The sequence below is a fragment of the Peromyscus leucopus genome, chromosome 3 (assembly GCF_004664715.2).
Source record: "Peromyscus leucopus breed LL Stock chromosome 3, UCI_PerLeu_2.1, whole genome shotgun sequence".
Classification (NCBI taxonomy): domain Eukaryota; kingdom Metazoa; phylum Chordata; class Mammalia; order Rodentia; family Cricetidae; genus Peromyscus; species Peromyscus leucopus.
In genome coordinates, this window is record NC_051065.1 from 123303441 (window position 1) to 123364603 (window position 61163).

Below are 61163 nucleotides of genomic sequence, written 5' to 3' on the forward strand. Positions count from 1 at the left end.
TACATAAACACACACACACACACACACACACACACACACACACACACACACACCACTTGAGTACCTGGAAAAATTCAGTTCGTTGTTTCTGTGCAGATTCTGGAGCTCCATCACAAGTCAGTAAAGAAGAATCTCTGAGGATGAGAACGGAAGGAGCACATGTGGAAAAAGCAGCCAAAGTGTGAGATTTGGGAATTGCTGAAGTTTGTGACCTTTACAGTTCTTTCCAACCCTGACATTTCAACTCAACCTTATCTGATTTCTGTGTCAGTTAGGGTTACTACTGCTGTGAGTAAACACAATGACCAAAAACAAGTTAGGAAGGAAAGGCTTTATTTTGCTTTGATGATGCTTCCACATCATCAAAGGATCAAGCCAGGTACTCAAGCAGGCCCAGCACCTGGAGGCAGGAGCTGATGCAGAGACCATTGAAAGAGTGCTGCTTACTAGCTTGCTCTTCATGGCTTGCTCAGCCTGCTTTCTTATAGAGCCCAGGGATAGCACCACCCATCATGGGCTAGGCCCTCTCCCATCAATCAATAATTAAGAAAATGCCTTGCAGGCTTGTTTGCAGCCCGATCTTATGGAAGTATTTTCTCAATTGAAGTTCCCTCCTCTCAGATGACTCTAGCTTGTTTCAAGTTGACATAAAAACTAGCCAGCAGAGTAGCCATGAGACTAAAACAAGGGAGGAAATGAGGAGCAAAAACACTAGAGTCATCAAAGGCAAAGTAAGAACAGTCTGGCAGACACTGGGGCAAAGGGTTATTTTGATGATGCTTAAAAAGAAGCTTTTAAGTGTTATTTTTAAGTGATTTAAAACCAATACTGTCATATTCTACCTGATGATGAATTTCAACTCATAGGTCTGCAAATCTTTCCTCACCTCCACCACAGGCTGAATATCTCCTTGTTTTAACTCTTGGGATTTCTCTAAACCTGTGATTCAAGAATCTTGTGCAAGGTGAGGGCTTATGAATGATGTGTCTAGACAGCTTATGTTATATTCAGTTCTTAGTAATGATATGTAGCATTTATGTGAGGTAGATCAAAAATAAATAAAGTATAAATATTCTCTAGGCTCCAACATCTAATGTAGTGGTCCACAACCTGTGAGTTGTCACCCCTTTGGGGATCAAATGACACTTTCACAGGGGTAACCTAAGACCACCAGGAAACACAGATATTGATATTATGATTCATAGCAGTAGAATTTTTACAGTTATGAAGTAGCAACAAAATAATTTTATGGTTAGGGGTCACCACAATATGAGGGACTGTATTAAAGGGTCTCAGCTTTAGGAAGGTTGAGAACCACTGATCTAACGGAAAATCTATTTTTAAGACATATGTGTTTATATATATATATATATATATATATATATATATATATATATATATTGCATGGGGTTTATGCATGCACATGTGTACATGTGTGAGTACAAACCATGGGGCAACCTCAGACATTATTTCTCATGCCCTGTGCCCTGTTCCCCCCCCCTTTTTTTTAAGACAGCATTTCTCACTGGGACCTGGGATTCAGCAGTTTGGTAGGGCTGGCTGGCCAGTGAGCCTCAGCAACTCTCCTGGCTCTGCCTCCCCAGTGTTGAGATTACAAGCACATGCTACTATGCCTGGGGAGTGCTGGAGATCAAACCCAGGTCCTCTCATTTGCATTACAAGTTCTGCCCACTGAGGTATCTCCCCTGCTCCACAAATTATGTCTTCAATGGCTTGATTCCTTGAATTTTGTGGTAAACAATCTGAACAATGGACAGAAAGACTTTTAAGAAACAATGGAATGAGAGAGAGAGAGAGAGAGAGAGAGAGAGAGAGAGAGAGAGAGAGAGAGAAGAGGCCACAATTTACTCATAAAATAAGTAGTATAAGAAAAACAATCAGGCATTCAAAATGAGAGCTTAAGCTATAAAAGAGAAATGTGGGAACAGAGAATATTTTGGGGTCAAGTACGGGTCTAGGGTGGGGGACACTATTAGAGGGAATTAAGGAAAGGTAATTGTATTCATTAAGGTTAAAGGGGGTTTCAAGTTGCTCTGGCCTGACATTATGCAAGAGATTCCAATAGAGATTTGATTGTTTAAATTGCATTTGATTTATAGTTTCTCTTTCCTTCTAAAGTAACACCAGGCAAGTACTGATACATGCAGAGGACCAGTTGTAAGGAGCAGGACCACACACAGTTGCATTTGTCCATTTTGATAAGATCATATTTAAAGGACCTTCCTGAAAATACCCTTCATCCCTGTGCCTGTAACAGTTCCTGATTCCAATGTTGAGCTAGAACTTCAGAATTTGAGACCACAGATCCTTGTAGGACATTTCCATTCAACAGAGAATGATTTCTGCTTAGCTATGCCAATTAATTTACTGAAAGCATGGGTGTCAAGTGTACTTTTACTGTATTTTAAATTTAATGAGAACTTAGTTTTTTTGTACCATCTCTTTGCTTCTTAAGTGATAACTCCAAACCTAAATGGATTTGCTAAAAGTATCTGGATTTATATTGACTATGTTATTGGTAGAAGTTAGTATGAATTTTATAAAGTGATTTCTCTGAGATGTAACCAGAGTTACAAATATATTTCATAGCTGCAGTGAATTTGATATGAAAATAAGATAGTTGGATTCAAATCCTGAATCCTTACATTATCAGTTGCAAAATTTTGAGCAAGTTTCTCAGTTACTCCCAATATCAGTTCCTGAAATGTGCAGCAGGACACAATAACTACAGCATGAGACTGCTGGTTAAATAATGACTGGATTTTAGTCAAGTCTTTAGCTCACAGAAAGTACACAGGTACACACACACACACACACACACACACACACATTCTGGAAACACATTTTTCACAAACAGATTAAAAGGGCACAAGAGCATCAGCTTCCACTAAAGGATAGGATCAGTGTTGACTCAATGGTGGAATTATTAAACATACATCAACTATCCACAAATAACAGTGAATCATAACTTAATCCTCTATTTATTATGTGAAGATCTAAAAAATCACAAATCTCATGAAAATCAAAAGATCAAAATTTAGCAGCTGACAAGGCTTGAATGTTGCATCTTGAGCAACATGCCCTGCCGCCACCAAGTTCAAATATGTAACCACCGAAGTAGTTACTACAAGTAGTCTACAAGTGAGGATTAAAATCTAGAGAGATGGCTGCCATTAAGAGCACTGCTGCTCATCCAGAGCACAGACCTTGGCTTTCAGTACCTATATAGGAGCTAACTTACTACAACTCCAGTTGACCTCTGTGATCACTGCATATATGTGGTACACAGACATACATGGAGGCAAAACACACATACACATAAAATAAAAATAAAAATATTTTAAAAGCATTAATTTTATATTATACATAAGTAATATGTTATATATACATATGATTAATTACATAATCAGTTTAGATGCAGGTGTTAGAGGCTACCTGCATTCTAGCCTTTCCATTCTAGGCAAGGCAAATTGGAACAAACTTACCAGTCATGTGCTTACTTCAGAACTAGCAAGTGATAGCCCTCATTTAGAATGTCAATTATTACTTCATTTGCTTTACAAAAATAGCAGAGAGGAGGTTAAAATATACTCCCTTTGACATTTTAACCTCTACCTAAGGAATAGGGTGATAACCATGACCAGATTTGGTATTGTAGATTTAATGTGTGTAAGTAACAACTGACCAGAACATGGCCCACGGCTCCTTTTCAGGATGAAAGTAGTCCATGTACATGGTGTAGGTATGGTATTTCTTTGTTTGGCATGATTCTCAACCAGCCGTTTAGTCAGGATTGGTGGGTAGGGGTGTTAAACAGTATCCTGTGTTGCTAAGCTATGACAGGTAATAGATTAGATTTAGATAATGAATTTTTAACTAGATATTTTGAATAAGATGGATTTATCAGGACATAGTCCCATCATAAGCCGAGGAACATCTCTATGTTAATATGCTTCTCATACAATCTGGATGTCTAGCTACTTTTGGCAAAACCAGACCTACATTCTAAACTATGACAGTCTAAGAGAGGGGAAGAACAGCTGCCCACTTTAAGCAGGGCAGGCACATCCTCTCCAATTTGGTCCCAATTCTCCTAGGCCACTTTCCTCTCTTCTGCCAAGCCCCTGCCAAGCCCCTGCAGACATGGGCTGGGGACTGCTTTGCTAAAGTCTTTGGTATTTCCAGGAGCCAAACCAGAGCAGCAGTAGTCCTCCAACAGAGCTCTCATTTGATGGGATTTATGCCTGCCTCACTGTGCTACTTATTATTTTTGTATCTCTCACAGCACCAAGGCTTTCACAGACTAGGTGTCATGCATTTTAGTTGAAGAAATGAATAATTTAGTTTGAAGACAGCTCATGTTTAGCTAAAACCTCTCCCATCTTCAACCAAAGTAGTTCTAATGAAAGCTGGGGTCACATTAGCTCTTGGGAAATTATAAACATTCAGTTACCTGCCCTCATTCCTCTGGAACCTTCGAAGATAGGGGAATCACCTTTTAGAATCCCTAATCACGAACTCAGCAGCACCTTTAAGCATGAGAAGGGAGTGTTCATTATGCAGTTTTAGCAGAACTTTCCACCCTGGTGTAGAGCCAACCTCAACATCCTGGTAATAAACTAACTCTCAGAATATGCTATATCTTTAGTTATCAGAGCACCTGACCCAGCTGCTTCAACAGACGAGAGAAGAGACTGGAGTGGAGACCATTGTAGCCATCGTATAATAACATGTGATGGAGATGCTAGATGAGGGGCTGAGGATGTAGCACAAAACTGATTTGCTAAAATGCCTGAGGCTCTGAGTTTAAGCACCAGTAGGGCAGAAACTAAATGATGTGGTTCACATCTATATTGTCAGTAGTCAAAAAGTGAAGGCAGTTCAAATACAGCCTCTACCACATGGCAAGTTCAAGGTCAGCCTTGGATACATAAGACCCTGTCTCAACTAAACAAACAACAAGAACAGCAAGATACCAGATAAACATTTGGCAGGAAGTCAGTCACAGAAACTGCCAGAAGTAGGAGACAGATGGAAGTAGGGAAGAAGAAGAGAAGAGTTCATATGGAAAAAGTAAAGGTAACTAACTACAGGGTTGGGGTTTCCTTTTCCAAGTGATACTTTTACAGAAAACTCTTGGGAGTATTCAAACGAGCAGACTGAAAACCATATGTTAACAGAAATTTCAAATTACAAAGAATTTTCCTCTGTTTGGCCAAGTGGATTGCATGTGGCTGATGTGCTGCTGCCTAAGAACACAAGGACTCGTGTTGTTAGCTTTGACATTTCAACTGTGCTTTCTCAAGCTTAGAGGAATTGAAGGATTTCTGTCTCATTAGCATGGCAGGGAATGCATCTGTCTCGTCTCTGCCACCTTCTCCTGCCATTGACTCTGCACAAGACAAGGAATCACACAGATAAAGGGATTTAACTGTGATGATTTAGGTGGGGAAGGGCTTCAAAAGGATGAGATCTGAGCTGCTCACAAATATGATGGAAAACTACACATGGTATATGTAATTGATGGTCTCAGTTTTCTTGGGACTGAGGGGTCATCTGAGACATGAAACTTTTGTTTCTTTAAAACCAAGTCTGAGTGATTTCCCAGAATATGATAGTTTCATAATTAAAACCAAGAAGTTTATGGCTTAACTAGAAGGGCTTGGTAATAGTAACAGTTTTTCCATCCCCGAATAGGCACTATTCTAGTTTGCTTTTCTGTTGCTGTGATGAAACATTTATATTTACATAGATAAATACAAAATTAACATTCATGATAGGAGATGGGTAGTTTAAAATGATTAAAAAAAAATTGTTCCCCAGGGCACTACATACCAAACTCAGAAATCTGTACTCTTAGAATTTGACTATGCTAAAGTCTAAAAGCTTTTAGGAGACACACAAAACATAACAACCATGCTGCACCTGAGGAGTTAACAATTGGCTATTAACTTTGGAATATTCTCAACTGAAACACAAATGTCCAGGGCTATATGGCAAAAATAAATGGAAGTTACCACAGATAAATATGCAGAGAGAGAGCTTCTCACTTTTAAGGCAGTCTATCATTGAAAGATGTGAAGTTCAGAGAGGTTCATAATTTCTCAAGGAAATCTCAGTGAGGAGAAGTAGAGCCAGAGTCTGAGCTCTAGCCTAACCCAGCTCCATGGATCTGCACATCACCATAGCATCCTAGTTACCACCGTATCCCAGTTTAAAGCTTTTCATTGGGGATAATTTCCAATTAAAAATTCATTGCTGTTATTATTGTATGCATGCACGTATGATGTGTGTGTCAGAGTGCACATGCCATAACTCAGCTAGAGTCAGTTCTCTCCTTCTACCTTTATGTGACTTCCAGGAATTGAACTCAGGTCACTAGATTTGTTTGGCAAATGCCTTTGCCCACCAAGACATCTTACTGGCCCAAAGTATCTATGATTATTATTTATTGTTATTAGAGTTTTAAAAAATCTTTTAAATATATAATATATTAATATTTATGTATTATTTAGTATATATTATATTTTTATATAATATATTTATATATATGATATATATCATTATATATAATGATATATATTATTATATATAAATATATAATATAATTCTCATTTCCCAGCAACAGAAAAGCAAACTAGAGCAGTGCCTATTCAGGGATGGAAAAACTGTTACTATTACCAATTATATCATTATATATAAATATATAATATTAATATATACAACCATTATACATATAATATATTTTTTAAAAACCTTCACAAATTTTATATATATTTGTCATCTGTGAAATGGGAATATCAGCTGAAGAATTGCTTCAATCATATTGCCCCATGGCCATGTCTGTGAAGAACTCTTAATTGTTAACTCAGGTTGAAGGGCCCAGTCTACTAAGGGTGTTGCTATTCCTAGGCAGACCAGGGCTAAATAAGGAAGTAGCTGAGCCTGTCTGTGTCAGTAAGCAGGCTTCCTCCATGGTTTCTGCTCCAGTTTCTGCTTCAGTTCCTGCCAATATTTCTCCCCCAACGATGGATTATAACCTGTGAGTCTAAGCCAAATAAACCCTTTCTGCTCCCAAGTTGCTTTTGGTCAAAATGTTTTATCACAGCAACAGAAAAGCAAACTAGAACAGTGCCTAATCAGGGATGTTAGAACTACCAAGCCCTTCTAGTTAAGCCACAAACTTCCTGGCTTTAATTATCAAACTATCATATTCTGGAAAATCACTCAGACTTGGTTTTAAAGAAACAAAAGTTTTATGTCTCAGATGACCCCTCAGTCCCAAGAAAACTGAGACAATCAATTACATACAGCATCTGTAGTTTTCCATCATATTTGTGAGCGCAGTCAATCCCAATGTCTACTTTTTAAACATCATTCCCTATTGGCCTAGCTAATGCTCAGAGCCAAAAGCAGTCCTTAAAATACAACACATATTCAACAAAGCTTTATCACATTGGTGCCCATGTCAGTTTGGCTTTACATTTCACATGCTGTAAGCTTTACATGTCATTGATGTTCATCAACATTTAATGAATCAAATCTAGTAGTCAAAAGCCACCCATAATAAACAGCAAGGGTGATGTTTTAAAGCTAAGAAAAACTCACAGGGAAAGGAGCAGTATGTCTTAGTGATGGCTAAGAACACAGGGCCTGAGGGAGAGCATCATATGTCTTCTCTAGAAGGACAGGATAGGGGCATATTTTTCCTTTCCTCAGCAGCAGCTTTCCAAAATCCCTGCTCAGTGGACAATGTCATTTGGGCCCCAAAAGCACCAAAAGTCAAAGGAGACTTCCTCTAGAATTTGGACCCCAGAATTCTCCCCAAAAGCCCACATGAAAAAAGGCTTGGTTCTCAGATAAGTGCTCCTGGGAGGTGGAGGAGCTTGTAATAAATGTGACCTAGGAGATCATTAGGCCACTGAAAGCATGCCCTTGAAAGAAACAGTGGAAGCCCAGATCCATCTTTCTTTTACTTCCTGGCCATGAGATTAGTGCTTTTGTTGTGCCTTACACGCCCACTATGAAGTACTGGCTTGCCACAGGCCTACAACCAACAATTAGAGTTAGAGATGATTGTAAGATATCATGTGAGTGCTGGGATTTGAACCCAGGTTTTCTGCAAGAGCAGCCAGTGCTCTTAACCATCAAGCCACTTCTCCAGCCCCAATAATAATATTTTTTTAATGTGTAAGATGTGGGGCTGGAAATGGCTTGATAGCTAAGAGCACTGGCTGCTCTTCCAGATAGTCCAAGTTCGAACCCCAGTACAACCATCTGTAACTCTAATTCCTGGGAATCTGCACTTCCTTCTGACCTTCATGGGTACCAGGCACACAGGTGGTACACATACATACATTCATGCAAAATATCTGTACACATAAACTAATAAATTAATTCATTAAAAGATAAATTTAGGAAATGAAACTTTGATGCTTTCTGATGTTTTTGGTACCTTGATAACTTCAATTATTATTTTTGATAACTCAGAGACATTAAAGAGTGAGAGATTATATAAACATATCTGTGTTGCTCAAGGTAGCTTATATTTGCCTGCTCTTTCTTTTGATCTTGGAGCTTTGTGTTTGGAGCTTATAAATTTGAATCTCTGCCAAACCCTGTGAGCACTTTTCTTTTAACTGCATCTGCAAGTATGCCTGACTCAAAATGCTTCCCTTGAAAGGCCAAAACACAAGCTTCTGTAAGGATAGCCCATACAACATCTTGGTCAAGTGTTTCTCCCCTCCCTTTCCTGTGATTTGAGTTGGGTTTTCTGCTTTGATATATATGGAAACAAAGATTTCAACTAAAATGTAAATGCTAATAAAGCTGCATCCCTTGGATATGATATTCTCAAATACTGGTAATTACAAGTAGATTGGAGTTAGCCAAAACCTATAGGGAAATACTTGTTTAAACACCTCAACTTTAACCTTGGAAATGCTTAGAATCAAGGAATGTTAGCATCAAAGAAAACTTCAAAATTAATGTAGTTTGATGAATTTCTAATTTGGTCTGTAAAGACTATTCAGGAAATGATTGAGACACCATCAACACCCAAAGAGCCAGGGAAGAATAAGGTAAGGGCTGCTGCTCTGGACACCTTCAGTGAACACAGAGGGTAGGGATTGTGAGTCTGCACCACCAACACCCACCTTGAGTGCTGCTTAGATATCTTTGTTCCTAGTCCTAACCCTTGCAGCTGGATTCCTGCTGATCACCAAGGCTAGGTGTGATCAAGCAATACAAAAGAACAGGTAAGCTACAAAGAATATTGCTGTGGGTGCAAGATCTTCCAGCAAGGACAATGGCAGCATCTTTTACCTGTGCACAATTTCTGCCTACCAGAAAACAGTGTGATAGACACCACATGATGAACAATTGTACCTGGTGCAGTTGTTTTCTCTGGGTGCTAATCCAGCTGGTGTGCTGCTTAAATATCTTAGTATGCTATTTATGAGTTAACTTAACCAAAGAGTCATGGGGGGGGTGAAATTATGAACCTCAGACTCCAATCTATGCCTTACTTTACATGCCAACAATTTGGGTCAGATAAATGAAGCTATTAACAGTAAAGGTGAGTCCAGAGTCTAGTTCTTATAGGTTCTACAGATGACATTCCAAAAAGTGGCCTTGGCCAAGCAAGTCCCATTCAAAAGCTTATTCCTGAAGAATCAAGCAGGTCACCCATGGCTGGCCCTTCATAGGCACCAGTGTTACCAACTGAAACTTCATTCCTCTGCATTAGAAATTTCACCAAATCCCTTGCTGCCGACTTTCAAATCCTGCTATTTTTGTGAATATCACCATTATTCTGATAAAATATGAGCAACATTCCTTGCAGAAAGAATTCAGGTGTCTAGGGACAGCTTCTGGGGTACTAATTCAGTCTGTTTTGTTTTTTGAGTTTGTAAGTTATTTCCCTACCAGATGCAGCATCTATGTTGATATAAGCAAAATGATGCAGGACTTTCAGATTACAGCAATATAGCGAATAGCTCCAGAGACTGAAGATTACATGATAGTTAAAGGACTATGATCCTGAAGGTATCAGACTGGTGACCAATGTCAAGTAACCCATCGTCACTAAGGTCTCCGTTAACTCATCCCATAAATGAGAGTGATAATAATGCCCAGCTCATGATATTTTCATGAGAATTATGTGGAACCCATGAAAAAATTGTACATGCTTAGCACACAAGGAATGCATGATAGATGTTAAATTACTGTCATTGATATCATCATTACTCAAATGAAACGATCTGTGATGGGAAAAAAAATCTACAAACTATTGCATCCAGCACTCCAATCCCATACTCCTTCCAGACTTCTGAAGGAATGGGCCTACAGAGCACTTAGTCATCTTCCCCGGCCCTTTGGTATGTTGTTTTCTGCCCAGGAACTCAGATGAGATGGAGCAGGTAGAGGTGGCAAGTTCGTTCTCTGTTAGTCATCACCCACAAGCTGTAGGCTGTCAGAATCTTTGAGAACCTCATTCTATAGGCCCAATTCTGAGACAACTTGAAAATACTCATGGCATTATAAATATATATTCATGATTATAAATATAATTATATATAATATACAATTATACTATAAATATAAATGTAAATAATTAATTATAAGTATAAATTATGTATATATATACATACATACACAGACTCTATCATTTGTAAAATGCTTCCTTAGACTGCCAGAATTGCTCTGGAAACTGTGGGTGTAGGCTGGGCAGATATTTGCTTTGACTTTTCAAGGGGCTCATGTAAGCAAGAGGTAACTGGCTGACCAATGACATTTTGATCCAGGACGCTAAACATTTGTGCATACAAAATGTGTAACTGTGCCAGTTATCTTCCTGTTACCGTAACAAATATCTGAGAAAATTAATTTTCAAAGAGAAAGGTTGTTCAGGTTCATAGTTCTGAAGGTTTCTGTTCATGAATGTATACCGTTGCTGCAGGCCTGTGGGGAGGCAGTGCATCATGACAGGGTCATATGGAAGAGCAAAGCCATTAACCTCATGGACAAGACAAGAAAGAACAAAAAAGGAATAGACTGGGTCCTGCTCCTTCTCTGAACCTCTTGCTTTGATGAGCAGAAGATCTCTTACTCTGCCCTTCTTGTAGAGTTTTCTCCACCTCCCAATAGCATCAGCATGGTGCCTCACTTTTGACTTATGTGCCTTTGTGGGGACATTTAAGATCCCAACTTCAGCAATAACATATTTGTGTTACCATTTCTAAATACTTCACACACCGGAGACTATACATTCAAAAATCTTTAAGTATGAATGCCTTTAGCAAAGTAGAACTTTTTGATGTTCTCAGTCACCACCTACCTCCCTGCACTAGGCTTACCTTCTGTTTGTACACTCACTAGTGAGTGCACATTGCGGAATCATATGCTTTTCTATGGTCAACTTTGTGAGAAACCTCCACATCTGCTTCCCATAATGGCTGAAATAATTTATCTTCCAATCAATGATGTGTAAGGGTTCCATTTCCTCCATATTCTCATTTAGTTTTTCTCATAACTAAAAAAAAAATGATTGCATTTATTTGTTTATGATGAACACACATACCATGGAGGTCCAAGAATAACTTGCGAGAGTTGTTTTTCTCCTTCCATCACATGGGTCCCAGGATTACATTTAGTTTGTCAGGCTCTGCAGGAAGCACCCTCACCTGCTGAGCCATCTTGGAATATCTCTCCCTCCACTCCCCACCATGTGTCTGGGTGTTTTGCCTGCATATATGTCTGTCTACCACATGGTACCTGCTACCCATGGAGGCCAGAAGAGGGCATTATTTACCCTGGAACTGCAGCTACAGAGAGCTACCATATGGGTACTGGGAACCAAATCCAGATCCTCTGGAAGAGCAGCCAGTGCTCCAATACTCTTAACTGCTGGACCATTTCTCCAAACCTCTCACCAATTTTTCCCTATAATGGCCATTCTAACAGGCATGAAGACCTGTTCTTCAATAGTGATTATGAATATGTTTTTCATATACTTGTTGGCCATTTGTATATTTCCTTTAAAATGCATGTTCAAATCTTTTGTACATTCACTTTCTTACCATTGAAATCTGAATTCCTTGTATAACTTAGATATGAACCTCTTATCATTCGTATAGTGTGGGTCAGATGTATTTGTTCCCATTCTCTTGTTTCCTCAGCTGTGTGTGGCACTTTATAATTTAAGATGGACCCATTTGTCTGAATTTGCTGCCTGATCTCTTGAGTTCACATACAGCAGTCTAGCAAAGTGCATGTATAATATGATAATTACGAAAAACTGAAAAAAAAACAGACTTAGAATGTAAAAACTATGGGAATTTTTTTTAAACCAAGTGGGAGAAGATATATGCATGAATATCTGAAAGAGTTTAGGCTCCAGTTAAAGTTCTTCAAATAACAAGAAAAAACTCCACTCTTGGGCCTGGCTCTGCCACTAACAGACTTGTATAAAAGTTAAGTGTAGTCAAGTTTCCTAGAACCTCTGAGATCACAGAAGTGTTAACTTTCTGGAAACTTCAGTTCGCCCATCTGTAAAATAAATGGGTTTAAGCAGATCTTAAGTTCTTTTCAGATCCTAAATCCTCTGGCACTCGCTAAATTGAGTTACAATGACCTCACTTCCAAAAACTAGGTAAGTTACCATTTATACATTGCATGTCTATTTGGAGCTTGCTCTCTTCGTACTCATAAAACTCAAACAGTGATTCTCTGTTCTAAAAGACAGCGTGTACATGAAGGCAAGGTTTGAATAGGGATAGTCAAGGGTACAATGTGAAGTGAAATCAGGAGAGGGAGGATTTCAAAAGATGATCTATCTGGAAGGTAAGCACTTGGTTATCTATGATGGAATGTGGTTAGTAATTTATCAGAGACAACTGTTTACATGCTCACAAATGAAAAAAAAAAGCATGCGACTCCTTTTTCATAAAAAGAAAAGGAAGTCCAGGAAAAATTGGACAAACATGGCAGACAAACTACAAGAAATAAAGAGGAAATTCTGTGATCTCAAGTGTTTATAAAATATACATAAAACAGGCTGTGTGTGTTCTGAACCTATCTGCCAGTCTTTCTGTTATAACCTCATAGGCTCCAGGCCTAAAACTAAGTGTGCATATTACATTTATGAAAATGGGGACAGTGAATTTCAGCACCGTGATATCTAAGCCTTTTCCTCGAGGAACCAAAGTGAACTGAAATTAAAAATGGTACAAAGGTGACTTCGGTACCAGAAGACAAGCCACTCTGCCCTTGCCTGGAGTCTCTGGGAATGACACCCACACAATGTGCAGCTAGCGATTAGGTTAGCAACCAGCCAAGAACTTTCTTTTTTCCAATTTAAGATTTTATTTTATTATTTTTAATTATATGTGCATGTCTCTATGTAGGTACGTACAAGTAAGTGCAGGTGTTCTCAGAGGCCAGAAGAGGGCATCGGATCCCTTAGAGCTGGAGTTACAGGCAGTTGTGAGTGGGTACTAGAATCTGAACTCAGGTCATCAACTAGAACAGGAAGCATCCTTAACCACCAAGCCTTCCCTGAAGGCTCAAGAACAGTGTTACAATGGAATCCTGAGTTGTAAAGACCTTTCTGGGTTGATGTTTTAGCCACAACATCATTGCCACCATGACAGGCTTTTACCTGCTGCTGACTTGAGGTACTATTCCTTCTCTTACCAAACTTATTCTGGGGATTAAGTAAGCTAACAATCTGTCTTAGGAGGGATGTCTACATTTATAAATATTCTACTCTATTTCTAAGATAGATTACTATATGCTCTAAGATCTCTTCTTCTACCTTCTAGACACATACCTAGTCACCATTCCTGTTCCTTCATCATCAGGTGTAGCTATTTAATTGAGTTTTTGCCAATAAAATCTGGAAGGGAGAGGAGCTTGAAGCCATCTCTTAGTGTGTACCACAGATCTTCCTCCTGTGGTTTTTATTCACTCTTTCCCCTTCTTCTGTGTGAAGGGATATGAGTCAGAAGACTTAAAAGACAGTTACAATGTAGAAATCACTTGAGCCAGGATTGACCATGTGGCAGTCATCTGGACAGGGACATGGTTACAGAGGGGTGAAATGAGCTTGCCTTATTTAAGCCACTAAGATTCCTTCATCTATTTGTGACAGCAGTTAGAATTACAATAATGAATATCTCAATATTTAATGAATGCTTACTATGTGATAGGCACACACACACACACACACACACACACACACACACACACACACACCTCTTTAGTTCTCACAACGTCCTATGATAGAAATACTGTTAGAGTCACAGGAACTTAATGACATGTGCAAATGCACACCGCTGTGCTAAACCGACCCTGGGTTTTAACCATTTCCCTTCACTACCTCTGTCAATACAGTATATACTTCTAGATATACTGCCTGCCAAAATTATTTCTTAGTTTATGTTAGCTACCCTTATACAGCTGAAACATAAACCATAATGGAAGACAAGCAAGTGAAAACAAAGAAGTGTTTCTAAAATTCTAACTAAAACTTACAAAAGCACAGATTTTATAAGTTACTAAGATCTGTAATATGGAAGTAAAAAGATGATCAAAACTTAAAAGTTAGTGTTAAGTTGGTAACCCAAAACACAATTAATTTCTATAGCTTAATAACAACAATGGGATTTCTAATAAAGAATGTCTGTGATGTCAGGAAATAATTGGCAAAGCTGTTATTTCTCACTAAGATTTATGGAATTATACAATCACCATGCATCCAATCATGAAAGACATTTTAATGACATGAAGAAAATGCTTATGACACAATGAGATTCAATTACATAACTACGCCCAAAATGGGATTAATGCAAATCAACCATTCAAAAAGTGTCTGCTGGCTACCAATTACATGCTAAGTTTAAGCCTAGGATCTGGCCATATGGTCGCTGCCTCCAAAAGTATATGGTCTGGCTTTCTCAAAAGTGTACGCATTCTCAAAAGACCAGCGGAATTGCTTTCCCAGGGCTTGGTTTCTTTATCTAAATAATAAGGAAGTTAGAAAAGACCATAGCTAAGGTCTCTAAGGTAATTACGTTCTGCATGTGAAATAGGATCTTTTATTCAAGTAGAGAATAAGATACCATTTGGTTTATCTAGAAGCTTTTGACTCAACTAAGCCATTAAGCATCACCATAAACCTATTAATGTTAGTTTTACTTTTAAGTGCTTACTATCTTCATTTAACCAAAACTCAGGGGTTTCTTGAGAGATAAGATTCTTAGATCTAATACGGAGAGAGTTCTGAGAAAATTGAGATGTTCAGACTCTTTACTTTCATGTAAAATAATTAGACTTCAATGCTAAAACTAATTTTAATTATACAAACTTCAATTAGTAACTTTTTGTATTAGAATGAATTCATAGACAGTTTTTAAAAAAACAAAAGAACAAAGATTATGCATATGTAGTAAAAACTCATTCTGTTGTCCAAAATTTTTAGACAAGCATCACATCATCTGGCATGAAGGCTAATGATGATCACAAGAATGACACACTTTGAAGTTTCACATGCATTATTTTAAAACTAGATTATTTGTCTAGAGATTGGAAGGAATAGCATCCTGTTAATATTTCAGTGAGGAAGGGAGGGAAGGAGAGAGGGAAGGAGGGAGGGAGAGATTCTTTTTCAAGATCTAAAAATTGTGGTTTTTAAATGGCATATTCCTATTTTGTTCTCAAATTACAGCGCCATCTCTCTTTTCTCTGCATATACATCAACATAGTTAGGCTAACACCAAACATATTGTTCTTTCAAAGTCAAGGAAAGAGAACTCAAGGGGGACTAAAGGGACCCCTGGGGAGGTTGATAAGCATCTCAGCATAGCCAGTTCCAATGCAGGAACAACTCCTCACATTAACATGAAGACCCAGTTTTCATGGGAATGCCCATCCCTATCTCTGTAATTCCATTCCACTCCAAAGACACCAGTTTTCATCAATGCCCTCCTAGCAGGAATGTCAAGATCAAATCCTTTTTGACCAACAAATAAATTCTGTCCTCAAGAACAAGACAGATTCACTGAAGATTCATTTAGAGATGTAGTGGAGGATTAAGTGAGAAGCAAATTTAATTATGTTCTTGGTTTCCTGGTCTACTTCACTCTCCACTATGACCAAAGTCTTCTGAGTGGCAGTGCGTACAATATTTGCCATCCTTTGCAAAGTTACCAAATGACAATTTGTAAAATGTGAAACAATGAACAATTTAAAGAACCCATCAGATATCCAATAACTGGGTCACATTTCCAACTTTCATGATCACCATGCCTTATCTGTCTTCTGCTGGCCCTCAATAATTTTTCCCACCACACAGCAGTGATCATCTCCCAGTCACAAGCTCCTTCTGCCATGGCTGACACGTGTTCCCCTGACTAAAGCCAAATCAATGTCAGGATCAAGTAGAAGTAGGCTAGGTTTCCTTTCTTACACTTGCTTTGAGAAAGAGGGAGATTGGTTTAAATAAACAATATGCTCATTTAAAAAGAAATGAATTGAATCACAGGGAGTCAAGGACCCTTTCCCTTCCTGGCTTTGCCACTACCTTTGAGGAGAAAGCTGTAAAATCACAATACCCCCTGTCTATCTGATGTGTTGTTTTAATCTGCAAAACCTGGCTACATAACGCCTAATGGTTATATTTGTCCATGTTTACTATCCACCATGTAGTGCTCCGAGCATTTTATCTGCTTACTTTCACTTAACCAGTACAGTCCCTTGGGATGGCTACTGTGATTAATCCCACTTTAGAGCCAAGGAAACTAACGCTTAAAGAGGTAAAGTGACTTTCCCACAGGGACATGGATCTTAATTGCACTTCTGGGCTTTAAAACAGTGTTGGCTTGGTTTCAAAAATCATACCTTGGTGCCTGATTCATACCACTGCCTTCATGAAGTCTTTTCTAAAACCTGGATGCTGCTAGAGAACTTTGGAGTCACCCCTCACCATCAGCCATTAGATCAGCTGTATTCCCCAAGAACGACCTCTGGAGAATGCCACATCACAGGGTGTAGCACCATCTCTCTCCCACTCCCAAGAAAATACAGTCTTTCCAAGTCATCTTGAAAGACCACATCTAGGTCTCCATCTCTACATAACCACCTTCTTTTAAGTCCTATCTTACATGCAGTCTACACAAAAAGTGAGACAAGAACAGATAATATAGTCTAGACCCCACATGCTCCCCCCGCCCCCGTCTCTACTGTTCATTTGTTATCTATTCTGCAACCTAACATTGCCTTTCCCTGGAGCTTACTAAGGTATACTCTGACCCACCAGTGGCTACAAAATAGTTCAGAGTTTCAGGAGAACATGAAGTATGAGTAAACACTTCTCAGATAGCTATGCAAGACCCCCCGGGGAGAGGGGAAGCTATAGGGATCAAAAATGTAAGATTATTGCTATTGAATCTCTCCCCTAGCATTAACGACTTTGAAAGTAAATTTTGTGATAATGTATTCTTCCAACTTCCCCAGAATTTCTTGGCTTGAATATCCTGAGGAAATACAATCACGCTCTCTTTCTCAAAGTTGTTCAACATTGACAACTAATGATGCTCTCTGGCTTAAAGCTGATTCTTCCAATAACGTGTATCAAGGGTTTCTCCTGAACCCCCGCTTTGGGCTGCCACTTTGAAGTTGAGACTCGGATTCAGGTGCAGTCTCCAAATCCCCTCCCTCCCCCGTTCTACCTCTGCCTCCCATCCTTGCTCTCAGATACACACCCCCACCCTGCTAACAGTCTGCATTTTCAATCCTCTGCTAATAGGAACACAACTTTCATAGCTAACCAAAAAGAAATCTGTAGTTTCAAAGTTTCATAATCTTTTCCAGAAAGCCTCCAGAATCTGACAGTGGCTTTGCCTTTCAGTTAAGGGTCCCAGTACTACCCCTATGGCAAGGGCTTGAACCAGTCCCAACGGAGGGTCTGTAAGCACCACGTATCACCACCTATCTCCAAAGGAAGGGTCAGATCCCACGCTGAAATACTCATATTGAATTTTGTCTACTTATCGCCTCAACCCAAGTTCTACCTTGCTCAGAGATGCAGTCCCATTTTGTCTATGGCTTTCTTACAAGGGCTTTTTCCCCCTTCCTTGCCTCCCTCACCCAGTCGCAGCCTTTGGTCCCCATTAAAAAAAAAAAAAAAAAAAGAAGAAGAAAGAAAAGGAACAGCTAGCTGCTCCCTGCAGCGACGGTAGAGGCGCAGTAGTCTGGCGGGCCCGAGGTTGTGGGGCTGAGGTGCCCCTTTGTTGGGCGGGCTACAGATGGTGTCCCGGCGCGGGGCTGCGCCTAGGCGGGCGAGGGGGGGGGTGTGAGGGGGGTGCAGGGGGGGGGTGGAGACCGGGAAGGGGGTCGGGCGGGAGGGGAGGAGACGGCTGAGCAGCCAATCAGCACGCAGCCCATCAGCTGACCGCTTTTGCTTACACCAGGTGCACGCCGGCTGCAGGGAGCACAAAGCGGGGCGCACGGAGGGCGCGGGCAGGGAGCCGCGGAAGGAGGCGAGGCCCGTGCGCCCCGGTTTGCAGCGCTTGCCGGGCAGGGACCGGGGCCCACGGCGTCCTCCCAGGCAGCGGCATCCGTGCCACTGCATCCCGAGGCGCCTAGAACGCCTTCCCTGAGACCTGATCGTTCGCCGCCCCGCCCTCTGAACCCCGTTTCTTCTACCCTCCTTCCCAATTCTGCCTGTCTCTACTCCAACCCCCAAGAACCGGATTTAGCTCAGCCCCGCGCAGCAGCTGTTGCTCCTGCGGCTGTCTCGCCTTGCGTCTTGGTGCTCTGCCGGGGGTCCCCCGAGGAGCCAGTGCGCGCTGCGGGCTGGGAGGAGGCGCTGCTCCTCCAGTCCTCATCCTCAGGCTGCTGCTGCTGCTGCTGCCGCCACCGCCGCCCGCTCCGCCAGCTCCGTGCGCACCCCGACACCCCCACCAGCCGGGCCTTAGGGTAAGTGCCGGGACCAACTGGGCCGCAGCAGGAGGTTTGGGAGGCAGCGAGGGAGGAGTGGAAGCAAACTTGGCACCTTGGAGGACCCTACAGTGTTTAAGAAACCTCGGGATAAGATCGCGGATCTAAGGGGGACAAGGGGGCGCGGTTTCTGGAGCTGGGGTTGGGGGTGCAGGCGAAGTCGGGAAAGGAGAATCTAGTTACCATCCTCTTGCTTTAAAAAATGAAACAGGGAGAGTTGAGACGGCAGGCCAGACGAAAATGGGTAAAAGGCAATGACTGGATCTGAGCCCCCAGCATTTCAGGGATCCGTCAGGGGATGATGTCCTGGGTGGGAAAGAGAAGTGAAGGCTTGGGGATGTGAACAGGGAAAGAAGCTGGGGCCTGGGAAGAGCGCAGACAGAAGACCCAGGGAGTTGGAATGGGGTCAAGAGGAGAGAAAGGAAGGTGGCAGGTTGTGGGGAGAGGAAGAGGTCTTGGCAATGGCCTCAATGTTAAGAATAAAGAGGAAGGAGCATAATTAAAAAAACATTGAGAGGACTGAAGTCAGAGCATTGGGGAGAATATTCTCAACTATTATGTGGTACAAGGAGAAAAGTGTGCGTTTTGAAACTAGAAGCGGTAGCCCCTTAAGGAGGCTTGTCATGGATGTGGAGATTTCAAGGAAGCCTTGGTCTCTTCAAGGCATTTTGCTCCAGGATCAGTAGCTAGGAAAGTTTGCCAGCGAGTGTCCTTTGTGCTGCATGGAGGGGGGTGTGGGCTGCTGCCGCCTGGTTCGGTGCTTCCTCGGTTCCCGAAGTCACCGCTACCTGAGGGGGAAGTCCTTGGCTGGTTGGGTTTCCCCAGAAAAGCCAGGCAGCCCGGAGGCACCTCGTGCACTGGGCAGGTTGGGAAGTTCGTCCTGGGACTGTGGTCCAATAGCAGGCATGGATGCGCAGGCTGGAAGATTCCGTAGTAGAACTTGCTCCAGAGGGACCTCGCCTGCGGTATCCACAGCAATAGCTTCAAAGCTAACTGTGCAGAGAGTGGTCAGTGTCAAAGCCTTTGAATGACTGAACCATGTAGGCAAAACTCCTACATCCCATCCTGTCGTTAGTTCATTCCCAGACCCAGATAATAAAACAAATACGGAATTCAGATTCGCTGAGGGAACACGTACTGCTGACTTGGACTTTTTTCTGTAGGATTTTCTGAGAGTATGTTATCTTGTTTTACAGTTCGATTTACCACGACCATCTAAACGATTAATATTATTGCTATATTGCCATGACTTCGTTTTTAAAACCTGGAACTTGAGAAGTGGAAACTTATACTCTGACCTGTATAAAGCTGGAGTCGAAGTGGTGTTGCTGGCTCCAGGGCCATGTGTGTCATGAAGTCTCTAATTTGCATGCAAATGTGAGCGGATCCTGGCAGATGTCTGGCCTCATCCATTCACATGAAGGAATTTGAAAAGACAAGGAGTCTTCAGTTAACAATAGACCTTAAGAACGTGGAATAAAGGCCCAGTGTGGGTTTCTCTGTTTGGGGATTCCATGGCTTGCTGACACATTTATTCAAGAGCCAAATTCTTAGTGTGGTATTATATGGAAAGCTCAAATCCACTTGTCCTTACCTGGATGTATCTGTGCATGCTGCATAGAGGGAATATTCCTATGCAGGCAGTAACTTTAATCCACTTCTGGTGGCTTGAAATGATTTCTTCACTGACTTCTCAACTTTTAGAGTTCTTTTCTTTTCCTTTGAGTAATTTTTTTTTTTTTTTAATTTTGGCCAACATTTGCTCACTGCCCTGAGAGAGAAGTAATATAGGAAAAGGTGCTTGTCACTGACCAACTGGAAGGTCTCAATAGAGTGGTCACTGTCCATTTAACCTCATTTGAGTTCCTTAGGTGACAATGTTAAAAGGCTGAGGTTGATGAGAGCATCCCATTCCAGCAAAGGGAGTGGACGTGTGTGTGTGTGTGTGTGTGTGTGTGTGTGTGTGTGTGTGTGTGTGTGTCCCGGTACTGAACAGTGAACAGGGGAAGTAATTCAATGGACTCCCAAAGCAAGGACTTTTCTGTCTTGTATTATATTAGCTGGTCAGTCATGCTATTCACCTCCTGACTTTGTAAGACTGATAGAACAAAAGCTGGGGCCACATGTGAGGCTTGCAGCGATAACCCCCGACAAGCCAGCCCCAGAAACTCTTCTTTTGTCAGCCCCAAACACTGTTGGAGGGGAAAAAAAACCTATTCACCCAACAGGGTTTGATGACCCTGTTTTCTATATACTCGCCAAAAGAGACATTAAAAATACAACAGAAAGACAATATTGCTTTGAGGGGCTTGACTGGGGAGAGGGATGGACAACAGATGTTAGCATGCTGTTTCACATGTTTTCTGAAGTTGTTGTCATTATGATTATCAAATTCTGGTCCAGTACCCTCTATATATAAGGCAGTCTACTCCAGTTAGGAAAAAAAAAATGAATGAAGTTCAATCTGATTGCGAAGTGTTCATAGCCAAGTTTGCATTTTCTGTCTTGAAGCTATGCAGAAGTCAGAAAGCAACATTGGTGTACTGAGCTCTTCTGTTATTCAAACCTGGCTTTCTGTCTCCCTGATGGAACTGAAGGGTGATTATATAATAACAATGGCATTTTCAAACTAAACCCACATACCCCTTTGATATAAAATTATTAGAGGGTAGTTTTGAAATCAGGTAAGATGCCACAGCACCACATCTATGAACTGTCAACTGTTAGCCTCCCTAGGGGAGGTCTTTATTGGACAAGTTTAATACAGGAAGGACTGAGTTTGCATTCTGGCAAATAAAAGTAATAAGGTACTTAATTATTAGAAAAGATTGCTCTGTTAAATAAAAGAAACTCAGACCAGATACAACTACAGATGTTAGTTCTGACAAAGTAGGCATAGGTAGCTCCTGTTAGATTCTGGAACTGTGAGATTAACAAGTAAGATAAACATGAGAAAGAAAGCTGAACCTTGGCCTTTGCGTAGAGTCTTATATTGCTGGGCTCTTGACATGAACTTCTCCTTCTATTATAAATAATCTCTCTCAGCAACATATCCAGAGAGCATAAGTACTTAAAAATCAACTTCTAAGAAATAAATCTACTATTACAGTTAATAGTTTGATCCCCCCCAACCTGGCTAACTATAAATAATCATCAATTATCTTATTATAGGCTTTTATGCCACCTTAAATAAGCCATAGACTGTATATAAAATATGATACATTACAGGTATAGGTGCTACTTTTACCAGACTTTCACAGTGCTTTCTTATAATTTCCTTTTTCGGCTGCAAATAGTTATTCTGTAATTCATTTCAGCACTAATATAAGGCTGCTCAAATATTGTATTGAATTTTTTAAGTTATTATGCTGAACATCTATTTTGAGTTAAGCCAATCTGAAGATAAAGCAGCTTCCATTTTAAAACCATATTTTGGTTTCTGAAAACAATGGAAATATCTTTAACTCATGAATAGAGCTTTGATTAATATTTTATTCAGAATGAAATTAAAATTATATAGATGAAGTCAGAAAAACATGTAGTCGTTCTTGTTTGGGATCAAAAAACAGAATACAAACCAAGGCTAAACCCAGTAAAATGCAGTATTTTAGAGACCACAAGAGAGCCATTGGATCTTAGAGTTTTAAATGGAGTTCACTTTTAACATATCAACATTCTGGGTATATTTCAGAGTTTATTTTCTCTGTCTCAAAGAACAGATGTAATAAATGGTTTATTGACCTTGCATTATTTTACCAGTTATTTTGCTGATAAGTAGACTATTACCAGTTATACCCAAGTGATCTGGTATGTCTTCTTTAACCTGCTAACGTTGAGATTCCTCAGTTGTAACATAGCATGGCTGGGTCAATAGGGCTGGAAGGACTAACTATCATAATTGATTAGATTGTCAAAAAGGATTGTAAAAGGTTTGCCACCAGGACCACAACTACCATAAACATTAAACTTGGATGGAATCATCATATCTACTGACCTGAAAAATTGCCCCTAAGAAATGAGAGAAAATAGGTATAGGCTTGCAATACACATCAAAGGTGCTGTTCATCCTAATTTCAGAGCACCTACTAAAAAGACCAGTGCATTAGGTTAAGACACTTAGTTTTGAAAGCTGTGGAGTAGAGCCTGCTTTTATAGTGGCTTCTTACCTTCCATTTACACTCTTTATAGCTCAGATGTTGTGATGTTATTTGAAAGCTCTGATTACTGTAAATGAGTTGTAATCTTCTGACCCAGGCTGTCTTAGCTCACATCTATTATACTACGGGCAGACAAGGACTCCACAGCTGTCACCTCATTTGTATATGAAACAGACACATTGGTGGCATTTTTGGGGGGTTACCATAGTTACATTAACAATGTACATGTGACATGATGTGTTTCCATGTGAAAGGTTTTTGTGGTAGATATTTTGTAGACCTGGGACTAAAGTACAACTATTTAAAGTTTAAGGAACACATAAATTAGTCTGCCATTGTTCTCTGGAGACACTTTATCAATCACAGGAGGGTAGCCTCTCCATAGCCATGTCCAGAAAAGGGCAATCAAGAACCTTTCCCTAATAGAGATTTCCAAGAGGGGCATTGCTGAACCTCTGCAAGGGGATACTGTGGAATATTCATTTCAAAATATTTGGTTTTCCTATTTAGTGCTGCCTTTTGTGAGCTAGCATATTAACATAGTCATTGTCAATTCAAAAGGGGAAACCTGGACAGCCCCAGTATCATTGCCTATCTCAGTAAAATCTGAGAAAGAACCACAAATCCATGTATCTTTACTGGCAATAAGCACAATCTGAGGGTCTCCATTTTTGCAAAGAAAGAAAGGTGGCTTAATTGGTTTCATGTCTGTAATTTCCCCCTCTAGAAATAAAGAATACCATTAACCCGCATTGTTATTTCACAATAGTAGTGAGTCTTCATTTGTATCTATGATAATCAGCATAATCAAGTACAGTACACAGTGAGGAAAGCTCAGATCAGCACCCAGCTCTGATAATAATGCCTCAATGTGTGACCTTCTGGGTGTCCTGTAAACATCCTGATGCTTTATATCCCTGTCAGAGTGCTGCTATAAGGATCCAGGAAAGCTGCTAGATGCTTCTAGGATTATTCCTGCAAAGAACTAGATTTCTGCTCTGATGCAGTGGTTTTCTGGATAGCTAGCGGCTAAGGGAACAACTTCACCTTTCCTAAAAGGGGATTTTTCTAGTCTCTAATCCTACAGCTAAGTTGGTTTATGTTATTGTTTTCCTTTTAAAAAGAATTCCTGGGTCTGGAAAGATGTTCCAGAGGTTAAGATCACTGATTGCACATTCAGAAAACCAGGGTTAAGTCCTCAGAACCCGCACAATGGCTTACAACCACCTGTAACTCCAGTTCCGGGGATCTGGTACTGTCTTTTGATCTCCGTGGGCATCAAGCACACAGGTAGTGCACATATATACATGCAGGTAAACACTCATATACATAAAATAAAACAAACCCATAAAACAACCCCCCAGTATTGACAGCTTCACACTACCTGGCCTGATAGACTCTTCTAGAGGAGAGAATTTGTAGAGAGAAACAGGAAGTTGGTTATGGTCCCTAAACATCAGTTCACCTGATAAGTACATTCTGAACATTAGCTACATGCAAGACGTCACATAAGGCCCTGAACTCAAATCAAGTTAGCTTGATTTTTCTGCAGTTCATACTCCAAATCCAGTGCAAGCATTCTGTGTCCATCAAGTCCTTGTATTCATCTGCATTCTTCAGTGCCCAGAATGAAAAGGCTACATTAAGCAGAAGATTTCCAGTTGGAGCAACAACACCCCCACACACACACACACACATAGGGTATTCAGAAAATTGATAAAAATCTATTTTAAAGACAATTGAAAACATCTAGTGTGTAGAAGGCAAGAGTAGTAATAAGGACCTAAAATGCTTAATTTCATTTCCTTCAACCAAGAATTACCTGATTCTATATCATTAGGACCAGGAACAACTTTCAAGACTCAGCTTGGCATCTATAATATAGATCTCAGAGACCAAATCCATCCAGAAACTTTAAGAACTGCTTCAACTTGTGGATGATACCTGAAGAAATGGTCAGAGCCTTGACAGCAGGCACCTTTATCTGCTGGCCCATCTTACTGCCCCCAGTAATGTAGCTTTCTGGATTTGATTGTTTCTTTTGGGGGGCGGTGGTAGTTCAGCTTTCTTACCAGAAAATGACAACCAAGCTATGTGTGCATGCACACAGTGTATGTACATACATGTATATATGAACACACATGAGGTGATAGATTCCACACTAAAAATCTTATGCCTGTTTATTTCTTGTTAGTAAGACTGGCATGTCAAAGTGAGTTTTGAAGAGAACTTTCTCTCAAGAGTATAAAGGTGTATTGACCCTTCGCTTCTCTTGGATAGTGTAATATTTTCTTGGGAGAAGAGAGAGAAGCTGTGTGGCCACTCAAAGCTTCATGCATTCTCAGTGATTCATATGATCCTAAGTAAGAGTTACATAGGATTTCTGCCACATCCTAAGCATTCCAAGCCAGTAAGGGAATCTACATTAATTCATCAGACATGAGTTATGGAATCTGCATTCTCATTAACTCATCCGACTATTACAGAACAACCAAGGACAATGAAATAGCCATTGCTGGATTTCTGTGGCTTGTTATTGCTGATTAGGCTTCTGGGCACTGAGAATGACATGTGAGACTCAATCCCCCAGAGAAGCAGTTAACTTTGCTTTGCTCTGTGGGGACAGAGCTAACCTCCACACGTACTCACAAACTCATCATTTCTCACCCAGGAGGCTAGCTAAGACTGCAGAGATATTTGCAGGAAAGCACAAAATTTATGCACAGATCTTGGATGTGGAGTATTTTTCTTTTCATGTATGAAGGATAGCACTGTCAAAATGGACCCCTAGTGAAGAAGTTTCCAAATGGCTTCACTATCGCAGCTGAGCAATGGAATGAGAGATTGGGTCTATGCAAATGAGATGCTTAGTAATTGGAAGGAAAATATTACATAGGGCTTCTAAATTATATCCCCAGAGTCAATCATTTTCCCTAACACACCCGAGTAGTAGGAGAATAATAATAATCTCCAATTTTAGTCCTTAGCTTTTGCAGTATACCAGGAGAAACCATGAACACTTTATAAACATTAATTTATGTACTTGTCACATAGATTATTTTACAACTGTCACAGAGATTCCCACTTTACAGATCTTTTGGAAACCAAGGCAGAAAGTGCTAAGTAACCTGCCTGAAGCCATACAGCTAGTGTGGTCTTAATACATATTTGTTGGATAAGTGGATGAATGAATGAATGAGTGAGTGAGTGACTTGGGTTTTTGAAGAGAATTCTTTTATTCCAAATATAACATTACCTGCTTTCTAGCCAAGGCATCTGAAGACCCTCCTCTGTGACTCACAGAGCTGGTGAGAGGCAGAGTCAAGATGTGAACTGAGGTCCATCTCACTCTAAATCTTCACTGCTAAAGCACTTAGCTGTGTCTGTCCCTCTTTAATGAGGCTCTAGAACAAAAGGACTGGATTAGATGAATTCCAGTAGCCTACCCATATTCTACAAAATTCTGTAATTCCACCTGAAGTAATACTTAAATAAAATAAAACATTTTATTGCTTTTAAATTTTAAATCTAATTTCATATTTTACTTACCTAATAACTTTTGAACTGTCCTTTAAAATTATACTGGGATTACTAACCACATATTTTTAAAGTTTACTTAAAATAACTTTGTATGGATGAAAATGTATTTTTGAAGATTATGTTCTTCTGATCATTATAATCACGCCGAATATTGTTATTTTATCATTGACTCAATTTTGGTTTCTAAAGATTGTCAACTTAAGAGTTAGCGAGATGGTTCAGTAGATAAAGTGCTTTCTGTGTGGACATGAGAATCTGAATTTGGATCCTAAGCACCCATATAATAAGGCAGGCATGATGTTGGCATGTACCTGGAATCCTGGAGCTGGCAAGGCTAAGACAGGAGCTTGTTAGCCAACCAATGTAGCTCAATCAGTGAGCATCAGGTTCAGAGAAAGAAAGAAAGAAAGAAAGAAAGAAAGGAAGGAAGGAAGGAAGGAAGGAAGGAAGGAAGGAAGGAAGGAAGGAAGGAAGGAAGGAAGGAAGAAAGGAAGAAAGGAAGAAAGGAAGAAAGAAAGGAAGAAAGAAAGAGGGAAGCAATAGAGTAAGGTATCCAATTCTGACTTTTGGCCTCCAAATGCACATGAACACATGTGTATGAATACTTCCACACATGCACAAATACACATGACCAAGTACACATGTACACCACCACCCACACAAGTGATAAGCACCATTCTGTTATACATAGGAAAGGCAAATGTAAAGTGTTTAACTTTGAAATGAATTACTGTCTTTAACATTTGCAGAGGTAAGTTGCTGAATCTTGGAGGAAAATGTTAAATGATTTTTTTCCCAGAGCTTCAAGCTGCAAGCAGTGTTTAAAACAACTACTTGAGCTGTTTCTAAAGAACGTCCTCCCTTAATGTATCCTTCTGTCATGGAAGTGATTCATCAGAACTGCATGTCAGTCGGTGCCGGACTGTTTCTTTCTTTCTTTCTTTCTTTCTTTCTTTCTTTCTTTCTTTCTTTCTTTCTTTCTTTCTTTCTTTCTTTCTTTCTTTCTTTCTTTCTTTCTTTCTTTCTTTCTTTCTTTGAATGCATCCAAGCCTTTGCTGTTATTATTTCCAGATCATATCTTGTCCTTATCCATTTCCTGTCACTGTAACAAAATACCTGGGGCAGTGTATTTTTTAAAGCCAATTTGACTCACCACGCTAGTAAGTAGAAAGTCCCCATAGTATGTTGTAGTTATTAACCATACTGTGGTCCCCTCACTGTGTTACAACGTGCAGGAAGAACCTCCATGGAAACTGTTGTAAGTAAATGAGGACATAAGAAAAGTGAGCCAGGAAAGGTGAGCTTGCTTCCTAACAACCATTCCCACAGGAGGCTGCTTAGCTCCACTGCCTCTGCCTTGCTACAGCTAGCAGATTTTCATTTGCACATGAAAGGATAAATCTAGAATATCATCTTTGAACTTACTGTGAGATGGAAACTAGGATCATTTACAAAGAACCTTATGCACATTGTCTTGTTTATCTCATAAAAGTGCTCTGTTTGCACTGGACACCTTGCACAGCCTTGGTGCAGGGGGAGGGGCTTAGACCTGCCTCAACTGAATGTGCCAGGCTCTGCTGACTCCCCATGGGAGGGAGGCCTTATCTTTTCAGAGGGGGGAGTGGGGGGAAGGTCGGAGGGAAGGCTGGGGGGGGCGGGCAAGAGGAGGAAAGAGAGGGGATCTGTGATTGGTATGTAAAATGAATAAAAAAATTCTTAATTAAAATAAAAGTGCTGTTTGACAGTAGATGAGTTTACTAGTCACTGGTAAAATTCATACTCTTAGCTCTGTTCTTACTCCCAGATGGTCACCCAGCTACCTTTGGAAACTAACGGATATGATTTTCTAAGTGTGTTGAGAGGAGTGTGTAGCAACCCTGAGGGTTAAGCATTGTGGGTGTGTGTAGTAAAAGCCCTGAGACAAGGAGCTTGCCCAGTCTGTGTCAGTTAGTAAACATGGGAGAACAAGAACCCTTCGCCATGCTTTCCTCACGCTGCCCTTCCTTTTCTCAAGTCTCCTTCTCATCCTCACCTCAAGTATAGAACATGCTGTCTTAATTTAAGATTATTTATTTATATCACTGTAATGCCATCGCAACCACACAGCTCCATAAGGGAAAAGCCTACAACTTAGTCTCTGGTCCCTGGCACCCATAAAAGCACTTGGCATAGGGAAAATGCACTCAGCAAATATTCAGTGAGTAGGAGAAGAGATTTCCATATCGTGTCTGTTTCATTTTGCCAATACTGCATCTTTGAAACAATGTTTAGCTGTTTCCTCTGTACTTGGGTAGAAGATGAGTCCTTCATATGCATGCATTATACTCAGATGTTAGTTTCTCTCTCGGAGGGGTTGTTATAGAACATAGAACTCAATGTGAGGAAGCTTTCATGATATTATTACTGAATAATGTTATTAATCCAAGCGTTCAGTACATGCACCTAGAATATAAAGTTCTCTTAGAAGGGAGATGTGAGGGGTATATAAAATTACCCGGCATCATGCCCATCCCAAATGAACTTTCAGACTCAGTAGAGAGATACAGTGAGCAGAAGCAAGGCAAAATAATTAAGTGTAGATACTCTCGAACAAATCAGAGAAAGCAGAAGGTGAGGCCAAATGCATTTAGGTTTGACTCTCCACTGGAAGACATACTGGCTGTGCAGTCTTGGTTGGTTATAAAAGACTGCTTTTTTTTCTCTCCACCCTCTCTCATCTGCAGATAGGCGTATATATGGGAAAGAACTTGGCACAGTTCTCAGAGCATGACAGTCTGCCGTTCAGTCATTTGGCGAACAGTGACAGTACCGTTTGTGAGCAGATTCTTTTTCTCCCATAAGCTGGGAACAGAGTGGTGAGCAAAGGGTTGCTACCGTGGGCCTCCCTGCATGGAGCTTGTTGGCTGCTGGGAGGAAAAAGCAATAATCTAGTCATCACCCAAATAAATATGAAATCATGGCTGCATTCCTAAGTCTAGTGATCATGGAGCCCGAAGAATATGGCCTGGAGATATCTAAGAGAAGACCTCTTCAAAGAGGTGACATCTCAACAAAAATCTGTAAGACAAGCAAGAGTTAGGCAGGCAAAGGGTGTGGAGCAGGGTGAGAAGTGCAAGTGAAAGCCCAGAGGTGGCAAGGAGCTCGGTGGGCTGGAGGGACAGGGGAAATGCTAGTGTGACCTAAGAACAGAGAAGGCAAAGCCAATGTGAGGGTAAGTAGGTTTGAATAAGAAGTAAGAAGGGTTTGAGGTATTTAACAAGGAGGTAGGGCTCTGGAGGTGGTGGCACAAGCCTGAGGACCTGAGTTCAGATCCCTAGAACCCATGTAAAAGTCAGGCATGGGACAGCTGTGCACACCTGTAACCCTTGCACTAGGAGACAGAGATAGGTGTATCCTGTGGCTTTTCCCGCTAGCTGAATTGATGAACTCCAGGTTCAGTTGGAGAACCTCTCTCAAAAGCAAAAAGGTAGAGAGAGAGAGGAGATACTTAACATCAACCTCTGGACTCTAGTGTGCATGCCTGAGTATGCACATCTGTGAACAGGTATACACATATGCATGTGCCACATACAAAATAAAAAAAAGAAAGAAAGAAATGAATTGTGTGTAGACAGAGCAGAAGGCTTCAATTGTCCACTAAGAGGATAGTGTGGAGTCCTGGCTGGCTGTTGGCATGTGTCTGACGTGTTTGATATGGCATATGCCCAGGTCCAAGAATAAAGATCACACCCAGAGGAAAAAAAATCTCTCCTGAATTATGTGTCTCAATTAAGTTACCTGAATCTTGATTATTGGAAAATCAAATGAAAGAAAGAATAAAAAAAAAATGAGAGTCAAAATATCCGTGTCTTATAAGTTAGCTTTCTTATTTTGACTTATTTTCATTGCTTCCTTGTCACTTCTAATGCATTTTCCTTTTATTATAGCTGAGTGCCACAAGAGTTAACTGACAAGCCATCAACTATGTTGCCTATGGAGCACAATTTCTTAACACTAATTTGGAGGTATCTCAAAATACTCTATTCACGTGGCTCATGGATGAGATATCATTGTTGTCCATGACCTCAACTTATGTAAATCACACTTGGCTTCATCTTTCATTACCAGGAAAATGGAGCCTGATGGTGAGTCTGCACGGTCCTCTGTGAGATTGCATGCTGAGTACCTTCCCCAGATCACTAATGGCTGAAAAGTGGCCCTTAGTGATTTCTCCTCAGTGGCAAGGTCTGATCTCCTATCTGATCTCTGTCTTTGAGGTTCATAGTGCAACTGTGGTTCACTGTTGTATCTACTTATAACTACAATCAGAAAATGTCACCAGGTAGAGTTATCATAGAAGGTGTGTGTGTGTGTGTGTGTGTGTGTGTGTGTGTGTGTGTGTGTGTGTGTGTGTGTACATGTTCATGAATATATAGAAACAAGAATTAGGAGGAAGCTGTCTATGCACTTGGGTGTGCATGTGTGGATACATGCTGAGGCCACAGGACAACCTCAGCTGTCCTCTCTTAAGCTTGCCCACTTCAGTGTTTTAGATAGAACTTGCAACTCACCAGATTAGGAAGGTTGGTTGACCAGGGAGTCCCAGGGAGCCACCTGTCCCTGCCTCCCCAGTGCTGGGATTACAAATAACCACCAACCATTCCTGGCTTTTCAAAAACAAAACTCCTTAATCTTAGTGAATCAAACTCTAGATCTTGTGCTTACAAGTCAAGCACTTTGCTGCCTGGGTTATCACCCCATCCTCCTCCTCCTCCTCAGTTTTTTTTAAGCAATGTTCAGTTATATTTCATACTGTGGGAGCCTTTTGTCACTCATCTGCTTTTCTCTCTTTGCCCCTTGAGATCATAAGAAAGGGTCCCACTAGATCTTGATGACATAATCTTCCATATTTCATTCTCAACATAATGTCACTCCAAAATGCTGGTTGTCTACACTCAAATGTCTGCTGGTGAGAGGAAATAGCAGTGTCTAGTATCAGGAATTAACTACATCTATGTGACAAAGTTTACTTGCCACGTAAGAGTGAAGCCTCTGTGAGCTCGCCCAGCAGGGAGGAGCATGGAACAGAAGAAACCCAGACCTCCATTCCCCACATTCTGTTGCCCAAGGGGAAACCCATTTCACTCCCAGAGTGCTCTTGCCTAGCTCTCTGCTAGCCTGGGAATCACTGTCATCACAGGTGAAGTCCGTGTTTCATAACTCCTTCCTTTTCCACATCTAGGCAGCTGTAGTGCCTAAGAGATGCCTCTGGAGTTGTCATCCACAAATTTCCCTTAAATGTGGTCCTTTTTTGGCTCTCACCACCACCCTCATGCCAGGTCTCCTTACATTTTCATTTAGCTTGTAATAGAGGCTTATTAACTACTTCCCAAGGATTTTCACTTATTCTTCCTCCTTCCCTTCTACCTTGCACATAGCTGGTAGATTGATCCTTATTTAAGAAATGATTCCATGGTCTCCCCAATCAGAAATAAGTGAAAATGCCTTAGCAAAATCATAAGTGCTGTACATACTTCCCTGGCTGGGTTTCTATTCCTCTCATGGCACAACCTAAATCCCATTCAAAGGAAGTAGTTCCTGGTCCACACACTTGCTCCAGGTATCTGCTTTGGACTTTAACCAGTAGTGTTATTTGGTGGTGAGCAGCTGATTCTCTTTTTAAAAGCCCCAATTTGTAGGCTATTAGACCACTGATATGTCTGTGGACTAGATTTGGAGAGAAGCATTCACGATTAGCTCCAATACCACTACTTTGCACACATCTCCCCTTCTATGAAGAACACTGCCGCTCCCTCTTCTCCTCTCCTCTGCCCCAGAAGCATTGCTCAGTAAATTATTTTCATTCCTTTCTATTATGCCTGTGCATTTGGAAAGTATGGAACACCTAATTACTAGCTCGTGTTGCTGGTAATATCTATCAGCCCCAAATACTACGCTAACATGGGTGCTCTCTTTAGGTTTTTGAAACTTAAAAGACACAAAGCTGTATGTTTGCATTTTTGGGCCATCATGCTGGAACCTAATGCTGGTCACTTTCTTGGAGAAATGTTTTTCTGATTTTGTTTTAAAACCATGTTAGTTGTTGTTATCTAAATTTAAATACAATTGTAATATTAAATATTTCCTCAGTCAGGCTTGGTAATGAAGGCTTGTAATCCAGGCACTGAGGAAGCTAAGGCAAGCAGATTACAGGTTCAAGGCCAGCCTGGGTTACAGAATGAGTTGAAGACAAGCTTAGGCAAATTGTGTCTAAAAACATTAAAAAAAAAAAAACTTAGGAATACAGGTCAGTGGCAGAGCACTTATACATTGTGTACAAGGTCTCACTTATACATTGTGTACAAGGTCTCATGCTCAATCCCCAGTACCAGAGAACATATACATGTATGTATACATATACACATATACATGTGTGTATTCCTTCATTGTTATAGCTATTTGAATTATTATAATATCACATAGTTTAATTTGTCCTTAAATCTCAAATTCCACAGAAAACTTGTAAGGTGCACAGTTATCCTATATTGTATCAGATAGATGATAATGCAGATTGTTTTGTTTGTTTTAAAGAAAATGGCTCACGTTTTTATTACTTAACTCATTTACTGGTGCAGAGTATGAACATAAAGAGAATGAATTTTTATAGTTAAGACATGTCCAACTGTCCCAACTGTGGTAATGTTTTCAACGTGTTGCTGTTTAAAAGAAAGTGAGCAAGGGAGGAAAAAGGGAGAGGGAGGGAGGGAGGGGGGAGGGAGGGGGGAGAAAGGAAGGGAAAGCAGACATAGCATGAATGTGTGTGGTTTCATGCACAGTTTCTTGCAGGCTCTTCCAGATTCCTCTCCAAGGTCTCTTCTTGGAGTTGTACCTGGTTTTATTACTGATTTCTGGTTTTACCCAAACCCACTGAGGAACAGGATGATTTTACTCTGTTTCTTTTCCAGCAGTAGCAAGATCCTCAGACTCTTATGAGATGACATGGTTGGTTCAGAAGAAGAGGGTCAAGTGCATGTTGAGAATAACAGAGAAAGGGGGATAGTCTGTATTAGTCAGAATGGTGTCTTATTAAGAAAGTACCCTTTTATTTAAGAGATAAGTTTAGTTTTGCATCATTACGAAAATGACTTTTATTTTTATAGTTCAAAATTTTAACTGTAATTTCTATTAGAAAACTAGGGGCTAAGCATGTAATAAAGATGATCTTCTAGTAACATTGGGTCACTTTATAGTTTAATGGTTATAAATTATACTGTGGATATTCAAGGATGATTATTCTTTTTACTTGCTGCTTAATAAAACTCACGAATTGAGGAGAATGCATGGAAAGCATGATTTATAATGCCTGTGGGCATGTTAATGTTTTCAGCTGTTCCCTTGCACCATCTGATTAGACAAGACCTTAGCTGCATAATGAAGGGTCAGCCACTAAAGTGCTCTGGTGGGTTTATGGTGCCTGGGTCATCCATGCTCTGAGCACTTTTGAGTACTGGACCATTAGTTTCAAATGCATATAAAGATAGGGGACACATCTGTATCAAGGAGATGCTATAATAAGAAATTATTTCAAATTCATGAAAGCAGTTTTCACCTAATTGTAATTGCCAAAAACAATTTAAAAACCTGATTAACAGAAATTCTAATTAACTAAATAACCCCTCCACACACACATACACCTAAGTCTACTTTTAGGAGAAAAAGGGAAATTTGTAAGAAAATAAGTTAATTACAAGGGTTCTAGATTAAAAAAAAATTCAATATCAATTCATCATCAAAGTTTTGAAGAAAATTATGTTAAAAATAAACTTATAAAAGGGAAAAATAAAAACTTAAGGTTTGAAACTACAAGCTTTTTAGGAAACCTTGAGCTAACCAGAAATTTAAATTTGTAAACTTCCCAAGCCTATCATTTTTCTAGATTTTATGCTACAAGTTAGTTGTCTTGTATGTAACTAAGAGAAAGAAAACTGCAGGGTATCCCAGTGTTCGCTGGAATCCAGTTAGACAGTTGAGGCTAGTGCTATCACATAAAAGACCAATAATTCAAAAGCTAAGAAATGTGACTTTAAAATCAACCTTTACCCTATTTGTTATGGGAATTCTGACACTTGAACTAGTAAGAGTTCTCAAATAAATAAATAAATAAATAAATAAATAATAGAACTGAGCTGGACGGTGGTGGCACATGCCTTTAATCCCAGCACTCAGGAGGCAGAGGCAGGTGGATCTCTGTGAGTTCGAGGCCTGGTGTACAAAGTGAGTTCCAGAAAAGGCGAAAAGCTACACAGAGAAACCCTGTCTTGAAAAACAAAAAACAAACAAAAAAAAAACAACAACAACTGAGAGGAAGACAGGCAAATATTTGCTAGGTCAGTATTTAAATGACAGGTAGATAGACAGATGATTGATGATAGATAGATAGATAGATAGATAGATAGATAGATAGATAGATAGATAGATGGATGATACATACATACATATATGCATACATACATACATAGAAAGAAAGAAAGAATCAGGGCTCTGCAAAGAAACAGAACCAATAGAGTAGATGGGCAAATAGATGATAGGTAGGTAGACATATGACTGACTGATTGATTGATTGATTGATTGATTCATAGAGAAACAGATAGATAATAAACTTCAGATTATGGGAATTGTCTCAGGATTCTGGAGGAGTCTATATCTGACACATAGCAAGGTGAAAACTCCTGAAAGTGATTCAGTCCCAGTGTGGCAGGTGCATGCCACCCCACTTCCATCTTTTTGGCCCTGCCTTCTGGCTTTGGCCATTGGGAAACATTTTTCCTGAGAGTATAGGCATATGATTTTCTTTATTCTCTCAAAGTGATATAGTCACACAGATCTTGACATCCTATTAGACTAGTTATATAAAAATAGCTTCGAAGAAGCATTGGAAACCAAGTTTATTTTAAGAGTTTGGGGACAGCTGGCTTTGTTTTGCTGCTTTATCATGTACAACTCTGTGTGTTTGCTTCCTCTCCAGCCAAAGGACAACTGCTGACATTCACCTGAACACTGCTGTATTTAACCTTGAGCCATGGGAGAGTTTATGCAAGAGAGGCATATTCTTTCATACATTTGTCTTTGATTTATTCATCTGTTTATTGAGAAATAAGATCTAATGTAGTGCAGGCTAGCTTTGAGCTCATTTTGTAGCCGATGGCGAACTTCTAATTTTCCTGCCTTCACCTCCCTAGTGCTGGCATTACAGGTATGCAGCAGCACACCTGGTTACACAGTGCCGGAATTGGAGTCTGGGGTTTCATAAGTGCAAGGCAAGAGATATACCAACTATACCAACTAAGCTACAGCCCCAGGCACTCTTCAGATTTTTAAAGGAACACTTTTATGTGAAAGAGATACATCCTTGACATTTTCTTAAAATTTGGAAATTTTCTAATTTCAAGTAGCCAGACTCTTTAGAGAATGACACTACACCAGAGCTATCAGCTCTCATCTTATTGATTTGTCATTTTTTTTAAAGTTAAAATGATAGGAGACAGTACAGAACCCTAGTGAAGCAAAGGGAAAAAATGCAATAAATGTCCAAAGTAAATAGACTGTTTGGTATGTTTTGGTGAAGAGAGAGGGTTTTTACTACTAAAGGCAAATCTTTAATTCTGCCTTGAAGTGAAATCAAATCTGATAGAATCGAATGGAGGTAATCAGCTTGGTGAACATTCAGAATCTGTAGCTTGGCATCAGCAGTCTACAACATGGCGTTTTCTGAATCGTCAGTGGTAAATCTTGTATTTTCATAGGTGCTTCTATATATAGTGTTTGAAGCTATTGTAGCAATCCGCTTCATTGTCACATTTATTTAGCACAGCAAAAGCTGTGTCTGTGTCCGAAATAAAACTACCAAGCAATATTCTGTGAGGTACTTAAAGTAACGAACCTGAATTAATGTTACCAAACTAAAGGTGTAGCAGCATTTATATAACATTTACTCAGGCTACTAATTAGAAAGCAATTATTTCATGTAGACATTTTACAAGAAGAGAATTAAAAATAATCTGTAAAAGACTAAAATTAATTGGTTTCATGAGAGTTTTTATATCACTGTTCTTGCTAAAAGCAGCAATAAAAATAGCCCCATTATTGGTTGCAGTTCTGTTCTGTTTAGTTCCCTGTCAATTTCTCAATTCAATAATGTTAAATTATGTCTTTAATTCAAGATATGCAAATATCCTACTTTTTCAAAAGAGGGGGGAGGGGCTTAATTGTACAAGTTGATTTAGCCAGGAAGAAATAAAATATTCTTTTCTTGGTCCTGATTTAAGAGTTTCCCAAGCTATGTCTTGTACATGGCTTCCAAAATGTTGGAAAAAAGTGGTCTGGATATAGAACTGAGATGGTTCATGAATAATTACTGGTGTAGGCTGTGAGATCCTTGGAAATGAAGGGGCAGAGACCATTGAGTTTTCTGAAGTACTCAAAATGAAGAACTGGGTTTCCTTATCTCAACCCATGAGAACTTGAGACAGCGCAGAACACGGATTCCTTTCCTAATCCATAGTGTGTATTGGGAGTGTGGTGGGGAGGAGGAGGCATATAAGGACAGTCAGTGCCTGAAATATTAATAAAATGAGTATCATAAAAAAGTAATTTACATGGCCTCAAGGTAATTATTATGTTATTAAAACCACCCACATTGTTGGTTCCTTAAGGCTACTATATCAAAGTACCATAAACTGGATGGATTAAAACAATAGAATTTATTGTTACACAGTTCTAGAGAACAGAGTCCAAGAAGAAGCTATTCGTACATCAGCAGGCTCATGCCAGCTTGCCCCTCATTGTTAACATGGTACTGTCCCTGATGTTTCTCATCATTTTCTCTATCCTTTAAAACCACCATGGGCTCAGCAGGTAAATGTGCTTGCTACCAAACCTAACCAATCTGCACTCAGTCCCCAGGACTCACACAGTAAAAGGAGAGAATTGACTCCACAAGGTGTCGTAGACCTATACTAATATGTGTATGTGTGTGTGTTCGTATGTGTATTCTCTCACACACATATACATACACTAAATGTAAAAACATTATTTTTAAAGTTGTATTGGGTTTGTATGTAGTCCATCCCATTTCAGGCCCAGCTTTCTTTAACTAATTACATCTGTAATCTGATTAGCAAAAATCAGTCACCATCTAAAATCTTGAGATTCCTACTTCACCTCTTTCTTAGGAAGCACACAGTTTAGTCTAGAACAAGTCTAGACATGGTACATGTTGGACCTGGACATTCTACACTTGTGAACTCACTGCATCTTTCACAACCCACTGGGAAAAGACACTGCTACCTGTACCCAAAGGGAGACTAGGGAAACAACACATGTACAGAGTCAGGTCTGGATCTCAATCTGTTGGTCCAAGTCTGTACTCAGTTTCATTCTGAAGAGCTGCCCTCTTGGGTATCATATTTTCCAGAATTTATTTTATTTTATTTTGCTATTGGGAAATAAAGAGATAATTTCCAGAGTTCCCCAAAGCAATTTCTATCTTCCTTATCATAATATGAACTTGTGTGTGTGTGGGGGGGGGGGGTGTACTTAGTACCATTTTGAGTGACTATTCTATGCACAGCCTTCTTCCTATTGGACCCTCTGCTGGAGACACCATCAGAGAAAAATTTGAAATAGTTTCAAGAAGCCTTCCCTTTAGGAAATATGCTGACTCATGACATACAGTATGGGGCTCCACAGGTTTTTTTAGGGATATTTTATATTATTTTCAAATATACCAGTAGGAAGAACAATGGTGGTCACCAGTTCTTGACTTGTGAACACCTGAGTTATAGTGAAGACTTAATGCTTTCCTCATCCCAAGAGACTGGCAAGGGAATTCTTTCCTTAGGATTTTCAATTTCCTTCTAATTCAAATTGTGAACTTATTTTTTTTAAAGAATTTCATGCATCCATATAATGTATTTTGATCAAGTCTGCCCCTGTTCCCTCCATTAACTTCCCCTCCCTTCAGTCCCCCACCACTACTCCTGCTCAGTTTGTGTTTTGTTTTAAAGCCCCTTGAGTCCACTTGGTCCTGCCAGTGTGTGCATGGATACAGGCCATCTACTGGAGCATGGAGAGGCTCTCAGGACCCACATTCCTGAAGAAAACCGACTCCCTCACCTGGCAGCCACCAACTGTCAATATAATAAATAGCTCCTCAGCGTAGAGGGGGGACATAAGGAGCCTCTCCCACCTCAAGCTGGGTTTTTGTCTGGCTTGATCTTGTGCAGGTCTTGTATGTGTGGTTACAGCCACCATTAGCTCCTATGTAGAGTTGCAGTGTTATATCCAGAGGACACTGTTTCCTTGAAATCATCCACCACCTCTGGCTCTTACAGTCTTCCCACCCTCTTTACCACAAATCATCCCTAAGCCTTGGGAGAAGAGCGTATGATACAGATGTTCCGTTTAGGGCTAATAACTGCACAGTATCTCTCTCTGTACACTGATCAGTCGTGGTCTGTGTATTAGTCACCATTTCCTGAACACAGATGTTCCCCAGATGAGGGGTGGCAAATCACTACTCGGTGAGTGTAAATATGAGTACCTTGAGGGTAATGTAATACTATTTCCACTTAGGAATGCCTTGGCTTTCCTGTTTATCTTCTATATGCTTCCATTGACAATATACCTATCTCATTGAGCCTTTGTTCTTTGTGCTGTAAGAGAGGAAAGTCTAACCAATGGAAGACTATCTAAATGTATTTTGTGACCCCCTTGTTTGTTTGAGCTCATATATATTGAACATTTGTAGGCTGGTCACTCTGTAAGTGTGTGAATCACATACAGCTAGAATCACTGCATGAATATGGTTCTAGCTATGTCTTTGCAGACAGCCAACAACCTGTGAGACCCTCTGAACCTATGAGTGGTATCTGAACAGAGCCAAACCAAGACAGAAGAAGGTTGAAGTATCTAAACCTGGTCCACATGCCAGCCCTCTGTGGCACTTTTACAAATACATATGTATCTCCAGATCCCATCTGGATGTAGTTCATCAAACCCTCATGAGGCAAAAGAATTTAGTGAAGAATTTAATGAACAGCTGGATTTGGAGAGTGATAGCCATGCTGTCTTCAGTGGTAGCTGCTGGTCACAACTGGTTATTTAAATCTAATTGAAATCAATCAAAAATAAAACAAAACATCAACATTCCATTTCTTGTTCCCACTGGACACATTTCCAGTATGTAATAGGCACTCAAGTGCTGCCATGCTGGGATATGTACAAACAGAATGTTTCTGTCATGGCAGAGAGTCGTATTGGGTGGCATTCATGGAGCAGGGCAGTCACAAGCTGGCAAGGTGGTCTTCCTGGCCCTGTGACATCATAAACAATGAACATTTTTTTTTAACTTATTAGTCAGATTTAGTCAGCACCATCATTCTGAACTTACTGGATGGAAACTGATACCAGCTTTCAGCAGAGGCTGGAAGAAAGGGGTGGACCAGAGAGTACATTTCTCCCAATCACAAGTATGGATGGATGGGGAGGAGAGGCAGATCTAAACCAAATTGAAAGATGTTTGTTTTTATTTGTTTTTTTAGGGAAAGGCTTTTAAGAGTGTCTGTAAGGGGAAAAATGATTCACTACTTCAAAGAGAGCCATACTGTCTTTTCACAAATTCACTTAGCTTCTGTCCAGAATAACTAAGAAGTGTGTAGGAGGTAGGGCAGATTTCCATCTCTGGCTTCTGTTGTTGGTTTTATGTTTTGTTTTTGCTTGGTGGATGGGTAGAGAATGAAACTTGCTGAGAACATCACTTTTCATGACAACCAGAAATGTGAAGTGTTTTGTCTATTATCCAGTCTCACCTTGCAACTAAGAATCATATAATGCATTTTAACATAGTACATGCAAAAAAAAAAAAGATATTTCCCATTGAAGTACAAAGTTGAAATCCTTAATAACTAAAATGTGAAGATTTAATTAACATTAAATGACTTGTTTATTATCTTCAAAATAATGGCACTTTTGCAAATGCATTCTGAAAGTGGATTGGTAAAGGGAGGATTGGGCTTTCAAGAGGCACTCTTGATATGTGGGAAGATGCCAAGCTTCCTTTGACCTCCCCAGAAGACAGTAGCTTATAACTGTATTTTATAGTAAAGTGGATTTAAATTCTAGGGGCTACCACATCCCCAGCTTAAGTTCAATAGAAACTAAACTGACTTTGTGTAGTACAAATTTTAAAAGGTCTTATTAATAAAAATAAACATGGAGCCAGTTATTGGGGTGAATGCTGGAAGATCAGAGAAGCAGAACAAGCCACAGATTCCTCACCTCGCCAATTCCTCAGCTGATCCTGTTTCCTCAGATTGGAAGCTTCTGAGTCCTCATCCAAATGAATCTCAGCTGACTGCTGCTAAAAGCTTAACCAACTTTAGTTCCTGGTCCTCACGCCTTCTATACATTTCTGCTTTCTGCCATCACTTCCTGGGATTAAAGGCTCTTGTTACCATGCCTGGCTATTTCCAGTGTGGCTTAGAACTCTCAGAGATCCAGAGGGATCTCTGCCTCTGGAATGCTAGGATTAAAGGTGTGTGTGCCACCATTTTCTGGCCTCTATATCTAGTGGCTGTTCTGTTCTCTGACCCCAGATAAGTTTTTTAGGGTGTACAATATTTTGGAAAACACAATATCACCACAACTTTAATCTACAATTTTAATATTCTACAACTCTCTAGGAATAGCGAGTATCCCAGGCTTCCCTGTGGTTTATTGAGATGAAGTCATCTGGGAAGAACCTGCATTGTCTTCAACAACTTTGAGACCCCACACACAAAAGAAACCAATCTGTTGTTGGGATACTTCAGGATTTACCCATTCACCTGGGTATTGGGGGAGGGGTCCTTTAGGAGGAACAAATGGCTATGGAAGTGATTTAAGATTTTTTGTTTTGTCTTGTTTCTTCATGTCAGAGTTTCTCTGTGTAACCTTGGCTGTCCTGGAACTAGCTCAAGTTCCAGCTGCCCTTGAACTCACAGAGATCCACCAGCCTCTACCTTCCTGCGGACTGGGATAAAAGTGTGCGCCACCACCATCTCCCAGTCCTCCATTGCTTTCTAACTGTATCTTCCGAACAGATCGCTTGGAACCCCATGAATCAGTCAGTTCTTGCAGTGTTCCTACCTTCCTAGAATATTGTAAGGGAAAAATAATGTGCCAAACAATTGCCAGGTAGAAAAAGAGAGAAGCTGTTCCAGATGATTTCTGGGAGACACATTAATATCCTTGTAGAAAGAGTAGACACTTGGGTTATGGCACCTGACTCAGATTTTCTATGATGGGAAATCCGAAGGAAATTATGTTGTGGAAGCCTGCTTTATCCCAGACACTGCTTAAGACATGTTCTTTCATGTCTTTAAATCTCACAAAATGCATACGAGGTATAACTACACACGAACTATAACTGTGTCCTGCGAACAGAGAAGGAAGCCAAGACCCAAGAAAGTGAAGTCATTTATTTTTTTATGCCATTGGTAATGCTGGAATATGAACCTTCTTTGTATTTTCTTGGAAAATAAAAATAAACAACTAAACTCAATTTTTCTTAAGAAGCCAGGACTAAGAGTCATACCTCAGGTCATAAGGGGCTGCCCATACAGGTCAGAATCTGAAAGAAGCTTATTTACCTGGAGTCTTGGAGCAGAGGGATCCTTCTACATCATCTGCTTTCAGCTCAGCCTCAACATCTGCTCAGAGGTGGAAGATGACCAGAGGCAGGTGACCTGAGTTCAGACCCTGAGAACAGACCAACATCTATAGATTGTCTTTTGAACTATGCATGCAGCTTGGCATATGTCTCCCAGATCGATAAATGTAATTTAATTTCTCAAAGAGAGAGAGAGAGAGAGAGAGAGAGAGAGAGAGAGAGAGAGAGAGAGGAATTCTATAAAAGGCAGTGTGGTTGGAGATTTGGAATGAAGTCCGAGTTCCTATCCAAATATATAACCTGAAAAATGAAAGGTCTGTTAAGATGTTCCTGAGCATCTCTGAAGCCTTCCTCCAACTTGGCTTCCCCAGAATTTGCAGGGAAGCAGCCTGCTTGCCTTTGATCAGTTGGAGGCCAGTCACAGTCTGAGGCTACCGCTCTATCCCCACAGCTCTTCTCAACCATGCCAAGCCACCCACTTGGATTGGATTTTTGCCAGCTGGCAATGGACTTTTGACTTCTCATTTTTCTTTTGTTTTTTTTTTTTTTTTTCTCTTTCTTATAATTTTCTTTGGCAATTCTTTAGTCCACCCAGACTAGCTCTGCCTTGTTTACCATGCCTGGCCAACACTCCTGAAAGAACTAATGTGCTGGCCATGCCCAGCTCCTCTTAGGAGCTGAATGAATTGTGACCTCCAGCTTTTATGCTTAGCGTGGAGACCAGCTGCGCCTTTGAGCTTTTCCCAGAGACGTTGGCCCAGGCTGCACCTGCAGGGTGATGAATTTGCCCTGGCCTGAAAGGAGGAGAATGGGGAGAATCAAAAGATCACTTGTGTCTATCCTCTTTGCACACGAGTGTATTTATACCCCTCAAACACACCAGAGAATTTCTGAGTCTATTAAATAATAATTATAGCATAAAAAATAAAAATGAAGGAAAGGAAAATCATATATTTCTTTGGGAACCAGAAAAATTACCACAGAAATTTAAAATGAGCTTAGGAAATGCTGAATTGAAGCATTTGGGATTTACTTTGTCTCTCTACCAATTAACTGGGTCATTTTGATCACCAAGGGAATATCTAAAGTACTATTTGCTTTTTTTAAATAGGAACTGACCCCCCCCCAAAAAAAGGTAAAAATAGGACAAAATGCTTTTTTAAAAATCCTCTAATGAAGTTTTCTCCAGAGCAAAGATTCAAACCTTAATGTTCATAATTGAAGGTTTTACCACATGCAGTGTTTACCAGGAATGCCTAGGCATTTCTATCTAACCATTGAGCAATCAACTTTTTCCTATAACTGAGCAATATCAGTGATCATGTTAGTCAATAATTCAGATGTTACGATGTAGCCACAGGCTATAAAAGGCCTCAGAGATCAGATAGGTTTTGTTCAGGCTGTGCAGCTAAAATGCATTTGGATGGATTGCACTTTCTTCAACTGCTTTCTACTGTGTTAGACCCAACAACTTTAACAATCCTGGCCCCAGAAAGCCGAGAAACTCCTAGTTTGAGAACCTTGGGATATTAAATTCCATCTCTTCATCATAATTTAGTAACAAAAAGGGAAAGGAGGACAGAGGGAGGAAGGAATGATTGCTTCTCTTGAAAACAGCTGGGAATGTAGTTTCCCAGAGCATCAGAGATTTGGGTAGATCCAATGAATCCTGAACATCCATCTGGCCTGGGAAGCTATGAGAACTTCTGTTCTCCAGCTACTTAGTTACATGACTTGTTCAAGGTCACCTTGAACGTTTGAAGTGAAGACAAAATGAATCCTTTCTCTGGCAGGTGTTTCACTATGCTGTTTGGACCACTTAGGCATGCTGTTGATGAATAATGTGGGCTCTCTGGAGAGAGTTCTGTATTGAAAAGAGCCCATGCAAGCTCCTTGAGATGGGATATGCTGTATTGTTTCCTAATACATTATGGAGACCATTAGATCACTCCCCCCTGTTCAGACTGTACATCTGTGATCACTATCACACAGGACAGGATGGACTACCTTGGATAATGTGTCAACCAGGAATATTACTTTGGGAAATGGCTAGACAAGAAATCTAAGAGTCAGAAAGGGTCAAAAACCAAATTTAAAAAATCTGAGAAATTAATTTCTAGCCTGTGCACATTAGCAGTTCAGATGCACTTCTTGCCAGATCCTCTTTCCTTTTGAAGGGAAATAAAATGGATCTTCCATAAAGTATTCACTGCCATCTCTGGCTTTGGCTCCACCTTCAGTATCTATCTACATTAGATTCAGAACTTCAGTGGGCACCCTCTGCTGACCTTGCCTCCTCACCGCTTCCTTTTATCACCATTGTCAAAAAAAAAAAAAGACTCAGATTCAATATGAGACATCAAACCTGTAAATAATAATAGCTAATATCTACTGGTGCTCTGTGCCAGGCACACCATCAAAAAAGCTTTACATCTTCTAACTCAGTTCTCACCAATCTTGCAGAATAGATTTTATGATTTCCATTTTAAAAAAAAATAAAAAGGAAACTGGGACTTAGGATGTTTCGGTAATTTGTTCAAGGTCACAGGGCTGAATTTGAAGAAACCAAGTGTTTCTCAAAGCCGTGCTTCTAATTCTAAAGTGATGTTCCTGTTTGGTTGGAAAAGCTCATAGTCCATGTTGGTGTTAACATAAGCACTCTGGTGTACAGAAGTCAGTGTGGACTTCCGGTCCAGGAGGCATCCTTCTGGAAGGTCAGTCCACAAAGCTGACTTCATGTTATCAAGTTCCTACTACCCTCCCCCCTTCACACCATGGGAATGGCTAGTAGGAGAATTTGTATTGATACATAATAATCCTTTTTTAACCCTATATGGCCAGAGGAAACACTACATTTGAACAAAATCCCACTTCTCCATTACTGAAGTTTCCCAAAAGAAAAGACAGAAGTTTACATTGCAGTAGCCCAGATTTGCAGACTTGAGAGAGCCAAAATGAGTAATATTTTCAGAGCATTTTCTAAGATTTTAAATTTTTATGTGTATGAGCATTTTGCCTGCATGTATATATGTTCACTATGTCCATGCTCAGTGACTGTAGAGGTATCTTCAGATTCCTATTGCTTTGATGAAACACCATGACCAAAAGCAAGTTGGCAAGGAAAGGATTTGTTTTGCTTATATTTCTATCACAGAGGGAATTCATGGCAGGAACTCAAACAGGGCAGGAACCTGGACATAGGAGCTGATGCAGAGGACACGGAGGGATGCTGCTTACTGCCTTACTCCTCATGGCTTGCTGAATTTGCTTTCTTATAGTACCCAGTACCACCAGCCCAGGGATGGCACAACCCACAATGGGCTGGACCCTCCTACACCAATCACCAAGAAAATGCCCGGGGACTGGAGAGATGGCTCAGTGGTTAAGAGCATTGGCTGTTCTTCCAGAGGTTCTGAGTTCAATTCCCAGCAACTACATGGTGGCTTACAAACACCTGTAATGAGATCTGGTATCCTCTTCTGTCCATACAGAGAGAGTACTGTATACATTAGAGAGAGAGAGACAGAGAGAGAGAGAGAGACAGAGAGAGAGAGAGAGACAGACAGAGAGAGAGAGAGAGAGAGAGAGAGAGAGAGAGAGAGAGAGAGAGAGAGAGAGAGAGAGAGAGAAATGTCCTACAGGCTTGCCTGCCTACAGCCCAATTATATGGAGGTGTTTTCTCAATTGAGGTCCCTCTTCTCAGATGACTTTGGCTGTGTCAAGTTGACATAAAACCAGCACCAGAGGCCAAAAGAGAGCATTGGATTCCCTGGAACTAGAGTTATAGGCCATTCTGAGCTGCCATGTTGGTGCTGGGAACCAAACCAGGATCTTCTGGAAGAGCAATAAGTTCTCTTAACTGATGAGTCATCTCTCCAGCCTGCCAGAACTTTTCTATATTGTAACCATCTGTCCATCAAAGAAAGTATTTATATAAAAGCAGATGTCTTAAGTCATTTTATCTTCATGGAGGGATCAAATTTAGTTCTCTATTTTTGTAACAAGACTGCCCAGGGGTGATAATAATTCCAAGTTGGAGATTCAAAAGATTTTTTTATGGTTGTTTTTTTCAGTGCTGGGATCAAGCTTGTATGTCCCATGTACACAAGGCAATCACTCTTCCACTAACTTACCTTCTCAGCTTGCAATTTGTACTTTCTTTGTTTGCCTACATGAGGCTTTCATTTAGTTCTGATGCAATATTTGGTTTGCAGATTTCTAGCTATTAATTCCAGTTAACACTAGTTAAAAATATAATAGAAACGGTAAATAATTGTAGGAGTACTCCTAGATGCTTTCCATGCCCCGGGGCCTTACAAGCTTTGCTTATTCTTTACCTTCCACTCCTGGGCTGAGAATGGAATGAAATAACTCAACACAATTCCAGACATTCAAGCAAGTTTTAAGAGCCCACCATGGATGGTACTGTTTCCTAGACCTTAGCTTAAATACTTTCACATAGGTTACTTCATTTACTTAAAATAATTTTCATGTAAGTAGAATATGTAACTGCCCTTAATTTTCAGTATGAACAGGGATTAAAAAAAAAACTTCAAGTAGTTTGCATCAGGCAATGCATCTACAAGATGGAAAAGTCAGAGTTTGGATAGAGATCACTTACCCCTCTTCCTCAGAGACCTCTTTCTACAGTCCCAGAGCCTTTGTTGGCGTCTTGTCTTTGCTTACAGCAACAGGGATATATGTAATCATGACTGTGGCAAATATGTATTTCTTTTCGCCCAACTCCATATGAATTTAATGCATACACTCAGATTAAGTCTCATCAAATATGACCATTTTGTTTAACATCAAAACTAAAACAAATAAATGGGGAAGGTGAGAGTTGGGGTCATTTCTATCAGGGTGATAGCCATGTATTCTATTTCCCTTGGAATTTTCTATTCAGAGCAGAGTGTCCCAAGCATATCTCACTGTGAGAAAAGAGCATCAAATGTAATTGTCTAATTGTTTTAAGGCCTTTCTTGAAATGTGTCACTTGCCAATTCTGAGCCTTTAAGCCTACAGTTTGTTCTTTGAGTGATTGTTTCTTAAAACTGCCAGATTTTGTTTATGGAACATTATTCTCATAATTAACAGAACATTTTCTTCTCACATTTGACAGATATAACCAGCCAGTCCCAGAATAAAGCCGTTTTATTTTTTGTTAAACTAATCTATACCAGCCATTTTTATTTTTACAAAATTGAAGATAGTTAATGTATCTGTGTGATAAAAGTTAGTATAGATGTAATTCTAAACAGTATTATTAAATAAGAAACACAGAACCAAGTAAAGAATTAAAAGAGGTCAGAGCACTAGTGAATAGCCTTTAGCTTACCAGTCGCTGCCATCCTTCCCCTGAGAGATCTTCTCCTGTGTGACCCATCTTTGTATTGCTTTTCTGTTCTGCCTTCTCATTGGTTCTAGGTTCTAAACCCAACCACGTGACTTCCTTGTCACTGCCTGTCTATTCAGACCTCCAGGTCTCTATGGCTGGTACTGGGATTAAAGGCGTGTGTCTCCATGCTGGCTGTGTCCTTGAGCACACAGAGACTTTGCCTGCCATGTGATCGGATTAAGGGTATGTGCTGCCACTGCCAGACTTCTGCTAAATGGCTTGCTATTAGCTCTAACCCCCAGGCAACTTTATTTATTAACATAAATAAAATCACATTTCAGCACAAATAAAATATCACCATAAGTTAGCCCAAATTATAATGTACATACTTTCATTTTTATAGCATTAAATTTACTTTCCCCCTTTTCCAAGTCCAGTTGTATTAAGTATACTCAGACTCAAGCCAGTTCATCGTTCACAATGGAAACTGTACCACTTACACACTCATTCCTTTACCTGGTTCTCAGCAGTTATCTTTCTACTTTCTAGTTCTATGATTTTAACAAGACTAGATACTTCTTAAGAATGGAATCATACAGTATGTGGCTGTTTGTGACTGGTTTGCCTCATAATGTCTCCAGTCACCATCTGTCTGTATTATACCGTATGGCTGGCTTTATGGTGAGTGTTCTAGTTGGCTTTCTGTTTCTATGATAAAGACCATGACCAAAAGCAGTTCAGGAGGAAAGGGCATATTTGGCTTACATATCCTGATCACATTCCATTCTTTTTTTTTTTTTTTCTTGATCCAGCTGGGATCTCCTGCTCCCCTAAGCTCTCTTTCCCCCCGACCCTTGCCCTTCATTTTACCACCGTCCCCACACCCCACCCCTCACCCCTTACATCCATTTTGCTCCTGTAGATCTCATCCATTTCTCGGTCATTGGGCGATCCCTGTGTCTTTCTTAGGGTCCTCTTTACTAGGAGGAAACAACCTAGATGCCCTTCAACTAAAGAATGGATAAATAAAATGTGGTACATATACACAATGGAGTACTACTCAGCAGAGAAAAACAATGACAGCATGAGGTCTGCAGGCAAGTGGATGGATCTAGAAAAAATCATCCTGAGTGAGGTAACCCAGACTCAGGAAGACAAACGTGGTATGTACTCACTCATAGGTGGATACTAGATGTAAAACAAAGGATGACTAGACTGCTGCTCACATTCCATTCTTAAGAGAAGCCAAGGCAGCAACTCAGGCAGGTCAGGACCTTGGAGGCAGGTACTGAAGCACAGACCTTGGGCGAGCATTGCAGACTCGTGTTCAGCAATCTTTCTTATGTTCTCAGGACCACCAATCCAGGGTGATATCACTCACAGTGGGCCCTTCCATATCAACTATTAATGAAGAAAATACCTCCACGGAGTTGCCCACAGCCGAATCTGATGGAGACGTCTTCTCAGTTATGGGTTCTTCTTCCCAAATTACTCAATTTTGTGTCAAGTTAATAACAACAAGCAAAAGATGATCAGTAACCTATTACATGTATATTCATCCACCATCCTTAGGAGAATGATTCAGAGGATACCAGCGCCCCACATACCAAAATATATGCATAAAATGTTTAATAAAAAGGATGGCATATTTGCCTGTAATTTTTGTACATACCTTCCTGTGAGGAGTACTTTAAATCATCTCTAGATTACTTATAATACCCAGTTTGGTTTAAATTCTATGTAAATAATAGGTAATTTTATGTAATAACATCAAGCTTCTGTACTTCAATACAGACACATTTTTTTTTCCCTGAATACTTTCCACCCAAGGTTGGTTGAGTCAGTGATGTGGAACCCATAGATACTGAAAGCCAATTGTACTCTTGAGAATTTCACATTGTGTTTATCCTTTGTTGAGAACCTCCTACATTGTTTTCTACAATGACCATTCTATTATACATCCTCACCGATGCATAAGGCTTTCAATTTCTCTACATTTACCACCGCTTCTTATTTTCTGCTTTGTGACAGAGATTATCCTAATGATGATAATGAGTTATCTCATATCATATCAAAATGTATAACATATACTCTCAAATATAATCCATATGTATCTTATGATCAGTGATGTTAAGGTGTTTTTTTTTTCCCCATTGCTTGTTGGTCCTTTGGATATTTTCTTTGAAGAACATTGCTTTAGTTAGGTTATGTTTTTGTTTTGTTTTGTTTCATTGTTACTGCTGTTGTTCAGTTGTTGGACTTACTAGTCCTGATTTTTAATCCTCTTCCCAATAGATGGCTTCAGAATGTGTTCTCCCATTCTTTAGGCTGCCTTTGTATTTTGTTGATTTCTTTCATGCACAGAAGGCTGTACGTGTGAAATCATCCTACTTGTCTATTTTTGCTTTTGTACCAGACCTTTTGGTGTCAAGTCCAAGGAATAACTGTGAAACCCAAAACTGAAACTTACCCTCTTTCCTTTTTCTTGGAATTCTATTATTTTGTGTGCTACACTTAGGCCTTCCTTATAATTTGAGTTATTTTTTGTCGACAATATCAGCTAAGGTCACGGGCTAATTCTTCCCATGTGGCTGTCCAGTTCTGCCAGTGTTATCTGTGCCTTTCCAGCTGTGTAGACCTTGTTAGAAATGATTTCTGAGTTCAGTGTTCCACTGGAACCTATGTCTTACATTCATCCTTTGTATTCTAGAAGTTTCATTGTCTGCTTCCAAAAGAGCCACATTCAGGGCTGGGAGACATATTTGATATGAAATCTGACCTTCTGTTTTCTGAGGTTCATGGTTGGTCATTTGGTTAAGGCAATGTATATGCAAAGACAAATTTGAGCTCTTGAATATAATTATCTCATCCTGTAGTTTAAGATAAATGATATATTTCTCATAACACCAGGGAGACTATAGACCAACTAAAGTTATCCTTTCAATAGTAATACACTGTTAGTGGAGTTTCTCAAGCACATTTAATGCATACTTTGCTTCCTAATATGTTTCTTTAAATTCAATAGAAACATAAAGTTTGCTCTAATACCATCCCAGAGTTCCGAAAGGTAGGTTTATACCCTTGGCTTTCTATTATGAATTAAGATTTAGGAATAAACTCTGGCAGAATTTTTTTAAGTTTGTAATTCCCTTGAAATTATTTTGAACTTGATCTAAACAGAAACAAACATAGGATAAACTGGTGAAGTTAACTATTTGCAAAATATTATTCTCTGCATGTTTGCCTGTTTTAGAATTTACTGATAAACATCAAAATCAGGTAGTTTGATACTATTGAACATTTTTCAAACACATAACAAATGGCAAAGTAACCAGATTCAGTGGTGAGGGCAGAAACAATACCAAATGTTTTTTCCCACAGACCAGCAAACTTCTAGCATCAAAGCCACACAAATTCATTTCACCTCAGACTTGTCACAATCTGAATGGTATGATTTTATTTTGTGAGACTAGTAACAAGAGTTGCATACTTAATAAAACAACAAAAAAGTTTTAGGGCTTTTAAAAGTTTCTACTAAAATATGACTCAACTGTTTGTACTGGCTGTATTATTATGGCTTTTGATCAGCAGCAAGCATATGATTTACAAAGTAAAAAGATAACACAAAGTGCTGACCTGAAGTGGGAGCTTGCTATGTTCTGAACATTGGAGTTATGTACACTGTTCTTAATGAATGTTTCTAGAAAATACCAGTCACTGAAGTTCTTCAAAGATGAAGTGCATTATGACAGAAAAATATAAGGAAATATATAATTATACTTAAGTGTAATTATCAAGTGGCCAGTCTGTTCTTAGGAAAGCAAGATTAATGCCAGTTAGCTGTATAATGGCTTTTTATACCTGGTTGGAATTCAGAATACTAGAACCGGTAACTATTATATAAGTTGGCAAGACATGCATGTTACCCTTTTTTCTATCTGGTATCTTGTTAAAACCAATACTTAAGTCAATAGCATCAGCTATGTGCCTTCTGAGAACTACTATTTGAGCTAAGACCACAATATGTAGAAACACAGTAACATAAACAGAGATGGCAAATACAACTTTTATGAGCATCTAATATGTGCCAAACACTGCACAGAGTTTTATATAGATTCCTGTGTTTTGTTTTTTAACGTAGAGTCAATTCTTCAATAATACTTTATGAGCAACCCTAGTTTCTAACTTGAAGAAGTTGAGAGATGATACACCAGATCCATGGTCTGTGGCTGTTAAGTAGCCAGTAATATTCAAAGGAATGTAATGAAAACATAGATGTTAATTATAGACACATTTTCTTTTTTGGTGCTAGGATTGAAATTAGAGTCTTGTTCATATAGACCAGTGTTCTACCACACACCTCTGTTTCTTGCCTGAGACATATTTTCACATGTAGGTATTGAATATATTTGTGTTTTTAATGAAGATTTTTGGTGAGGCAGAGTAGTCATTACTTTATTCAGCAGTGATCATATGACTATTAGAATATAGGAAGAGTTGCCATTTTCCTCCCATACTTTTATGAAATTGACCTCTTGCATAAAAGCAATTGATCTTGAAACACTCTGGCTGAAAATATCTACAGAATGTAGCATTTGGAAAAGAAAGAATCCTTGAAAACAAATGTGGTATTAATGTAAATACCATAGATAATTTAGGATGTGCTGAGTCTTTCATGAACTACTATCCATGTTTGACTTTTACTAAGACTGACCATTCAACTTTTTAGAAGCATAAATGTGCAGTTTCTAAAGTAAATTTTGTTTTTGAATGAATGTCATCTTTAGGATTTTCTAAAGTATGCCTGTGTATTTAATGATGGACTATGTGCAGTTCTAATTATAAAGCTAAAGGAATTCTAAGTAGTATCAGTGTAGTAAGTGGGCGATAAAAAGAGTATCCTAAGTCTACTTAGATACTCCTAATGCATTTTAAACACATTTTTTTTCAGCTATATGAGTGACTATGCCCATGTAGTAAACAAAAGAGTCTACTGAATAAGCATAATGTCTTTCCTGATTTAATTTTCAGACACGTCTCCAGACTTGGCCGAAGTAGCTCCAACACGGACCTGTGCACATGCCTGGAATTGAGTGACATGGTTAAAGGATTTCAGATTGCTTCGTGCCTCTTGGGAAGTTCCGAAAACCATCCTTTCCAACTCTGGAATTCTGTTCAACTGAGACTCGCTTGAATGTTTACACTATCTGCTTGCTGTTCTACTCGCCACTAAACAGTGTTCAGATCCTGATCAGGAACTGAGTGTGTTCCTCAAGCCACCATGGCCAGATTGAGCATTGGGATAGCAGTTTGCCGAATGGTGCTGGGCTTGCTGATGACTTCATTAACTGAGTCTTCCATACTGAATAGTGAGTGTCCCCAGCTTTGCGTGTGTGAAATTCGCCCTTGGTTTACCCCACAGTCCACATACAGAGAAGCCACCACTGTTGATTGTAATGACCTCCGTCTAACAAGGATCCCTGACAACCTTTCTAGTGACACACAAGTGCTTCTCCTACAGAGCAATAACATCGCCAAAACCGTAGATGAGCTTCAGCAGCTCTTCAACCTGACTGAGCTTGATTTCTCCCAGAACAACTTTACAAACATCAAAGAGGTAGGACTGGCCAACTTGACCCAGCTCACGACCCTGCATCTAGAGGAAAATCAGATCTCGGAGATGACAGATTACTGTCTGCAAGACCTCAGCAACCTTCAAGAACTCTACATCAACCATAACCAGATCAGTACCATCTCAGCTAATGCTTTTTCTGGCTTAAAAAATCTCTTAAGGCTGCACCTGAATTCCAATAAATTGAAAGTGATTGACAGCCGTTGGTTTGATTCTACACCCAACCTGGAAATTCTCATGATTGGGGAAAACCCTGTGATTGGAATCCTGGACATGAACTTCAGACCTCTCTCCAACTTGAGAAGCCTAGTTTTGGCAGGAATGTACCTCACTGATGTTCCTGGAAATGCCTTGGTAGGCTTAGACAGCCTCGAGAGCCTGTCTTTTTATGACAACAAACTGATCAAAGTCCCTCAACTTGCTCTGCAGAAAGTTCCAAATTTGAAATTCTTAGACCTCAATAAAAATCCCATTCACAAAATCCAAGAAGGGGACTTTAAAAATATGCTTCGGTTGAAAGAACTGGGAATCAACAACATGGGAGAGCTGGTTTCGGTGGACCGCTACGCCCTGGACAACTTGCCTGAACTGACAAAGCTTGAAGCCACCAACAACCCCAAACTGTCATACATCCATCGTTTGGCTTTCCGAAGCGTCCCGGCTCTAGAAAGCCTGATGTTGAACAACAACGCCCTGAATGCCGTTTACCAAAAGACCGTAGAGTCTCTTCCCAATCTACGCGAGATCAGCATCCACAGCAATCCCTTGCGGTGTGACTGTGTCATCCACTGGATTAACTCCAACAAAACCAACATCCGCTTCATGGAGCCCCTCTCCATGTTCTGTGCCATGCCGCCTGAATACAGAGGGCAGCAGGTGAAAGAGGTGTTAATCCAGGACTCCAGTGAACAGTGCCTCCCAATGATATCACACGACACATTCCCAAATCATTTAAACATGGACATCGGCACCACAGTTTTCCTAGACTGTCGGGCCATGGCTGAGCCGGAGCCAGAAATTTACTGGGTCACTCCCATTGGAAATAAGATAACCGTGGAAACCCTTTCAGATAAATACAAGCTGAGTAATGAGGGCACCTTGGAAATAGCAAATATACAGATTGAAGACTCGGGAAGGTACACATGTGTTGCCCAGAATGTCCAAGGAGCTGATACTCGAGTGGCAGCCATCAAGGTTAATGGAACCCTTCTAGATGGTGCCCAGGTGCTGAAAATATATGTCAAACAGACAGAGTCTCATTCGATTTTAGTGTCCTGGAAAGTTAATTCCAACGTCATGACATCAAACTTAAAGTGGTCATCTGCCACTATGAAGATTGACAACCCCCACATCACATACACAGCCAGGGTTCCAGTGGATGTCCATGAGTATAACCTAACACATCTTCAGCCTTCTACAGATTACGAAGTGTGTCTCACGGTGTCCAACATCCACCAGCAGACTCAAAAGTCGTGTGTCAATGTCACAACCAAAAATGCTGCCTTCACCCTGGACATCTCCGACCACGAAACCAGCACAGCCCTTGCTGCGGTGATGGGGTCGATGTTTGCTGTCATCAGTCTTGCGTCCATTGCTGTGTACATTGCCAAAAGGTTTAAGAGGAAAAATTACCACCATTCGCTAAAAAAGTATATGCAAAAAACCTCTTCCATCCCACTGAACGAGCTGTACCCCCCACTCATTAACCTCTGGGAAGGAGACAACGAGAAGGATAAGGATGGCTCAGCAGACACCAAGCCAACCCAGGTCGACACATCCAGAAGCTATTACATGTGGTAACTCAGTGGGTATTTTGCTTCTGGTAGTAAGGAGCACAACGACATTTTTGCTTTATTCTGCAAAAATAACAAGGTGAAGAAGACTTTTGTACTTTTGACTTTGCTAGTTTGTGGCAGAGTGGAGAGGATGGGTGGATATTTCAAAGTTTTTTAGTATAGCGTATCGCAAGGGTTTCACACGGCTGGTAGTGGCTCTCAGCTGCCAGTTTGTGTTTGGTTTTTATCCTTATCATTATTATGATTATTATATTATTATATTATTATTATTTTATTTTAGTTGATGTGCTAAACTCAATAATGCTGTCTTAACTACAATGCTCAATAAAATGATTACTGACAGGTGGGGGTTCCTCTGTGCTTGACCCCTTCTTCTGAAGCCATCACTACAAAGAACCGTGTCCTCTCAAAAGCTAACATATGGTTTGGAAGCAGCATTAAATCCTTCGTAGCAATCTGGTCTACAGACTTTGAACTCAAGCTAAGACGAAACTTGCTACTTTGTTGAATGATGTTAGTTGGCTGTACTGTAATGTTGTATCAACTGAACTGAATGTTTGCCTTTCAGCAACCTCTTTTTCTTTCCTTCCTCTTTCTTTTGTAATAGTTGAAGAGGCTTAGAACAAGCTAACAGGCAATAGAAATATGTATATCAGATTTTCTAATGTAATGAACTACATGTTAATTGTTACTATATTCTTTTTATCTTTAGTAGACACTTTTAAAAAAAGAAAAGATAATTTTGTTGTGTTTAACTCACCAACTTGGTGTATAATGAAGACAGAAGTACAATAAATTAGTTTGTTCTGATTTTTTAGAACACTTGCAATAACGTATCATTTATAGTTCTTGCTAGTTGCAGAGGCACTATCTTTCACACCAATGCAGTGGACAACCAAAGTATGTATGTGCATGCTGTCTTTTATAGTCAGGCCCTAAAATCTTTTGAGTTCTTTTTGTAAAGAAAGAAGTATCCATTTTAACTAAGACACCTGGGCCATTGAGATGGCTGGGTAAGTAGATGCCTGCTACCAAGCCTGAACTGAATTCCATCCCCAGGCCCCACATGGTGGAAGGGAAGAACTGACTCTAAGCTGTCCTTTCACCTCAATACATGCAACGTGGCATGCACAGACACACACGTGTACCCACACTCATATGTACGTAAAATAAACAAATGCATTGGAAGGAACAAATTAATGGATACATTTTAATGAGAAGGATTTACATATTTTCAATACCACTGAATAAAACCTGATGGAGGAGGTGTTCATATAAAGAAAAAAATGCATACTCTACTATAACCCAAGCATAGTTACACATTGGATGCATCATTCTCTTTCTTTCATTTATTTTACAGTATGCACATTCCTCATCAAGGTCCAAAAAACAGAGCTAAAGAATGTTTCAAAACTTACTATAGTATCCCTTTTAACAGCTATCTATGTGCTTATAGGGTGTATACTGTCATGGAGATGTCTGCTGAAATAGACAACTGACAGAAGGCAGAGTGATTTCTCAAGGCTGGCATTTGTCATCCAAATAATTACACATAGTCTATCTCAATTAACTATTTCAATATTACACAGGGACTATGTCTGTGAAGTTCAGGACGGGAGGAGGTAGTTTGACAGAGTTCTGTAAACATTAGAGGGAGCAGACTGAGAAGTACAGGTAGACGGCAAAAGGCCCATCTGAAAATCCTCATTGAAAAGGGAGAGAGAGAGAGAGAGAGAGAGAGAGAGAGAGAGAGAGAGAGAGAGAGAGAGAAAAGCTGTTCCAGATGGCAGCAGCCACTGTGGGATGATGGGATTGTATAAAGGGACTACGAGGAAACAGGTGCCAACTGAGAAGAAAGCAGGATAAGGGAACAGACAGAAAGTCCAGATAAGGCAGTTAGGGTGAGAACTTTCATTGTCAAATGCTTTGCTTTGTGAATGACCCTTCAGGAGACCAACCTTTCCATCTCCAGTCCAAAGGGGAGTGGAGAGAGAATTCCAGATTCTGCAAGCAAACTGCAACTGAAATGTAGCCAGTACCAGAATGAGAAGCATCGCTCAGAGACTTCATTTGCTGATGAGAAAAGCACAGGGCACGGCAAGGGTGTGTGATTCTCAGGCAGTCTCCTCTGCCCTCCATCAATTCTCTAGGCCCAGTGGTCTTCTTATGGCTCTTGTCTTGTGTGCCCCTGCTTCAAACATGCAGGGTATCCTCAAATTCCCATCAACCTGGATTAAGGTTTAGAAGAAATGCAAGCCAGAGGAATAGCAAAGTATCTTGCATTGTTTTACTGCCAAGTATACATGGGGCAGAATAAAAGGTGCTCCCTCTGCAGCCATGGGCATTCTTGTCTTCAAACATCTGCTAAGAAGCAGATCACCTACCTATAAATTTGGAAGCCACAAGGCAGGTCAGCACCAAAGCAGAAGGCCTAGGGCTGCCTGTTATTACAAGAAGGCATCATTTACCCATAAAGCCATGCTTTGAGCTGGCACAGAACACGGGCTCAAAAAGACGGCTCAGCCAGTCCTTCATTCTGAACACAGAACAGGCACAAGGGAACCCAAATGTTCATTTGAAGAATATCATTTCCCAGATCAGTTTAGGGTAATTATTTCTTGTACTGAAAAAATTACTGAAACTTATTTTACCCCATCCATGTTACTGGGTTGGATTTTTCTTGATAGAAAGCAAGATGGCAGGGTTCTCTTTTCTTAGTCAAATACTTACTCATCTCTACCTCGTTTGTTAAGTTAGGCAGCCAGTGAAATTAGACATTAAGCTAGATCCTCATGGAAAGGGAAGGTCCTCCTGGCTTTACCCATGAAGTGGCTGCTGCTGTAGGTCCTACTCTAGTCTCACGTTTTCCCTTTTGCTTCCTGTTGTCCTCTGACCTGATTCTATGGGGTTATTTTTGGAGCAGTATCTTAAAATGAATATTCCCTAATTTGCTCATTTAATTAATGACAAAGCAAACTGGAGCCATGAATATAGAAAGAGACATTGTGTTTGACATCACTGTTTCTAATTTGTCTTTGCATAGCACAAAGGAATCGTTGACCAATCATTGGCAAACAAGACTCAAGTCCATTTTTCTCACAGTTGGTTTCTGAAGACATCACCATTTTGGTGTTTGCTTTCTATCTTAACATCATTTTCCCAAGCATTTTCCTTTCTTCCTTACTGTTCTCACCACTGGGGAATAAAGCCCTTTGTGTTTCTGACACTCCTGGGAGAACCACACTTTCTGCCTTTTTGTTCACTGAGAAGGGAACTTAACTTCTGATATAGTCAGGGTACAACTGAAAAATGCTTTCTTGCCTCATTTCTATCTCAACCTGTTTGCAAATTGACCTTTTCAAAATTCAAAAGGGATTAGCTGGGAGAAAAGTCTCTCTGTCTCTCTCTGTCTCTCTGTCTCTGTCTGTGTGTGTGTGTGTGTGTGTGTGTGTGTGTTTGCAAGTATGTGCATGTGTGCATGCACACTCACTCATATGTGCACTGCTGCCTGTGATGGCCAGAAGGGGACATGTGATTCCTCAGAGCTGATATTAAACGTGGTTATTTATCCCACCCCCATGGGGATAATGGGAATTGAAAGTCGTCTGCAAGATCAGTGCAACTTGTCAGTGCTGAGCCGTCTCTCCAACACCCCCAGAAGGTTCTTCTGTATGCAAGTTTTAGTATCACCATTCAGAGATCTCAAATGATCTTTAACCTCGAAACTGTAGATAGTTTGAAAACTTTAATGTGTGCATGTGATTCCCTTACAACTGGCAAGTGTCTCCAACACACACACACACACACACACACACACACACACACACACACACACACACACAAACACCAGCTCCTCTTTGTACTGGAAGTCAAGGTGTTAAGAAATAAGGAGATGGAAGGGGAACTAATGATGATTTTTATCCTTGTGGTTTCAGCACAGCTTCGCCGATCTAAGTGAGTCTCTGGTCTCATAGAACTTCTCAGACTTGGCATTATTCATATAAAGTATACCGCAAGTGTCAGTGTATCTCAGGGACCTTACTGAACCATGGATTCTGAGAACAGCCTCCTGAAAACAACCAGGTAAATTGCACATTATTCTTTCCAATTTACAGTCTGTGGCAAGACTTCTCTAGGTAGGCATCAGATAGACAGAAGCTGACCATGTCAGGGCTCATTTGCAGTTTTCTCTCTCTGATCAGCACCCTTCTAGGGTGGGAAGAAGAGCATCTATTGACTGGCAGATTAAATGTGGGGAAAGACAGAGTGAGTGCACAAGAGGAAGTGATCTGATTACACTGATAGAGTTCCATTCTAGGCCCTGACAGAATGATCAAACTCCTTATAAGCTGACATCTTAAAAGGTGGCATTTGAATGCATGAGTGCATATTAGTACATCTCACTAATAGACACAAAGACATAATGAGCTCAGGGAAACTAAAGACCCTGCCATGGTGGACAGGATGTATAATTTATAGCAACAACTTAGGAAAGAAAACAGAATGATTTGTTTTCTATTTGGCCATCTGCAAGGCACAACACTAGATCATTTACTTAAATTCCATATCCCCTAACATAAGCATTGTGAATGCACCTCAGAGACTGGAACAACTACTCTGAAACTAAAGAGCTTGTAAGGAACAGAACTGGAAACTTAAACTGCATGACTAAAGTATGTAGTTTTTAACTACACAATGGTCTATGTGTTAATTCAAGCATTTGTGGTACTTGAAGCAGGAACAGTGGCCCTGAAGACAGCAAGACACCAGGGAGGCAGGTCTAGGGCCCAATTTAGGAACCCAACCTGAGATGGAGACTTGACCTTCCAAATCCTTTTATGCTACATCTTCAGCAAACCTGGGATCAGAACTACAGGTTCATTGTCCCTTATCTGAAATGATTAGCACCAGATCACTAGAAGTTGTTCGAGTTTCAGTTCTTTATTTTTCATAGTGATGATTTGCATAGACTTCTGGATGATCATCCATAGCCCAAAATGCACCAGTTAAAAGAGTTTTAGAATTCTTTTAGTACTCAAAGCACTTTCTAACTTTGACAGAAAATGCTCAGTTTTGTTCTGCATTTTGGATGAGTAGGATCAATGTGGAATTTTTAAACGTTGTATATGCACTGAACACCTGAAGAATCTTTCAAGTACATGAGAGCATGTACACTGGTTTATGCAACTACGGTGCCATTTTATAGGACAGGCAAATACCTACAGAGTTTGGTATCTTCTGAGTCCTAGAAAAAATTCCCTGAGGACACCAGGGATGACTGTAAGTCAAAGCAAGCCAATGTGAAAAGATCAAGGGACACACAAAGATTTGCGACACTAACTCCATAAAAATTGGGAGAAAGTGAACCTGTAGGGTTGGAAGGAAGTAATGAAAAGAAGAGCAAAATGAGTGGGCAATGAAAGAAAAGTAAATTCCAGAGTGATCACCTGACCTTTGGTGTCACGTAGAATCTTCCAATAGTCATTAAAAAATACTCATAACTACTTTTCATATGGAGAAGCCACTCAGCTCAACCTTCATAAGTAATAAAACCAAAATTCCCACCTTGGCTGTGAGCATCAAGGGTCCACAGCTGCCTACTTTCTAGCTAAAAGGCACCAGAGTCTGAGGGCAGGCATCTCATTTGCATAACTGATTTAGTTTGTAAAGTGGAAAGTGAGTTCAAGATCTTGAAAAGGATCTCTCACAAAAGCTTCCTGAATGTGGTATTTCACATCATAGGGGAAAAAAAGGAAAGGTGAGATGACTCCCTGGATAAAGATGTTGCCATGCAAGCCCATCTCCCTGAGTTCAGTCCCCACAGCCCATGTAAAGAAAGGAGAAAACTGACTGCTCAAAGTTGTCCTCTGTCCTCCACACACACTGCTGTACCTGTGGCGTCACACATATATCATGCTCTCTCTCTCTCATACACACACACACACACACACACACACACACACACACACACACACACACGTAATTGTAAAAC

General features: G+C 40.1%; 1 protein-coding gene across 2 annotated transcripts; it reads left to right on the forward strand.

Moving 5' to 3' along the window:
* The first annotated feature begins 18471 nt into the window (after positions 1–18471).
* Lrrn1 (leucine rich repeat neuronal 1) lies at positions 18472–58058 on the forward strand. Of its 2 annotated transcripts, none has more exons than XM_028867561.1 (2): positions 18472–18999; positions 52775–58058. In XM_028867561.1, exon 2 carries the CDS (start codon positions 53025–53027, stop codon positions 55173–55175), a length of 2151 nt encoding a protein of 716 aa, XP_028723394.1. In that variant the 5' UTR covers positions 18472–18999; positions 52775–53024; the 3' UTR covers positions 55176–58058. The 2 variants fall into 2 exon arrangements, with proteins under 2 accessions (XP_028723394.1, XP_037059848.1); XM_037203953.1 differs by lacking the exon at positions 18472–18999 and adding an exon at positions 29611–30841.
* Positions 58059–61163: the final 3105 nt, after the last annotated feature.

What these genes read in the sequence shown, in the direction of transcription:
- Lrrn1 (XM_028867561.1), top strand. Translation starts at nt 53,025, where the DNA reads ATGGCCAGATTGAGCATTGGGATAGCAGTTTGCCGAATGGTGCTGGGC.